This window comes from Geotrypetes seraphini, chromosome 8 (assembly GCF_902459505.1).
Source record: "Geotrypetes seraphini chromosome 8, aGeoSer1.1, whole genome shotgun sequence".
NCBI lineage: Eukaryota > Metazoa > Chordata > Amphibia > Gymnophiona > Dermophiidae > Geotrypetes > Geotrypetes seraphini.
Window position 1 is genome coordinate 10,847,723 of NC_047091.1, and position 69,027 is coordinate 10,916,749.

The 69,027-nt window shown below is 44.1% G+C and overlaps 1 protein-coding gene and 1 long non-coding RNA gene across 3 annotated transcripts; one reads left to right on the plus strand and one right to left on the minus strand.

Annotated features, from left to right (window-relative positions):
* Positions 1–18,670: 18,670 nt before the first annotated feature.
* Positions 18,671–60,580, minus strand: MATN1 (matrilin 1). 2 transcript variants are annotated; one of them, XM_033953733.1, is made up of 8 exons: positions 60,426–60,580; positions 48,681–49,027; positions 40,327–40,549; positions 33,002–33,124; positions 30,800–31,204; positions 25,655–25,807; positions 22,852–22,932; positions 18,671–20,648 (listed from the first exon to the last, which is right to left on the minus strand). In XM_033953733.1, exons 1-8 carry the CDS (start codon positions 60,505–60,507, stop codon positions 20,599–20,601), a joined length of 1,464 nt encoding a protein of 487 aa, XP_033809624.1. In that variant the 5' UTR covers positions 60,508–60,580; the 3' UTR covers positions 18,671–20,598. The 2 variants fall into 2 exon arrangements, with proteins under 2 accessions (XP_033809624.1, XP_033809623.1); XM_033953732.1 differs by having other exon boundaries at positions 33,002–33,130.
* On the plus strand, positions 30,151–33,277 carry LOC117364498. Its single transcript, XR_004540259.1, has 3 exons — positions 30,151–30,210; positions 30,970–31,269; positions 33,030–33,277. It is a non-coding gene; the product is annotated as an uncharacterized LOC117364498 (long non-coding RNA).
* Positions 60,581–69,027: the final 8,447 nt, after the last annotated feature.

The following is a 69,027-nucleotide window of genomic DNA, read 5'->3' on the forward strand; positions in this document are numbered from 1 at the left end:
CTAAAATTTTATAGCTAGGGTGGCTGGATGCTGGCGTCAGCTGATCTACGGTGGGGGGAGGGGGGGGGCAGGGCTGGCTCATCAAATGATGAGCAGGCATATTAAATAGGACTCTATGAGCAGGTGGCAAATGGGTCAGGTGACCCAAAAAGGCGGCGTGGGGAGTCCGTGCCAGTTTTGCGGGCTCCAGCTGACAGGGCAGGGCACTGAGGAATTAATGTTTATTTTGACTGCATGTTATGTCATATGGTTGGACGAGGGATTTGTTTGTAATAAATAACGTTTATGCGGTTTTATTTTTATTAATAAATAAGCTGTGGCCTAGTTTTCTTCCAATAACTGGTCTGTTCTTTATTTGGCAGGAGGGAATGTTAACTAAGAAAGTGGGGAGAGATGAGCGAAGGGAGGGGGAGGGGGAGGTAACCCATACGGCCATTCCAGATCCAAGAGTTACTAGAAACCCAACTGAAATTGCAGTGATGAACGCGATTTTCCCAGGGCGATTGAGAGCGAGGGTGAGACACTGAGAGAGATTTTGCCTCCACTGTGTCAATTTTTTGATATTCTGAGGAACATTTAAGGATAGGAGCTGAAAATAAGGGACCAGCCTTACAGCCCTACAGAAACTAATAGGTTTGCATTTCTTTTGGTTTATTTATTTAGGGTAATTTTTTTGTTTTTATTACACCGCTTATAACCTAAGCAGTTTACATTCAGGTAATCAAGTATGTCTCCCTACCTGTCCTGGCAGGCTCACTGTGTCCAACATTGGTCTCCCAAGCCTAAAGAAGGATATAAAACTGCTGGAGAGGGTGCAGAGACGAGCAACGAAGATAACAAGAGGCACGGAGAACTTGGAATATGAGGAACGACTCAAGAAACTGGGACTGTTCTCCCTTGAGAAGAGGAGGCTGCGAGGGGACATGATCGAGACGTTCAAAATGCTGAAAGGCATCGATAAAATAGAGCAGGAAAATAAATTATTTACATTGTCCAACGCGACAAGGACAAGAGGACATGGTTTGAAGCTAAGGGGGGGACAAGTCCAGGACAAATGTCAGGAAGTTCTGCTTCACGCAGCGAGTGGTAGACGCCTGGAATGCTCTCCCAAAGGAGGTTATTAAGGAATCCACTGTGCTAGGATTCAAAGGCAAATTAGATGCACATCTCCTTACGAGAGGCATAGAGGGTTATGGGTGACTATAACTACATCAGGTGTACACCTGACTGGGCCTCCGCGTGTGCGGATCGCCGGACTCCATGGACCATGGGTCTGATCCGGAGATGGCAGTTCTTATGTTCTCACAATCTATCTGACCTACCTGGGACAATGGAGCATTAAGGGGACTTGCTCAGGATCACAAGGAGCGTTGCTGGGCTCGAACCTGCAGCCTCAGGGTGCCGAGGTTGCATCCCTTACCAGCTTAAACTGGTGAATGGGACCAAATACAATCCGGCTGCTATTTGTATGTTCCAAATGATAATTGTTGAGTTTGATTCACAAACATGGTTGCAGAGATACCCACTTTCTGCCCCCTGGCACACCACCTCTAAAAAAAAAAAAAAAAATTACAAAATTTTTTAGCGCCCGGATCAGCGCCCGCTAATTCAGCGGTCACATCAGGATGCATCCTGTGTACCCCATTTCGAGCTGTATTAATACACAGCTTAGTAGAAGGATCTCAGGATTTGTCCCTGACACAATGGAGAACTAAATGATATGCCCAAGGTCAGAAAGAGGAGAAGGATTTGAACTCTTAGCTCACTGGTCTATCCACTAGACTGCTCCTCTTCTCCTAAGTTGTTCCCTCCATTCTGGGACAAAGTAAAAAAAAAAAAAGAGCAAGATATTTTTAACAGTAAAATGAGGCACTCTCTTTGAAGGGGAGAACAGCTGGTCACACCCCTAACATGTAGGGAATTCTTCAATCCCAGCAGAAATCAAAGCTGCAAAGCTATTCCAGAAATGTAGTGAGAGATGAGAGGCTCCACCTGTGGCCTGGAGTGATAACAGAGTCTCAGTTGAATGGTTAGACATAAATTAAATGAATGACATGTCTCTCTCTCCCTCTCTCTCTCTCTCTTTCTCCCTCCCTCTCTCCCTCTTTCTTCCCTCTCTCTCCCTCTCCCTCCCTCTCTCTCTCTCCCTCCTTCTCCCCCTCTCTCTATCTTCCCTCTCTCTCTTTCCCTCTCTCTCTCTCCCTCCCTCCCTCCCTCTCTCTCTACTTCTCCCTCCCTCCCTCTCTCTTTTTCCATCTCTCTTCCCCCCTCTCTCTCTTCCCCCTCTCTCTTTCTCCCTCCTCTCTCTTCCCCTCTCTCTCTCCCTCCCTCCCTCTCTCTCTCCCTCCCTCTTCTCAAAGAGATACCTTTTCATTACTTGAGCCCAGAATACTGAAATGTGGGAAATTCCTAAGCCCCCACAGCAAAATTGCAAAATTTATTGAGTCAAAGTGAGATTTCTAGAACGGGGTGAGCCTTTCTGTCTTTAGAGATGTCAAGTTACCCAATCACAGGCTGGAGATTTTGCAACATCAACAAGCAGTGTGGGATTTGTAGCCCCTGATTCTGCTCATTGAAATCAGTGCTGCAAGTCCTGTAATGCAGGGGTGGTCAGAAATCCAGGACTGTCCCAAAATCTCCTGCCTGGAAATGGTCAACTTAGCATTTTCTCTGAGTCTTACTGCGGTCAGGAAGAGTGAAAATTTTGCCCGAGCCTTCTATTGCCAGAACCTATCCATGCTTCTCAATGCCCCGGGAACGAAGTTTTGCCCTTTCTTTTTTAAATCAAAGGTGTTATGTTTATGTTTATTGATCACTTGATATCCCGCTAATGCAATAATAGTGTTACCAAACATCCGTATGACCTTGGACATGTCTGGGGATCCGGACGGCTTTTCAAAACCGAGAACTTTGTCTGGGTTTTGAAAAGCTTCCCCACAACAAAATCACGTCTGGAAGGGCCATCCGTACATGTGTGGATGCCATGCGGTGATGTCATTGCATCACATCCATGCATGCACGGATGCCGTCTGAGGGCGGGGCTGTGAGGCAGAACAGGGCATGACAGAGGCGGAACTGGGCAGTCCTGGGGGTGTGGCCATGGGTCTGAATTTTCCCAAAGGAAAATCTGATAACTCTATGCAACAGGTCAGGGGTAGGCAATTCCGGTCCTCGAGAGCCGGAGTCAGGTCAGGTTTTCAGGATATCCACCATGAATATGTATGAGATGGATTTGCATGCACTGCCTCCTTGAAATGCAGATTTATCTCATGCATATTTATTGTGGATATCCTGAAAAACTGACCCGGCTCCGGCTCTCGAGGACCGGAATTGCCTACCCCTGAAATAGGCTATAGCGGCTTACAATTCATTTGGAGTTTTCATTTATTAAAGTTTCTGATCCAATCCTAAAACCTCGCTCTTATTAGGCAGCACTCTTAAAAATCATGCAATGTTAAATTAGAATAATCAAGCAAGAGCAAAAGTGGAAATGTCCAATCAGAATGGTGCACAAAAAGTGTCTTTCAACTCATCTGATAAATCCAAATGTCTTTATTCATCCAAAATAACTCATTCATCCAAAGTAACTCAATGACTCGACATGATCATGTTTTGGCCACCCGGCCTGCATCAGGAGTCTTAGGAGTCTTTGGGTATCAATTGGATAATTATGCTCTAAAACACAACGATCAAACCATTGCTCCGAATCTTGTGGCGCTACAAACCAACACGACCTTGCAGTGAAAAAAAGAAGAAAAAAAAATTTAAAATAATCATCCAGAGAAAATAAAACATAAAACCATAATGCTCAAAACAAAATAGCCAAAGCTTGGTTGACTTCATTATAGAGCTGGTTCACAAGCTTCACGTCTTACAGAGATACCGAAGTTACCCAGTTTGAGGCTGGAGATGAGCAATCCTGGATTTCTGACCACCCCCATCTTAGTGCATTATGGGATCTGAAGTATTGCTTTTAATGGAGCAGGGTCAGACACTGAAAATCCCACCCTGCTTGCAGATGTAAGACATAGGAGTGTGTGCTGCAGTGGTTAAAGCTACAGCCTCAGCGCCTTGAGGTTGTGGGTTCAAACCTATGCTGCTCCTTGTCGCCCTGGGCAAGTCACTTAATTGCCCCAGGCACATTAGATAGATTGTGAGCCCACCAGAACAGACAGGGGAAAATGCTTAAGTATCTGAATAAATTTATGTAAACTGTCCTGAGTTCACCTGGGACAACAGTATAGAAAATTGAAGAAATAAATAGTGTGAAGAGTTTCAGCCTCTGATAACCAGAGCTGGTATTGTGACCTCATAATGCCTCATTCCATCAATACCTAAGAGCCAACCTCATCAGTGATGTCACAATGGTTTCATTGTCCTATACTTGGCTCACTTCTGCTACCTTTTGATTTCTAGAGTGGCACAGGGGTTAAAGCTAAAGCCTCAGCACCCTGAGGTTATGGGTTCAAACCCACACTGCTCCTTGTGACCCTGGGCAAGTCACTTAATCCCCCCCTCCCCCATTGCCCCAGGCACATTAGATAGATTGTGAGCCCACCAGAACAGACAGGGGAAAATGCTTAAGTATCTGAATAAATTCATGTAAACTGTTCTGATATCCCCTGGGAGAACAGTATAGAAAATTGAATCAATAATGGCTGTAGCTTATTATTCTTGATATACCACTATTCATGCAATAGATATAACATAGTGGTTTAGAATTTAAATTCACATAGTAAGATTTGAAAGGAATGTCAATTTTGACAGGACAGGGAAAGCAGACTGCTAAAAAAAAAAAGGGTTCAAAACCAGGACTGGCCAAAAAGTATCCAACTTTCCACCCTGGAACAGGTTACGTTGGTATCTCTGATCTTAGCCCACCTCACTCCATGTCTTTTAGAGAACAGTTCCCAGTCCTGGTTTTCTAACTGCTAGCCCTTCGTGGGACAAGAGCCAGAAAGCCAGAAATGGACTTTGATGAGTTCATGAACCTAAATTGGCATTGCAGAGTCAGGAATTAAGTGACCCTTTAAAATTCCATAACAGCTGTGGAAGATTTGGGATTAATTTCCAAGCCAGTCTGGAGCGAGAACGCTGCAGAGGCTTGGGATGGAAGGGGGGGGGGGGGGGAGGGGGAGAGAGAATCAGTCATAGCTCAATGATGACATCTATAGGCCAGGCTCATGATACTTGCTAAGTTCCAGACGCAGACTTAAAGGAATGAAGTAATGCTGCCCTAGATGTGCTAAGCTAAAAGTTTGGGGAAATGCTGACATTTGTAAATAAGAGCTCATGGATGTTGTGACCTAATAGACAGTAGCTTTGACTGAACTAGAAGCCAAAGGAGCATGAGGAAACTGTAGGGTCCAAAATCGATAAATGTATTTTTGGCAGTTACGGCATCTTTTTAAGAATGGATCAGCTTTCGCTCGAAACAAATGTCATTCACCAGTAAGAGCGTACACTTTTCTGAAAGTGTATGCACTGCGGGCTAAATTCTATATAGGGCGCCCTTAAGACGAATGCTGAAAAAAAGCCCTATTCTATAAGCCGTGCTTAAAGTTAGGCATGGTTTACAGGACAGTGCTTAAGCCCAGGAACCGTGACTAAATTTAGGTGTGGCTATTTGCAGCAATGAAAATGCGGTGCAAATGCCTGTGCATCCTATATAATACAAGGTTAAGTGGCGCATGGCGCTTTTAAAAAAAAGCGTGATCCCTGCCGCTGTGGTGTGTGATCCCCTGGCCGTGTTCCATTTTAGAACCCGGCTGCAGGGATCACTCTGGCCACTCCCCCTCCTCCCGCCCTCACTCAGCAGCCCGAAGCGCAGGCAAGCTCTCTCCCTGCCCGCATCCGCGAACACGATGGAGCTTCAACTCGCCAACCGTCGCCGCCGCTGCGCCTCCTCTTCCAAAGCAGCCTGCGATCGTGGCCGGCTTTAGCGAACCGCGCAGGAGGCTCTCCAAACTCAGTAGCAGTTCCCTCTAATGCACGGGATCGCGTCAGAGGGAACATGCTACCGAGTTGGAGAGCGGCCTACGAGGTTCGCTAAAGCCTACCACGATCGCAGGCTGCTTTGAAGAGGAGCAGGCCAGAAGACGCCGGGATGGAGGGAGGGTAAGAATGGGGCCAATACAGGGGGGGGGCCAGGGGGAAAGGGGGCTGCTTTGGGGGGAGGCGTGTGCTTGGGACAGACAGCTGTGCTCGGGGGGAGGGGGAAGACAGAAGGGGCCATGGAGAGACAGGGAGAGGGAAAGGGGGCTGCTTTTTTTTGGGGGGGGGGGAAGTGTGCTGGAGACCCACAGCTTTGCTGTGGGGGGAAGACAGAAGGGGCCATGGAGAGATAGGGAGAGGGAAAGGGGGCTGCTTTGGGGTGGGAAGTGTACTTGGGACAGACAGCTTTGCTCTGGGGGGGAAGACAGAAGGGGCCATGGAGAGACAGGGAGAGGGAAAGGGGGCTGCTTTGGGGGGAGGGGTGTGCTTCTGGCAAACAGCTTTGCTCTGGGGGGAAGACAGAAGGGGCCATTAAGAGACAGGGAGAGGGAAAGGGGGCTGCTTTGGGGGAAGGTGTTATTTTATAATTATCCAAGCAACCTGGAGTAATGCCCTCGATCTGTCCATGTCCCCACAAAACCCACTTGTGTCTTTGCCTACTTTTTTGACTCATGCATAGGCAATCATCCCATGCCCAAATGTACACATGTAACTTATAATTGATTCTAATTCGTGCTAGTAATTGTTGTTAAAATGCCAATTATCAGAACTAATGAACTTATTACTCAATTAAATTGCATGCACAATAGTTAGCTCTTTTTATAGAATTAGGGGGCATTCTATAAGTGGTGCCTAATGTTAAAGGGAAGACCTGAGCAAAGCGCCAATTCTATTAAGGTCACTTAGGCCCTGATTCTATAAAAGATGGCTAAAGTCGGACGTCTTGATTGGTGCACCTAGCCAATCTAGGCGCCTAACTTACCCCCTCCCCTTTTATGAAGCCGCGTTAGGGTATTTTTTTTTTAATCGCAGGCCGCAGAGGTAAAAGCTCCAACGCTCATAGAATTCTTATGAGTGTCGGAGCTTTAACCACCACAGCCTGCGATAAAATACCCTATCGTGGCTTCATAAAAGGGGGGGAGGGGGTTAATTTTCTTAATTGGCTTAATCGATGCTAATTGAAAATGCCATTAAAAATTTTAAATGATTAATTAGTTGATAGATGCCTAATTCGGTAGGCACCTACTACTTCGAGGTAGGAATCTACACTGAGGTGCCTACTGGCAAGTAGGCATGGCTAGGGATGGATTTGGGGCAGATTTTAGTCAAGGCTTGATGTCGGCACCGTTAGGGCCACTCATTTAGGCCAAGAAAATCCTGGAGTACAGTGTTCCCCCCCAGTGGTTTGCGGTTGGCGGTCCCAGTCATTTGCGGTATTTTCTGACCGCGAACCGCCGACAAGGAGAGGGCAGTGGGAGAGGCAGGAGAGAGCAGCCGGAGTGCCACGAGTGCAGGAAATCACTTGCGGTACGCTCCGACCGCCTCTTCCTGCGCTAAGTCGCCCGACTTAGTGTAGGAAGAGGCGGTCGGAGCGTACCGCGAGTGATTTCCTGCACTCGTGGCGCTCTGGCTGCTCTCCTGCTGCCCTCTCCCACTGCCCTCTTCAGGCTTCCCCATGAAAAACCGTATTTGTGGTTTTTCAAGATTCGCGGGGGTTCTTGGATTGGAACCCCCGCAAATCTCAGGGGAGTACTGTACTCCTAAGGTTGTAATGCCTATGACCGCTTGGGCGCCACTAGGCATGATTCTATAAACGGGGGCCTAGTGGATGATTGACAACCGCACTTAACAGCGCCGAGGAGTTAGACGCTGTTTATTGAATCAGGGCCTTAGTTTCAAGGACTTAAATCGGCTGAAACCTGATATAAATGCTAGTGCAACCCAAAGCTAGGGTTTTTACTTTCACCCCGACATTATTTTTCACCAATCCTGAGGCTCCACGTACCCCCTTCTGTATCGATTTAATGGAACCCCAGGTAAGCGCCCGCTCTTCCCCAGCTATGGATGTTTTTTCAATCGCGCAAAGTTTACTCCTTGGACCAGTCTTATACCATCTTTTAATCCTTTTTTAAATGTTTCTGGCTTTGAGGGCCCGACAGCTGTTACTATGCACTTTGTGGATACCGTTGTGACATATTTCTTTATTGTACAGGTTCTCGTCGACTTACGACCTAATCAAGTTACGACTGTTCAACTTTACGACGCGTCTACTACAGTTTCTCCCTGCCAGCTGTTAGCAGCCCCAGTCTCCCGCGCTCCCAAGTCTCGCAACGCAGCACTAATAATATGAAGAGGAGGAGGCGCCACAACGAATGTTCGCCACAAAGGGATTTTGCTGTGCTTGACTTAAAAAGTAAGAAAATGTGGATAAAATATTACTTTAAGATGATTACAATATTATTAAGCTAAACTAAACTAAACCTTAGGTTTGTATACCGCGCCATCTCTGCAAGCGCAGAGCTCGGCACGGTTTACAGAGTTAAGAGGAAAGGAACTACAATGAAGGGATATAGGAGAGGGACTAAGAAGATAGAGAGGGACAGGGTACTAGAGAACAGGAGGTGGTTAGATTTTAGAAAAGAGCCAAGTTTTCAAGTGTTTGCGGAAGGATTGGAAGGAGCTTGAATTTCTGAGCGGGGAAGAGAGGTTGTTCCAGAGTTCTGTGGTTCTAAAGGGGAGGGATGTTCCAAGTTTTCCTGCGTGGGATATACCTTTTATAGAGGGGAATGATAGTTTCAGTTTTTGGGAGGGTCTGGTGGAGTGTGGGTTTGAGGAATTCCAAAAGAGTGGGATAACGGGAGGAAGGACGCCATGTAGGATCTTGAAGGCTAAGCAGGCACATTTATAGAGGACTATGGAGTATACTGGGAGCCAGTGAAGCTTGGAGAGGAGTGGGGAGACGTGATCGAACTTGCCATTTGCGAAAATAAGCTTAGCCGCGGCGTTCTGAATTAGCTGAAGTCCATGGAGGTTTTTCTTAGTTAGGCTTATATAGATGGAATTGCAGTAGTCCAGTCTAGAGAGGATGGTGGATTGAACGAGGACGGCGAAGTGAGAATGATGAAAGCAGGATCTCACTTTCCTCAACATATGAAGGCTAAAGAAGTATTTTTTTACCAAGGAGTTGAGGTGATCATTGAAGGAGAGAGAAGAGTCTATGACGATGCCTAGGACTTTGCTTGAAAACTCAAGCTGAAGAGTGGGGCAGGAAGGTAGTGGGATAGAGGTGGGTAAATGATGTAATATTGGGCCAAGCCAAAGTAGTTTTGTTTTGGACTCATTATTACCCAGTCTAATACAGTATTCTTACCTTAGTCTAACCTAGGCCGACTTACGTCCCGATCAACTAGTAAGTCAACGAGTACCTGTATTACTGATATGTGTCTGCCTCACAAGTTGTTTCAATTGATTTTATGGCTTTACTTCTAGTATGTTTTTAGATGGAGCAGTTTTATTCTTCTTTTTATTTATTTAATTTCTTTTTTTCATTATATTTACTATATCAAATGGATTCTTTTCATATCAGATTCAGCCTCCTGTTGCTCCTGACTTTTATTTTTTACTTTTACTATACCACTTTAATTTTAATATTGCACTTCTCCCTCCGTATTTGCGGTTTCAACATTCGCGGTTTCAATTATTCATGGATTTTAGCTTGCTGGCTCCTCCCCCCCCAAATTACATCAGCTTGCATAGAGAAATCGCTGATTCCAGGTACTTTGCTCACTGTGTTTTGCCTCTCAGGAACAGACCAGGTCTCCCGCCATATTATTCGCGGTTTCACTAGATTCACGACGGTTTTTAATAGAAAACAGCGAATAACGTATGAAAAAGTTATTTGCGGTTTTTCTGCATTTGCGGTTCTGTTAATTCCCTGTCACAGCGAATACAGGTCCATTCCCATACTTGACCACCTTAGGTTTTAGGATTTGATCCACATTTTTGCATTAGGACTTTCAGGGTTATGTATTCAATTGATCATTTTTCTATAGATTCTGCTTTATTCTGCTTATTCTGACCCTTTTAGGCATGCTGTATGTTATAAGGCAGGGCTGCCCAAGTCCGGTCCTCGAGATCTACTGGCAGGCCAGGTTTTCAGGATATCTACAATGAATATGCATGAGAGAGAGATTTGCCTTCACTGCCTTCTTGGTATGCAAATCTCTCTCATGCATATTCATTGTGGATATCCTGAAAACCTGGCCTGCCAGTAGATCTCGAGGACCGGACTTGGGCAGCCCTGTATTAAGGCATCTATCAGGCGTCTTTTCAAATTCGCCTTTATTCACTTATACCCCTTCATATGCCACTCTCACATTATTTTACGCTAGTTCAAAATTTTTAGAATGCGGCACTCACAGTTATGATTCGGTCACTTTGAGACCCTCTTCCACATTTGCACATTCACACTTATTTTATAGCTCATTTGCTACTTCTTAAAAAAAAACAACACATTTTTTTTGGCACCAGTCACTTTTGGTTCATTAACCCACATACCACAGTACACTTCATTGGGTCCTTAGTCCCCCTTTCTTTTGGGTCCTTGACATTGCGTCATCTTGGACATCGTCGTCTCCACAGTGTTTTTATCTTGATTGACCTTCGGGTCTGTGGAGTGTGTGGCGCAGTGGTTGGATCTACAGCCTCAGCACTCTGGGGTTGTGGGTTCAAACCCCGCACTGCTCCTTGTGATCCTGGGCAAGTCACTTAATCCTCCATGGCCCCAGGTACGTTAGATAGATTGTGAGCCCACCGGGACAGAGAGGGAAAATGCTTGAGTACCTGATTGTAAAACCGCTTAGATAACCTTGATAGGCGGTATATAAAATCCTAATAAAACTTGATAAAAACTAAAAAACTTGATATTCAGGGTCAATTTTTGTTTCTAGTGCCACCAAAATCGGCATAAATGACTATTCTATATCACTCCCAATGGTGTGTGGTCAGGGCCTTCAGGGGATTCGCCCCACCCCCTAAAGGCCCTGAGGACACTTCTCTGAATTTGATTGGTTGAGCAGGCAACAGGCAGATGCTGCTCTACCAATCAAATTCAGATCAGTGCTGTCAGGGCCTTCAGGGGGCTTGGAGAATCCCCAGCCCAAGAACCCTGCTTTTTTTTTTTTTGGGGGGGGGTTACTTTTTGTTTGATGCAGTTTGACTGGTTGAGCAGGCTGCCTACTCAGCAAATCAAACAGCGAGCAATAAGTAAATAAAAAATAAATTTTAAAAAAAGCTGGGGGTTCACTAAACCCCTTGAAAGCCCTCACCACATGCCACTGTCACTGCAGCTAAATGTTTGGAAAGCCCCTGACCTGCCCTCGCCCTTCCCCTGCCCAGGCCTCCTTGTTGAGTTGCACAAAAGTCAATTTAGGTGTGCGGAGCTACAGAATAACACAAAGGCAGATCAGTCCTAATTAGGGCCAATTAACATCAATAATTATGGATCGTTAATGGCTCATTAACTAGTTTGCACCAAAGCATATTTTCAGGGGCACCACCAGCTTTAAGAAGTTGTCCCTTGCGTGGACCATACCGAGATATACGGGGACCCCTGTCCTACAACCAACAACCAAACCGAACAGCTCAAGGAACAATTTTGGTGTTCCAACTCACGTGAGCCCTTTACGGCGACACCATCTGTGCATCCCTCAGTAAAGCCCTGCCCTGTGCCCCCGGTCACAACGGAGCTTTTGTCTATTTCTGCAAGGAAGACAGGAGGACACATCACGGATTCTGTTTTGGTGCAAAGGTTCGGACAAATTCACCTCACTGACTCTTGTACTGTCGTCTGGCATTACTGCAGTCGGCATCAAACGGAGCAGCACACAGTGCTTGGGATAGAGCAGCTCCATTTCTGTTCAAACAGGGACATCTGCTGGCCAAACCTGTCAACAGCACTTTTATACCGAGCAAAGGGGGCATTTTCTTTCCAAGATATTCCTGGTTCTTTCCTGTGGCTCGCTGGTGGAGCAGCTGCCTCTGCATCCAGAGGTTGTGAGACCAAATCCCAGCACTGTCCACAAAAAGGCAGTATACAAGTCCCCATTCCCTTTCATCAAGTCCAAGTGCCTAGCAGAAACCCAAAGAGTAGCAACATTCCAGAACTGAGATTGTGATGTCGTAATGCCTTATTCCACCAATGCCTAAGAGCCAACCTCATCAGTGATGTCACAATGGCTTGATTGTCTTATAGCTGGCTCACTTTTACTACATTTTGATTTCTAGAGTGGAACAGTGGTTAAAGCTGCAGCCTCAGCATCCTGAGGTTGTGGGATCAAACCCACACCGCTCCCTGTGACCTTGGGCAAGTCACTTAATCCCCCCATTGCTCCGGGTACATTAATTAGATAGACTGTGAGCCCACCGGGACAGACAGGGAAAAAATGCTTAAGTACCTGAATAAATTCATGTAAACCATTCTGAGCCCCCTTGGGAGAATGGTATAGAAAATTGAATAAATAAATAAAGACTTTATAGATCAAAAACACGGTGGAGAAAAAAGCCTGAAACTAATGCAACATGCAATGGTGGAGATTTTTTTTGTGCCAATGAAATCATTTATATCAACTCCAATATTTGAGTCCTGAATATAGAACTCTATATTAAACCCTCATCTGGGTTTTTTGGGGAAGCCTCAGCCCCCACCACTCCACCGCTAGTTAGTTTTGACAGCGGGAAGAATTACGTGGTTCTCATCACTGGCTTTCTCTTCCAAATACTACGGACTCCTTTTATCAAAGTGCGGTAGGGCGGTTAACGCGTGGAATACCGCGCGTTCAACCGCCTGCCGCGCTAGTCGCTAATGCTTCCATTGACGAGGCATTAGTTTTTAGGCTTGCCGCGGGGGTTAGCGCGTGATGAAATGTCCGACTTGCTATCCCCCGTAGCGCGCCTTGATAAAAGGAGCCCTATGTAGAATCGGATGACAGTGACACCCTCGGGGGACCCTCGATAAAGACGGGAGTGCAAAACATGTCGGGTTGTCTCTCCCGAGTCATGTTAGCAAAAAGATAAGTGGCTTAAATAATACAAAATAGCTACAATAGAGCTTTATTAGAATTTAAGAACAATATATATTTTTTTTTAAATACTTTATTCATTTCATATCTTAAATCAAGTACAATAAATACAACTATCAATTTCACTTTCAAATACACTTGACATCTTATAAATAACCCTTATAAAATATAATAATATCCCCCTTCCTTATATAATTATGAAAAATATATTCTTCTATTATAATCCAAAAATATCATCCCCATCCCCCCTGTTATTTTCTTAAACTGTTTAGTTCAGGGAAGAATAATTTTTAATCTTTACAAAAATCCATCAATGGCCTCCACACATCCTTAAATTTGTTATAATTCCCTTTTTGGACAGCTAACGCCCTTTCCGTTTTATATATGTGACATGTTTATCCCTGAATGGAAAAATCTTAATAATCAATATAGCTTAGAATTCCTATGCTTTTAGGCAGACTTTCTGGGACACCAGGCCGCGCAGTGGTACAAATTAATATCTGGATTATTGAAAAAAAAAAAAAAACAAGAAATGGTCTTACAGACATTTGGAGTATTGAGATTAAGCACGAAATTACGGCATCTCAATGGCCACGTATTTGGTCTTGGAGGATGAGATGTACAATGTCTGCAACTATGAGACAAACTTGGGTTTTTTTGTTGCATAGAGCTTTCCGGACCCAGTTCGTTTAAAAAAATTAGATGACGCTAAGTCTGATAGATGCTGACATTGTAATCTTGAAGCGGGAACTTTAAATCACTTGTTGTTTTATTGTCCTTATATATTAGAATTTTGGAAATCAATATGGAATCAAATTAACTCCATGTTAGAAAATCATGTGGCATTATCTTGTGAGACAGTTCTATTTGGAGTAAAAATGAGAGCAAAGGAACAAATATCATCTAATAATAACAAATTATTGTTAATTTTAACTGGGATTGCCATTCAACAGATAACTTTTAATTGGAAAAACTGGAAGGATCTTAATTATTGTTTCTGGTGGAATTCTGTTTGTCATATATATATAGAATTTAAGAACAATATTAAAGAATATTTAAATATAAAATAGATTAGATTGGAAGCCGGTGATGAGAACCACGTAATTCTTCCCGCTGTCAAAACTAACTAGCGGTGGAGTGGTGGGGCTGAGGCTTCCCCCAAAAAAACCAGACAAGGGTTTAATATAGAGTTCTATATCCGGGACTCAAATATTGGAGTTGATATAAATTATTCCGAATTAAACCGTGAAAAATCTACCACACTTACACAAATGAAATCGTCTACGACAGCTTTGATTACTGTGTGTATGATGCTGAATATTGACCCTGAATTAAAAAGAAACCCTGTGGAGATGTTACCCTGGATTCTAATAGGTTCTCGAACTTGGGCGTGGAGGCCAGATATGTGCATAAACTAATTAGTCAATTAAGTGCTTACAACTAATTGTTGGCCTTAAGTAGCACTTAATTGATATTACGGTAATTTTGATTTATGTGCATCTGTCTGTGTTCTATAATACGGCTCAATGCACAAGGCCCTGATTCTCTAAATGACGCCTTAGACATGGGCGCCAAAGGACACGGAGCATAGTGCCTGACAATAGTCAGTTAGGTGTCATTTATAGAATTGCGCCTAGAAACGCCTAAAGGGGACTTAGACACCCCCTATTTATGTCACTTTAGCTGCCTACCTGCAAAACACATCCAAGATCCGCCCACGATCCTAGCCACGCCTACTTTCTGGCAGGCGCCTTGGGCTAGGCGTCTACCTGAAAGCAGTAGGAGTTAGGCGTTTACCACCCAATTAATTTTAATTTAAGCTAATTATAAAGTGCTAATTGCTTGTTTCTGCGCCGATTACGCTTTTTTTTTTTTACATATTAACAATCTTTATTTTCATGGAAAACTAAAAATTAGACAAAATACAAAAACATTCTTGCATTGCCATTCCCTCCCCCCCCCCCCAAGTAAAAACAAACAGAAAAACTCACTCTGAGAACAGCAAAGGACAGACAAAGCACGGGTGTGGACGCTATTTGCAGCGCAAGAAAAGTCCAGTGGCTGGTCAGGGTCAGTAGTTGTTCAGACCATATGGCCTGGGCAGATTGACCCGGTTACTAGTCAGTGGTGGGGACAAGCGAGCTCAAAATAAAGGGGGAGGGGTGGCTGCAGTTTACTTGCTGGCCCTACGAGTGGACATTTTTAAAAGGAATGATTTCAATTTTTGTGCAGCCAGATTATGGAACAGAACACGCTTTAAACCCGTGGGTTAAAACCATGGGCTCACACTGTGCTTTTTGCAGAATATATAAAAAGGGAGTTTGTATGCATATGTACAGTATAGTCGTTTTACAGTTTTATTTTGATGGTTGTTTTATGTGGGGTTGTAATCTCGATACTGGGATTTCAGGGCGGCAGGGAGCGAGAGAGTCGGCAAGGACCGGCAGTCGCTTCATATCGGATCGGCAGATCCAATTGGTGTTTCTTCTTCTGCTTAGTGAATCGATGGCCTCCTACTTATGCACGCCATTGCCCCTCATTTGCATGGGTGGATCGGATTGGGTAGGAGACTGATCGGGCAGAAGGTTAGTGAATCGGGTCAGGGAACGATCGCAAATTGGTCGGGACACGATCGGAAGGTTTAGTGAATCAGGGCTAAAGTGTCTAAAAGGGGGTGTGACCTTGGGAGAGGCATGGGTAGCTCAGGGGCATTCCAGATATTTAAGCCTAGTGCTATAAGAATACTGGACTTGTGGGCCCAACTTGAGCACCAGGATTTACAATAGATTCCAGCAGGTGTAAATCCTGATTCCCACTATGCTGAGTGCCCTTTATTAATAGCGCTAGGCAGTGGTGTAGTGAGTGTGAGCCCCTCCCCTGCCCTCTTCTCTATCTCCTCACCTCCACACGCTCCTTCCCCACCCCTTCCAGAATCAGAAAATAATATTAAATATTGGACTAGGCCAGTGTCTGGGCAGACTTGCACGTTCTGTGTCTGTATATGGCCGTTTGGTGGGGGATGGGCTGGGGAGGGCTTCAGTGGCTGGGAGGGTGTAGATGGGCTGGAGTAAGTCTTAACAGAGATTTCGGCAGTTGGAACCCAAGCACAGTACTGGGTAAAGCTTTGGATTCTCGCCCAGAAATAGCTAAGAAGAAAAAATTAAAAAAAAAAAAATTTAAATTGAATCAGGTTGGGCAGACTGGATGGACCATTCGGGTCTTTATCTGCCGTCATCTACTATGTTACTATGTTACTTCCTGTCACGTGCTTCCCTTCCCCTGTATCTCTGGCGCGAATCCAGGAAGTGACGTCATAGGAAGCGCCTATGCTGGCACTACAGTAGGCTGGAGGTTGCTTCTGCACCAGGAACATTACAGAGGTACGAGAGAAGGGAAGCAGTGTGCATGCGCAGCAGTGAGGGGGGGGGGGGCTGGAAAGGAGCGAAGGAGGGCAGAGAGGAGAGGGGTGCCTGGGCCCTTACCAAGATAGCGTCCAAGGCGGGCCTCCCCACCCCCACCCCCTTACTATGCCACTGGCGCTAGGTACAGATTTTTTTCCCCTCACCTATTTTTCTGCGCCGTTTGTAGTATTCCTGCCGTTGTGGCAGTCTGGGCCAAAAAGAATTGCGAAAGCTTCTCAGGAATGCTGTGCTTGTTCATGTGGAGAGTTCATTTCTTTTCTGAGTGTTTGCAGTTTAATTAAACTAAGCTGAACAACGTGCATTTGTGGTCATTTAATCTGACTTTCACCCTCCTGCTCCCATGGGCGAATTTCTGCAAAATGGATACAAAACCCACCTAAAACTCTAATTGAGGTCTGCAGTCTAATTATTTGAAAGTTCACCCAGCCTTAGATGCAGGGTTTGCAGCCTCGTGCTCTAATCCTGACGCTGCCGGCCCCGTCCCATTAGAAAGCAAATTAAAAGAACCCGATAAGAGATGTAATTATTGCTTTCATACGTGTAAAAGAAATTGTATTTTATTAAAGCATTATCCTCATTGGATTCCTCGTTACAGAGTATATCAATCCGACAGGATTAAAACAACTGGTTCTTTTCGGATACAGCTTCCATTTATAAGACGAGCTGCCTATTAATTAACGACAAGGCAAAACACAATAGCTCAGAGAAAAACTTCACGGGGGGGGGGGGGGGGGGAAGAGAGATTCACTAGTTATCCAACATTGCAAAATTATAATTTTAAGAACAAAACCCGTATCGCCCTGTGCCTGCAACAGCTTGATTGTAGGTGTTCAGCAGTGAATTAATTCCAAACACGTGGTTTATTTACATATAGAAATGTGAAATAAAAGTGCTAGGATTGTATTGTATTCAACGTTCAGGGTGCTAGCTGTATATATTAGATAATATAAAAAAATAAAATCAAAAACTATGGAAATAAGATGATACCATTTTTTATTGGACTAACCCAGTGTATCGCAAACTGTGCTCCACGGCACACCAGTGTGCCTCCTGAAATTCCAGGTGTGCCACGACACACTGGCGAGGAGGAGAGTCATCCACGTCAGCTGACAGCCTACAGGACGTGCCTCTCGTGGCGAGAGGCACGTCCTGTAGGAAAGTCAGCCGGCGCGGATGACTCTCCTCCTGGCCGGCGTCTCTCCCCCCCCCCCCCCCCCCCCTCTCCCTGCACATCCCGGATCCCTCCGCCGAAGCGAGTCGCAGCCAGGTGGGCCTCCGCGCATGCGCGGACATCATCGTGTCAACGCCCACACATTTCCAGACACCTTCTGGATTTAGGCACTGGATTTAAGGACACTGCCGGCCAGAAAGTCTGCGAGACACTGGACTAACTCAATGCGTTTTATGATGAGCTTTCGAAGGTCACCCTTCTTCTTCAGATCAGCAAATGTTAATAAATGTCAGTATTTATAAGGAAAACATGAAAGCATTTGGGGGATTGGGAGAGGGGTGGGTGGGTGGGCAGGAGACAGAGAGGTGGCAGAGCAGTTTTAAATGTCTTTATAGTGGGAAAGAAAGCATAGATCTTTGTTAAATGCTGTCATATAGGTTGTCCAGCTTTGATCATCCTTAATGGTCTGACAAGATGGTGTGTGCTTTGCGGGCAGGTCAGTGCAGGGGCACTGCATGGGCCAAGTTCACAAGTGCCCACATAGATTGAATAATATGCCAGGGCTGCTCAATTCTGGTCCTTAAGGTCCACAGGGAGGCTGGGTTTTCAGGATCTCCACAATGAATATGCATGAGAGAGGTCTGCATGCACTGCCTCCATGGTATGCAAATTTTTCTCATGCACATTCATTGGGGATATTCTGAAAACCTGGCCTGCCTGTGGACATCAAGGACCGGAATTGAGCAGCTTTGTAATGCGCTCATGTACTTATACAGATGAGTGATCTAGGTATGGACGTTTACACCTGATCAGAAAGCAGTACCGATATGAACCAGAGGGAGGCGCCTCTTTCAACCCAGGCAACTGTTTACTCTGCCTCAGGGGAAATCCAGGATTGAAGCACAGCAGAACAAAATAAGAAATATTTACACAGTCTCCAGAAGTGCTTTATTGTTTCCTCTATTCAAAATAAAAATAACTCTTTCTAATGACATTTTTTTTATTTTTTTTGAAAGATAGAAACGGTGTTGAAAAGACAGACATACAAGTACTCTCATTGTACATATTTGTGATATATTTTAAAACAACTTATGACTATCTTTCAAAGTGTGAGGAGGAAGAGAAGGGTCTGGCGCACTGCCTTGAGGAACTCATGCAATGGTAAAGCAAAATGGGCTGGGCCTTTGTGGGAGAGGGGAGACTCCAGAGAAGCAGGTTGGAATGTCCTACGGTTAACAAAATGGTTACCTACATAAAATGTTAAAACAAATCAGGACAAGTAGAAACAGACAGCATTAATTCTAAGAACAATCAATACTCAGAAAAATGCATCAATAAATAATTGTGTTTTTAACAGTTTTCTAAATGAATTCCTGTCACTGCATTTCCAAATTTGGCCAACAGGGGCATTCCATACCCCTGCACATGAAAAGGTCATTGCATGTTAATGGCTAAGATGCCCGTTAAGTATAAAATGAGCTTTTTAGCATTTAGCACATGCTAATTCTTTTAATTCAGGCTAACCTTTAACAAAAGGCCGCCCTAATTAAAAATGTGCTGTTCCATTTTTTTGCTTCCTTGTTTTTATCCAATACCAGCAGGAAGTGATTCCACTTCCTGTTTGACTGCTGATATTACATTGCTAATCCAGAGGGAGGTGATTGTTAGGCTTTAACTTCTCTGGAGAAAATGATTTTCTATTATTGCCGTCTTTCACTGCTATTGCTTTTTAAAAATCTATAGAGAGGTTTTACTTCTCTGGTTTTATGGCCTCTGATGCAGCCTTGGGGGCGAAACATGGCCACGTCAGGCATATGGTTTGTTCTGATTAAAGTTCTTCATATTTTCACACTTGTTTGGTCTGCTCTTTCTCCAGTTATCAAATCTATTTCATGCATTTTCAATGCAGATAGTTTATGGATTTGAAGATTTCTGATGTTTACCGACCATTTTTAAGAGTGTTGTTTTTTTAACAACTGAATTATGTATGTTTGTTTAACATTTTATGCTTGTTACTATGGAATCTGCATCTGAGCCATCTTCCTATAATCCGTATAATTGTATAGTTATAAAGAGGAAAGCCTCACTATTACAAAAATCGACCTGAACAGTACAGCAGTGCTGGATATATCATCAGTATATTATTCAATTCAATACAGAAAGTACTTCATGGGAGTTCAGATTTCCACCGTTATCACACAGATGCAGGTGGGGGGATTCTTCATAATTCCCAGTACTTCTATTTAATTTATTCTTGTTTTATTTTTGTTTTATTACTATTTCGTTACTGTTTCATTAATAAATAGTTAGTAACAAAATGGAACAGGGCATGATGGAGGCGGAACGGAGTGTGCCCGCAGACGTGGCCTTGGGTCCGGATTTTCCTTCGGGAAAATCTGGTAACCCTAGCCATATGCTAATGGTAAAATTTGTGTATGACCTTTAATACAAAAAATAGGAAAACCCACCATTTTTACCTCAGCGTCTTAGAACCTGGGAAAGACCCGCCTAAGTGTATGCTAAGGCCACATTGTAATGCTGTCTGGTAAAAGGGCCCCTAAATGAATAAAAGATTCACAGATCTGGCATTAATGTTGACAGAGAAAAAGGAACATATATTTATATTATGTTTAATAAATTTTTTAAAAAAACTTTTAGGTTTTTAAATGTTTTTTTGCATGTGTGTATCCTATAGACAGGATGCAAGATTGTTATGGCATACAGTGGTTCACAGAGTTTTGCATTAATACCATGTCTGCACTAACATTATCTTACCATTGTACAAGAAGATAACTTGACGAGACACTTGTTACATACAAATCCGGGGTACTTTGGCTTACTTCCTCCGTTCTGTGCAGGGCAGAGTTGGTTACTGGTATCTTACTATATATTCGGAAGAAGACTGGAGGCCAAAAAGGTGCTTCTTCCAAAATTAAATGATTTTGTTCTCCAGGGCCGCAATTCTTTGTGTCGCAGCTTCCAGTGTGCCAGAGTTAAGGAGCACGAACCCTCCATCGGATGCAAACTTACGAGCCGATATTCAAAGCACTTATCCAGTTAGCAGGCACCGCTAACTAGATAAGTGTCGGTGAGTGGGATAGTCAACAGTGCTAACCAGATTGTGCCAGGTTTATAGAATACCACTCGTGGGGAGGGGGAGAGGGTTGCAACAATTTTTTAACTGCTATAAGAACATAAGACTTGCCAAACTGGGACAGACTGAAGGTCCATCAAGTCCAGTATCCTGTTTCCAACAGTGGCCAACCCAGGTCCCAAGTACCAGGAGAAGCCCAAAGAGTAGCAACAGTCCAGAGCTGAGACTGTGATGTCATAATGCCTCATTCCACCAATGCCTCAGATCCAACCTCATCAGTGATGTCACAGTGGTTTGATTATCTTATAGTTGACTCACATAAAAACATAAGAGTTGCCGTACTGGGACAGAACGAAGGTCCATCAAGCCCAGTATCCTGTCTCCAGCAGCGGCCAACCCAGGTCCCAAGCACCTGGCAGATATATAGGACTCAATGTCAAACTTTTAAAAATTAGACTTTGCTTGTATACACATACAATGAGACAATTTCCATCAGTAATTTAGCTAGGCAAATAAACTATTTGAATATTGTCCGCCGTCCATACGGTTAGAAGTGGTTATATGAGCTTTGGGGCTCAAAATTCCAACCAAGAATACAGATCCCTAAAATGTAATGTAATCTTATTGGTAACCTATTTGTAATATTATCTAGAAATGTCCAGTCATTTTTACTATCCAATTTGCAAGTTCTCCTGGAAATTATCCAGCTATCTTACCTCTTTTATAACCAAAAACCAATTGTAACGTTACTGGAAATGTCCAGTCAGCTCTTTTGTAATCCGCCTTGAACTGCAAAGTATAGGCGGAATAGAAGTCACTAATGTAATGTAATGTAATGTTTTGGTGTTACCATTAGGATGCCTGTGACTTCTGGGCACTTACGTTTTGGTGCTGGAAGTTTGTGTGCCCAAAAGGCAGAATCTAAAAGTCTTCTCTCTAGTTCTTGCACAAACCGACCTGTGGCTGCTCACTGGGGTCCTTGGAGCAGATGTTAGCTGCCTCAGGGAGTGCCTGTGAGGAAGGACAATCCTCCCTCAGAGTCACTGTCTGGAGTAGGGTTACCAGATGGTATTTCCCCAGACACGTCCTCCTTTTAAGGACATGTCGGGGGTCCGGACGGCTTTTCAAAACCTGGCACTTTATCCAGGTTTTGAAAAGCTTCTATCAAATCATCGGACGGACAGCAGGGGGGGGGCGGGGCTAGGCAGGATCTGGAGCGGGGATGGGGCATGACAGGGTGGGGATGGATGGAACTGGGTGGGACTGGAAGGCAGGTCTAAGGGTCCGGATTTTCCAAACGGAAAATCTGGTAACCCTAGCCTAGAACATTCCACTTCTCCCTTCTGTTCCAACTTAGTACCCCAAACCACAGCAGTGAGCAGCCTCTGTTAATGAATACCGGAGGTTGGTACAGGAGAGAAGCAGAGAAAGGACTATTAGGTTCTGCTATCTGGGTTCCCAAAAGTCCAGTAGCTAAAAGTCTGGCTGGCCAAAAGTTTGGAGACCCAAATGGCATTGCCCAAAAGTCCTACATCAAGAAGAAGTGCCATATTCACTTGTGGTTATTTCAGTTTAGGTGCGGCTACCAGACGTCCAGGAAAACTCAGACATGTCTTCTTTTTAGAGGACTGACCGAGTGCCCAAACGGACTTTCCAAAACCCGACAGTTTTGTCCGGGTTTTGGAAAGCTCTGGTTGCGTCTGCAGGGTCTCTGAGCATGCACAGATGACGTCACAGGCATCTCTGCATGCTCGGAGACCCTTGAACATGGCCCGGAGATCAGGAATATTAAAAAGCAGCTTGCTGAGGGGGGGGGGAGGGCAGAGCTGAGGGCAGAATGGGGCTGGGCTAGAGGTGGGGCTGGATGCAAAACTGGGCAGAGCTGGGGGGGGAGGGGGACAGAATGGGGCGTTGCCATGCATCCAGGATTTTTGGATGCAAAATACGATAACCCTAAGTTTGTGCGATCCTCAGGGCTTATTGTTTAGCATCGACTGCAGCTGCTCTCAGCCACCCCTCCCCCAAAACCGCATCGTCTTTCTAATGTTGAAGCCAACCCCGACTACCACTTTATATACGAAAAAAGGATATGCGTCCGTGTCAACGTCTGGATGAGCTTCTCCACTTTCTCCTGAAACTTCAGAATGGATTCGCACGCACATGGATTTTCCTCTGAAGGCAAGAGAGCAGACTCCCGTTTACCAGCGTAAATTTCTGCCAGCGTCACTGACATAATGGTCTATGTAATCTAAACAAGGCAAACTGGGTGACTGGCGCAATGATCAACACAAAAGGGAAACCGTGCGAAGGGAAATTACTGTACTAGTATGGGAGACAAAACCAACCATATGCCCTTCCAGGCCAGTGTTCAAAAGGACTTAGGTGGCTGGCATCGGATGCTAATGACAGAAGCGCTTTGTTTTATCAATTTCCCTGCAGCAGATTGGCTACCATTTGGCATTATAAATCATCATAACAGTCAACTTTAGCCATTTTAGTTTTGGTCAGGATATGGAAACAGGCCAAAGTCCTAAGGATAGTGACACTCGGTGGCATAGCGAGGGGTGAGAGGCGTCCGGGGTGGCGGCACCCCTCCCCCAACCATCTTCTCTGCCCCGTACCCTCCCCGCCCACTTGCTGTGCGCGCGCCTCCCGTTCCCTTCACGCGTACCTCTTCAACTTTCCCGGCGTGAGCAGCGTCGGCAATTTGCTGCCCCCGTCGGCTCTCTCCCTCTCTCTCTGACGTCAAGTCCTAAGTGCGGGACCCGAAAGTGACATCAGAGGACGGCTGATATTGGCGCGAACATCAGGTTGGAGACTCTGCTCACGCTGGCAGAGAGCTAGAGGTACGGTGGGGGTGGGGAAGTGAAGGCGCGTGTGTGGTGAGGAAAGGAGCAGGTGGGGCAGAGAGAAGGGTTGGTGCTACCGGTGCTTCTTTTAGTATGAATGCTGGTGGTTTCCTGACGAAGCTCTTAGAGAACTATATAAGAGCGAAACGGAGATCTTCCGTCGTAGTTTGTGAAGCTATGCTATGAAGCTAAGTACCCTATTTTCATAAAGTTAATACTCTTTATAAAGTTTAGTCTTGAAAGGGATACATTGGTTATTACTTAAAGGAAGACCGAAGACCAGCGCTGAAAACTGGTTTATAAGAAATAAGAAATAACAAGTTAAATTGACTGATAAGAATTTAATATATTTAAAATCTAAACATAAAAAAACTTGAGGAAAGAACTCAGAAAAAAGAGAACAAATAAGATCAATGATAGCTCACGATCGGGTTATTAGTCCAAAATATACATCGGACTTTTAGCCTGTGAGCCCTTGAGATCGGTTGTAGTTCTCTATGGATATATGAACTTGTACTTCAGCCATAAGTTCAAGTAAGTCTTGTGTGTGTCACAGAATTTTTTGGGTGCATAGATTCTCATCCTATCAAGCATTAATTTTTCAAAACTCTTTTTTTTTTTTAAATTTTATTATTTATTTATTTTTATGCACCAATCCACTCAATTGAAAACGGTGACTAATAAGTTATTTCTCCAAAAACAGTGTTTAGTCTCAAAAAGACGCCACTTTATCGGAAGGCGTCGCTTAGTCAGAAAAAAGTGCCGACGCGGCCAGCGCTTCGCGGAGTTATGTTCTTATCTGCTGCATCAGGGCCAAAATTTAGGCATTACAGACTTTTCACAGCTATATTGTGTCAACGATTTAGACACCAATGAAAGCGTGGTATAAGCGCCCACCCCTAGATCGGCGCAGATGCCCTTATGCTAAAACTACACGCGTAACTTAAAGGAATGCCTCTGATCCACCCATGACCCACCCGTTTCCATGCCCCTTGACTTATGGGTAAACTCTGCGCATGGATCCTGCACCTCAATTTACATATACAACCTGTAATTACCTCTAACTAGTGCCAATAATTTCTTATTGAAACGCCAATGATTGGTATTAATTAGTTGGCCATTCAATTACATTGCCTGCACAAGTTGGTTGCACGCCCACATTTGTGCATGCAATTGGCAGCGCTTTTTATAGAATTCGGAGATATACGCCTAATGCTATTGAATATATGGAAATCTTATCTGTATCAATTTATGTGGATAGCGCTCCACTGAATATTTGCATCACAATGGGGTCCTTTTACTAATCTGTGCCAAAAGTTAGCCTTATCATCCCATAACACGTGGGGGGGTTTTCCTGCGTGCTACGGCCATTTTTACTGCTGCAGCAGTAAAACAGCTGCCGTTATTATACTGTTGCCCAATTTTCCATCTTTCCTAATCTCTGTAAACATTTCTTGTCTGTCTGCCCAATGTTTATAAATCTTCTGCAATTGCAGCGTGGAGAGAAAAGAGCGAGCCGATATAAGCCCCGGCAAGGTAACCCAAATTGTTTTGCCATTTAAAAGGTTGGTGGGAAGAGTAGAGAAATGCTGTTATTTTTTAAAGAGAGAGAGAAAAAAAGACAGTAAAATGCACAGATTCATGTTATATCCTTCACGATCCAAACACAGAGGCATAAAAATGTGAGGGGATCAATATTCCGTAGGATAAACCCATTAAGAGAGGCTTCGACCTGATTATTTCTCATTGACTAGCTGACGCTAGGAGGGGGCTAGGACTGGAAGGAGACGATGGGGGCTGCGGTGACTTGAACAGGGCTGATGTGGAAGGAGGACGATGTGGGCGAGATATGACAGGAGGGGAGGCCTTGTGGGGCAGTGATTAGAAAAGTGGGGGGGACCTCCCAGGAAATTTTTAGTACCGAAACCTAACAGAGGACAGTTCCAACTGAGCTGCAAGCAGATAGGTCAATGAGAAAAAGGCAGAGTCATTAAAAAAAAAAAAAAACAACACCAAAGATTCCCCCCAGCCCACAAGAAACTTACTGACGCAGATTTTCATCTGTAGCTTTTTTCCAATCTGGTTTATTGCCTTGAAGTTGGCTGAGTAGAAATAGTGCTGTGGAACCGGTTCAGAAGCAATTTCTTTGAGCTCGTCCTCAACAGCATTACCAACTCCAACCGCATACATCTTAAAGCCTGTAAAGGTGCAAGAAAATGTACTTTTGCTTTACTCAGCGCCCTGGAAAAGTAGGAATTAAAAAAAAAAACAACCAAAACCTTCAGAGTCGTGGATCTCAGGGTCCTATAGATCCATCCTCCTTGTCATGTATTTTCTCTTTTTATCCAATAAACATTATGTTGGGGAAGTGGGGCCCTGATTCTTTAAACGGCACCTAACTGTTAGGGACCGTTAAGCACAATTATCAAGCATCATCTAGAAAGATATTTAATACCATACTCCCCATGAAAATCCTTAAGATCGGAAGACAAAGCCCTATTAACAGTTCCTTCTTTAAAAGTTATATACTCTAGGAGAGACATGATTTTTTCTGTTTCGGCCCCCCAAATCTGGAACTTACTCCCACTTAATCTAAGAGAAGAAAAACTATTGAACAAATTTTAAAGTCTCCTAAAGCGCTGGCTTTTTAAAGACGCTTTTTAATAGATCAGTCTCACTATATTTTAGGGTAGGATGAGGAGGTTACTGAAATATGTGGGTAGGTGTCTCCCATCCCGTGTGTACTAAACCTATACCTGATTTTATTTTTTGTTTTATTTTTTTTAATATTGTAATTTAAGGTGCCCTTTTCCCTAATGTTTCAATGTCAATTAGCAGCATATGTGATATATGTGGATTTTATTATTTTATCTGATTTTTACCTGATGTAAATCGCATTGAAATGAGATTTTGCGATCTAATCAAAGAATGTATTAAACTTGAAACTTGATTTATAGAATCATACCTAGCGGAGACTTCTCAGATTCAGAATCTCGGAGAGAGCGAGACCAGAAGGCTTTGAGCATGCGCAAATGCTCAAAGCCCAGACCAGCCCGGCACAGGGAAGAGGGAGGATCTCCCTCGCACCACCCAGCCCAGCTCAGCCCAGCCCAGGCGAGGGAGGATCTTCGGGCACTGGCACTGGCACGTCCTGTGCATTGGTGCTGGTGCCGGTGCCCAGTCGGGTAAGCGATGTCTTTGCGGTGCTGGGGGGGGATGTAGGATCGCGGGGGAGGGGGGGGGTGACGTGAGCTAGGGGAGGATGCCAGTTCGCAGGCCAGAAGAGGGAGTAAGCGGGGTTGGCGGGAGGAGGTTTTAGCAGCATGTGCGGTATACGCGTGTGCGTGCTATATAAAATTTTTTTTACAGAAATGCTTTGTTCCCGCGCGCTATACGTGTATGCGTGTTATATGCGTGAAAATACGGTATGTGGCACTTACATTTGGACATGGATCAAAGATGCACGTAAGAAACAAGTTGGTTAACAAGCTGCTTTCAATTAATCAACATTAGCATTCAGTTATTGAAGTTAGTTGGCACTAATTTGGATTTGCATGCATCAGCTTGCTATTGGACCATTCGGGTCTTTATCTGCCGTCATCTACTATGTTACTATGTATGTTACTATTCTATAACATTGTACTAAAAATCCAATAAAAGAACTCGCAGATAATAATCCAAATTATAAATCCCTAATGAGATAATTAAGATACGTTGGCTTTAGATCAATGTATAATATTTATATAAATACTATATGTATAATACTATATGTATATTGATCTAAAGCCAACGTATCTCAATTATTTCATTAGGGATTTATAATTTGGATTCTGTAACATTGGGCACCTAAATCTCATAGCACGCAAGTCAAAAGGGGGTGTGGCCTTGGGAGGGGCATAGGTGGGTCGGGGCATTCTAAACATTTGCCCACAGTGTTATAGAATAGAGCCCATTTGTGCAACCAGATGTCACAGGTTTCAGCTGGCGTAAATGCTGGTGCCTAATTTAGGCTTGCGAATCGGCACGACATGGTATTATATAAAGGGTGCTCAGTCGGGAGTGTCCTTTATTAAAATGTGCTCGGTGACGATTTTTTTTTCTGGTGCCGATTTTTGAGCTGACCACGGGGGTGCCAGATGAAATCTTTATTCAAACGCTTCGGGCAAGATTTGACACGGCTGCGTTTCGGCCCCTTGGCCTGCTTCTGGAGTCGTAGCTGTAAAGAATGTCAAATTTTCTGGTAGTTACACAGCTTGCAAATAAATCCTGCAAGTGGAAGGACACAAAAACGATTTGAAATCTCGGTGTAATTACCAGAAAATTTGACTTATTCGTTACAACTAAGCATCCTGAAAAGGGCCGAAGAGCCAAAACATGGCCGTGTCTGAAGTGTTTGAATAAAGATTTCTCCAGCGCTCTGTGGTCAACTTTATTGTATTTGGTGTTTGTTATACTCCATGGAATTTGTTCTTCTATTTTGGTTGCCCAATTTTGAGCACCATTTCCAGAATCTGGCCCTATGGGTGCTAATCTGATGAGTAGACGATGAAAGAAGAAAGAACAAGACTGATTTGCATAAGAAGCAACAGCTTACAAAGTGGTCAACCTTCTATAGGTGACACATAGGCGCCAGTGCTTTTGTTAAGTCACATAGGCACAGTTATGTTGAACTCTATCCGCCACCCTAGCCCACAGCCTCTCAAAAGCCCTCACTCTTTGCACTTGGCTATACTCTTTTATCTGAAAGACCCCCATCCTAGCATGTCTTGCCTGTGTCATACTTCAAGAAGTAAAGACTGTCCACTATTTGTGTTATATTTGTTCTTGAAACATTTAGGCAACTAACTGGCATGGATATTGTAATAAACCATCTAGATCAGTGGTCTCAAACACGCAGCCCGCGGGCCGCATGTGGCTCTCCAGGTGCTATTTTGCGGCCCGCGGTCTGGACGCGATCAAAACAGCATTTCTCTTCCCCCTTCCCTTCCTTTTGGAGCAGCAGCGTGTCTGGCCGGCTCAGTCGATCGTTCCGTTCAAAGCCTCGGGTTGGCGGCTCCTCGCGCTATCCACTCCTGCATCGGAAGCCTCTCTGACATTTCAACATCAGAGAGGCTTCAGACGCAGGCGCGGATCTCGCGAGGAGCCGCCATCCGCGGCTTTGAACAGAACGATCAACTGAGCCGGCCAGACACGCTGCTGCTCCACAAGGAAGGGGAGGGGAACGAGAAATGCTTCTGCTGCATAGGAAAGGGGGACCCTAGGGAAATGCTGCTACTGCTGCTGCTGCTGCTGTACAGGGAAAGGGAGAGGGAGGAAAAGGGAAAGAGAAATGCTTCTGCTGCACAGGAAAAGGAGAAGGGAAATGCTGCTTCTGTTGCTGCTGCACCCAATTGGGGAAAGAGAGGGAAGGAAGGAGAAGGAAGACAAGGGAGAGGAGAAGAACAAGAGAAGCCAAGTTCATGGGAGGGAGGGAAGGAAAGGAGATATCAGACCATGGAAAAAGAGGGAGAGATGCCAGGGCATGGGGGAAGGGAAGGAGACAGATGCCAGACCAGAGGAAAAGAAGGAAGGAGGGAAAGAAAGGAAGGAAAGAGATGCCAGACCATGGAAATAGGACGGAAGAAGAGAGAGATAGGAAGGGAAGGTAAGACATGGAAACGTAGATTTTGAAAAGAAAGCAGAAAAATTGAACATTAAGTTAATGCCAAAGATGGATGCAAGAAGTCAAAACAAGACCTGACTATACTGAAACCTAGTGCTGAGAGAGTGAAGATGCTTTATAAGGTATGCTCAGAGATGTGAAACTCTGAAGAGGGGGTGAAAACCCTCTCTTAGGGTAAGAGTTTACCGTCCAGTCATTGCATAGGTAGTTCAACGTCACTCTCTAAGAACTAGTAAGTAAAAATATGAAAAAATTTTCATTTCAATACTATATCAATGTGATGTAAATTCAAAAATTCTGATATGTGATAAATCTCACTGGATCATAAGTATACTTGTCTTTTAGAAATAAACTTATGTCTCTGGGGGTCTCGACGTGGCCCCGTTTCGTGGTCTGCTTCAGGAGACCCAACAATCTTTAAAGCACACTGTAGGCTGTAATGAGCTGTAATAAGCTATGAAGCATTTCAATGAGAAAATCGTTTGCAGGATCAATGAGATGATCTGAAATGCAAAAGTTTCTATCAGTGCATAGCACAGACAGTACTATAAAACAGCTGTGCTATGAACAAGTCAAAGCTTACTGACTAAAATGGCAAAAGGAAGACAAAAAACTGTAAATTCAAGGACATACCGATTGCAGGAGGTATTCAAAGGTTCCAGGCAACAAAGGACGCTGCCGATCCCGCCAAAATTTAACCCAATGCGGGAGGGGGAGGGGAACCTCCGTGCAACGACGCGACGACGTCATCATGTCGGCACACGAAGGAAAATACTGATGAATAATGTAGAATAATGTTATAAATATTTTCCCTGTGTAGTGTGAACAAAGATGGATGCAAGGCAGAAAGTGAAGACGGAGAGAAAAACAGTCAAAGGACAAGAAGGCCCTGGAAACATAGTTGAAAGCACAGAAAAATAAAGTCACCAGACAACAAAGGTAGGGAAAATGATTTTATTTTCAATATAGTGATTGAAATGTGCCAGTTTTGAGAAAGAAAAGATACTAAACTTTAAATGTGAGGGCTGCAGAAAAAATAGAGTACTTGGAGGGCCGCAGAAAAAATAGTTAATGTCTTATTAAAAGAAATGACAATTTTGCATAAGGTAAAACTCTTTATAGTTTATATATCTTTCCTTTTAACTGTTAAAGGAAAGTTTTATAAACTATAAAGAGTTTTACCTCATGCAAAATTGTCATTTCTTTAATAAGGCATTAACTATTTTTTCTGCGGCCTTCCAAGTACCTACAAATCCAAAATGTGGCCCCGCAAAGGGTTTGAGTTTGAGACCACCGATCTAGATCATTATAGTATTATTTCTAATTATTTGGTTATCTCGTAAAGTTCTATGCAGTTTACAAAAAATTTAAAAAAAATTACAATTAAGAAATGAAATTACTGTTCAATAAAACTAGAATAAGCCTGAAATCTAATGGGTTCTATGGCATTTGTAAACGGAAGCAGACTAGATGGGCCTTATAATCCATAAAAATACTATGAATTAAATAGGGAGCCATGGAGCCCTACCTAGATCTTTGGCTTTCTTGGCAGCATCCTTGATGTAATCTTGTGAACGTCCGTCTGTGAAGACAATGCCCACCTTTTGAACACCAGGTCTCGCGCCATTGGAGACAGCAAAACTATTGTCCACAAGATAGGAGAGAGCCTGGCCGGTCATTGTGCCTTTTTCCATGTAGGACATCTTTTTGACTGCATCCTTGATCTGCTTCTTGGTTTTGTACTGGCCCAAAGGGAACTCCTGCCTGACAGAACTTGAATACTGAACCAATCCAACCTGAGCTTTCGTCTCTCCCACATCCAAGGAGTCCACAATCTGACTGATAAACTTCTTCACCAGTTCAAAGTTTTCAGGCCTCACACTCTTAGACCCATCAATGAGGAAAACGAGGTCCGTAGCAGCTGATCCGCAGGCTGAAAAAAAGAAAGATCCAGAACACTTAAAGACAGAAAAGAAACATTTTGAAGTATCAAAATAGGTAAGGTTATTTTAAAAAAAGTGTTTGTAAAATGCTGGTGAGAGGATAGAATTATTCAAAAAGGGGACTATTTGGAAGGGGGGGATCAGAGAAGGAGGAATGGTTACAATCAAAAAGAATAGGCAGGTTGAGGATTAGCAAATGGGAAAAAAAAGATTATAATGTATATTATTTAAAATTATAATGAGAGATGTTCTTAACCCTTTCAGGACCATAAGGATCGTAGGCCAATTTTTGTGGTTTTGACGACATTTTTATGGTAAAAAGGGCTTGCAGATGCCAAAAAATTGATTTTTTTTTGTGAAATATCATTATTTTTATTTAAAAAAATCACACTTCTGGCTTATGGACAGTGTGGCAAGTGAATCTTCTCGTCAATCTAGCAACGACGCTAATGAATGAATGTCGGAACCAGTTTGTTTACATAAAGGCAGTATCATATGGAATCCGTACATATCAAATTTAGAACTGTAGACTATCCCAATCAAAATTTATAGGATTTTAAAGTTATGGGACAAATATGTCCCTTGGTCCTGAAAGGGTTAAGAGCCGTGATAATGAAAATCTAGATACACTATATCAACCCTGCCCCACAAGAGCATAAAAATATGGATGGAGAAACATTAAGGTACTCTTGGAACATTTCAGGATGTTTCCAAGTATTATTCTAAGCTAGGCTGTATATTGTACACCAATTTAATCTACTACCATACTTAAAGGTGGTTCCATGTTATTCCACTTGAATGAAGAAATAAAGGTCAATGAATAAAACACAATACCTAGAATGTAATGGGCCTCGTTAGCATTTAGCGCTCGCTAAATCGGCAAGTGCGCCTTAGTAAAAGACCCCCTAGGTGAACATGAACATTGACACTTAGACAGGGTCTATTTATAAGAGCAGGAGAAAAGGAAGATCTCCTCAAACGTTGCCATTGGTGACCAATACAGTTTCGCCTTTTCTCTTGGACAATGAACTGTGAAACCTGATTGGTCACTATGAGGGCAAGTTCTCTCACAGGCAAGACAAACACCCCCAACAAAAACTGCAGAAATAATGCAAAGCAGAAAACAAAACCAGAACTGCGGTAATAATGTACAAGGTGCAGGAATTTAATTTTTAAAAAAAATCATAAAAACATGTATAACATACATAAAATAAATCCAAAAACAGGTCCTAGTATTCATGTGGACTGGACCCAACATGGTTTCGAAAAAACTCTTCTTCCTCAGGGGTCCCAGATGATGGTACCTAGAATATAAAAAAAACAGATTAGAAAAGCCTAAAATCGAACGGAACAGGCGTTGAATTCTCCTGTTTCACAGTGCAGCACCTACACGGGAGAATTTAACGCCTGTTCCGTTCGATTTTGGTTTTTTCCAATCTGGTATTTTGATATTCTATGTACCATCATCCAGGACCCCTGAGGATGAAGTGTTTTTTCGAAACACGGACCATGTCGGGTCTGGTCCATATGGATACTAGGACCAGTTTTGGGATTTTTTTATTATATTTATTTTATGTATGTTATACACGTTTTTGTGTATATTATACTGCAGTTTTGGTTTTGTTTTCAAGTTCTCTCACACACATCCCACTTGCCCTCATTCACTCTGCCCTTCTCTCTCTCATATACACACATCCCACTTGCCCCTAGCTACAACACACACTTGTAAATAGATTTCCAGGTCAGTTTTAACAAAGCACCATGATGTTTGCAAGTACAGTTTTTACCATTACATGTCTTTCTGTCTTCATTTAGTGTGAAACCTTCTCTACAGGCACAGGAGTAGGAGCCTGGGGAGCTGACACAGATCTGTTCACAGTTGTGGTCCCTCGTAGCGCATAGGTCTGACGCTGTTACTTGAAGAAAAAGGAAAAATCACGGTTTATCAGAATATTTCTCCTTCTCCCTTGTTTTATATCCATTACATGGCTTGTAAAGCATATTGCCAATTTATCCGATATGCTTCTATTGTGTTTACAATCTCCCTTTTATAGCAAATGAGTTCTCACTGGAACATTCTGGAAGTATCTTTATAAACCTTGGTTTTTTTTTTTTACTGAAAAATTACCTCACCCGTAAAAGGATATGAAACGCAATTCCCATCTCGTGTGCCACTTTTGAGTAGGCATTTTCAAGAGAGGAGCATGGGAGGAGTCTGGTGGAGTCACGATTTACATAACCTCATTTTATAAAATATGCTTGCATGGGTGGCACTGCTAGTGGTCACAGTGCCCATGTTGAAGGTACAGCTATGATGGGCAGGAGTGAGCGGGCTTTGTTCCTGCTCTTTCCAACACTAGACTACCAGGAGAGGAGCAAATAGGCCCAGGGGTTTCCATAGGGGAGAAGGAGGGAGGGAGGGGAGGTTGGTTGTTGATGTTGTAAGAGGGAAGGAGAGGGAGCTCTGGGAGAAGGGGGAATTGGTGATATTCCAGAAAGGAGGGAAGGAGAGGTGATTGGAAGGGGAAATTTGTCAAATTCCATAGAAGGGAGGGCCATTGACATTCCAGGGTATGGGAAGGAGGGAGAGAAAAGGGGTCGGGAAATGGTCAGATTCCCTTATGTAGGCCCCAGATGAATGTTGGCTGGAACACAAATAAGACCGGCTGTCAGCTTAAGATGTACAGAGATCCTTCTTTGAATTAACAAAAAGATGCCACTTAGCATATCACCAACGGATCTTGCAATCTGACTAAGTCGCTTACCAGAACTCAGTCTGTAGCACAGCTGAGAACTCTGAAAATAAACATGCAAATATGATTTTCTCTTTATTTCGGGCTAAACTCAGGCAGTCATGCGGGACCTGCAGACTGCAGTATCATGCTACTTAGGTTCACGTCCTTCTGTAAGCAAATAGGGCTTTCGGTCAGATATTGGAACCAGTTGTGTTCCCACGTACGCAATTATATGTGAGCTATTTTCTGAGCAATTCTGGGAAGACGGCTGATAAAGAAGTAAAGATTTCAAAAGAAAAGACTGGTGGGATGAATTTAATGGCCGAAGGAGATGACTTCAGTTTACAACAGTTTAGGTTTTTTTTATCATCCTGGCTGGAAATGTCAAGGTCCTGAATACAGGCAGTCCACGGGTTAAGAACGAGTTACATGTTTAAAGCTGTTCTTAAGTCGGATTTGTATGTAACTCAGAACCTGTAGATTTTAAGATTCCTGCTGCTTCCCTCTGGAAATACTGCTCAGTGAAATCAAATGAAGCCGTGACCATGTTCTTAAGTAGCAACATTCCAGAGCTGAGATTGTGATGTCATAAAGCCTCATTCCACCAATGAATAAGAGCCAGCATCATCAGTGATGTCGCAATGGCTGGATTATTCCAATACAGGCAGTCCCTAGGTTAAGAACAAGTTACATTTTTAAAGTTGTTCTTAAGTCGGATATGTATGTAACTCAGAACTTGTAGATTTTAAGATTCTTGCTGCTTACCTCTGCTCCCAGCTGACAAAAGGACCAACTGTCCCAGTGTTCCCTCTAAGGTACATCATGCACAACCACACTTCTTAATGTGGCCAGTCATCATCCCTGAATCTGCTACAGGAGACGTGTAGGAGTCTATGCCACTGGAAATGCTGCTCAGTGAAATCGAATGATTTCTTAAGTATGAGTCATACCTTAAGTCACTCAACCCCCCCCCCCCGCCCCCAAAATCAGAGGCATCAAACACAAAAAAATATACAATGGCCTACTGGCCACGCAGGCAGCAAAACTAGACCACCAACTCTCAAATCTACTGATCACGACACCAGACTACAAAACTTTCAGAAGAGAAATAAAAACCCCTGCTATTCAAGAAATCCATCAAGACCGCATTTCAAGCATTTCAGTCTCCCCCAGATCCCACAACCTTCTACCATACTAATGCTCAGGTTTAAAAATGCTTTGGCACCCTCTGGAAACTTCGTACTATCAAACACTATTTTGACTTCCTCTCTTTTCGATTGCTGGTTCAATCTCTGATCTTAAGCACCTTAGATTATTGCAATATCATATACTTGGGATCCTTTATGAAAACCATCAAACGACTGAGAATCATACAGAATACTGCCGTCCGTCTCATCTATGGTCTCAAAAAAATCCGATCAAGTAAGCCCGTATTACAGAAAACTACACTGGTTAAACTAAACTAAACCTTAAGTTTGTATACCGCATCCTCTCCACAATCGTAGAGCTCGGCATGGTTTACAGGAACTGGTATAAAGAAGGAACTCCAATGAAGGGTTGCAGGAACTTAGTATAAAGAATGTTTGCAGCAGTGGTCTCAAACTCATGGCCCGGGGGGGGGCACATGCGGCCCGCCAGGTACTATTTTGAGGCCCTCGGTATGTTTATCATAATCACAAAAGTAAACTAAAACAGTTTCTTGATCAAATGTCTCTTTAGCTATAAATGACAATATTACTATTAAGACTTAGCCAAAAGGAAAGATTTATAAACTATAAAGAGTTTTTTACCTCATGCAAAATTGTCATTTCTTTAATAAGACATTAACTATTTTTTCTGAGGCCCTCCATGTACCTACAAATCCAAAATGTGGCCCTGCAAAGGGTTTGAGTTGGAGACCACTGGTTTAGAGGGACTTAGTATACCATAGAGGGAGGAAGTATTAAATTTTTGAGAATAGCCAAGTTTTCAGATGTTTTCGGAATAGTTGGAGGGAGCCCAGATTCCGAAGTGGAATAGTAAGGTTATCCCTTGCCGATGGAGGCAAGGGTCATCTTCAAGTTTGCCGGCCTCTGCTTCAAAACCATAACAGGTTCATCCCCAGTCTACCTGTCGCACCATTTTGAATTTCCAGGCACCACTTGTACACGTAATGCCTATCTGTTTGCCTTCCCCTCCCTGAAGGGCTGTATTTACAAGAGATTCCTTGATAGATCACTGTCGTTCTAAGCAGGCAAATGGAATAAATGTCTAACCACCCTCATTTCCAATTCTCCCTCCTATCTATCCTTCAGGAAATCAATTAAAACCTATCTCTTTGATAAATTTCTCTGACTCTCTCCTACCTCGTTGTATCTCTGAATTCCTTCCGGACATACCTAACTACTCTCGGCTTACTAATGTAATTTGAAAGTTTTTTTTCTGTAACATCGCTGTCTGTGTACAGTCTCTTCCTATGTAAACCGCTCTGAACTGCTTGTGGTATTGCGGTATACAAAAATAAAGGTGTTATTATTATTATCTTGTAATAACCCTGATACAATGTCCAGATCTCCCCTGACGTAACCCGCTCTACTTGTAACTCTCCTGGAAATGTCCAGATAACCTCTTGTGTAATCCGCCTTGAACCGCAAGGTAATGGCGGAATAAAAGTCACCAATGTAATGTATTGTCCGTAACTCGGAGAGTAAAGTGCAGTAAGATTCTGCACTTATGGCGCTTTACCAGCCAAAATGAAATTCAAAGCACAAAAGCTGGTTACTGTCAAGACCTTGTCTAGCATTTCTCCTGCAGGATCAGACTGTTACACTCTAGTGCAGATGGATCTAACACTACCTCTTGAGGTGGCTGTGCACACACTAGTTGTAACCACGTTTAACAGCATGCAGTGGCGTAGCGAGGGTGCGAGGTGCCTAGTGGCGGTGGTGCACCTTCCCCCGCCCTCTTCTCCGCACCCTGCCATGCGCACGCCCCCTTCTCTTCCCCCGCGCCCCTTTAACTTCCCCAGCACGAGCAGCGTCATCGACTTGCTGCCTGTGCCGGCTCTGCTTTCCGACGTCACGTCCTAGGCGCGGGACCCAGAAGCGACGCCACAGGGAGAGCCGACGCTGGTGCGAGCAGCAGGATGGAATCGCTGCTCGCACCGGTGAGGAGCTAGAGGCACAGTTGGGGGAGAAATAAAGGCACGTGCGTGGAGGGGGGAGAGGAGTGAGAAGGGGAGGGGGGCGGAGAGAAGGGTACCCCTCAGACCATATTGCTGTGTCTCATAACAGCCGAGGGCTACTGACAGATGCAATATTAGGGTTTCTTTTTTTTTTTTTTTAATAAATCTTTATTAATTTTCAAATGTTAACAGTGCCATACAATGAATTTAAACATAAACACTACACAGAACGCACTTTAAATACACAAATAATTCAAAAATGTTATGGTTTCAATCATTGGTCCGCCTCCATCCTTTTCATGTGAATGCAATAATTCATTAATTGATGTCTTTTAAAAAAAAAAAAATTTTTTCAATAGATTTTGTAATTTTGTATAAATAAAGTTATTGTGATTGTCAAAGTTAATAATAAAGTTGTATGAGGTCATATACAAAGTTCTGTACGAAATGGCAATTCTGTGCAAAAATAACAGTTTTATCATAAATAGATAAAGATTTCAAAGTTGATCATTGAAGATATTTTGATTTGACTGCTCTTTGCATTTGGACAGCATGTCAGCGTGTGCTAATTGCCTTGTGCTAACTACAATGTATGCTCCACGTATAATCTCCACCCATCTCACGTAGAAATGTAGCATGCTGGGCTGATCCAGTGCACGGTAGCCATTAGCATGAGCCTGTGTTAAATGTTAGCATGCATTGAAACCCATACTGACCCCCAGATTCTCTAAAGGTCCAAAGGTGGGCACTCAAACTAGTTAATAAGCCATTAAGAATCAATTATTGGTGATAATTGGCACTATTCTATTAGAGAATGACATGGTGACTAATTCATCACCATTCCCGTCCCCGCGGATAACCGCGGGAAATAATGCCATGTCATTTTCTAGTGTCTATTTCAACCTCGGTCTTTCTACACCAGCATTCTTCAAAGCAAAGCTTGTGGGTCAGTGGTTGTGGCCATTCATGCTCTGATTCTTATGTGAGCCAATGATAATGAAGCCATTGTGACATCACTGATGTGATTGGCTCTTAGGCACTGGTGGAATGAGGCATTATGACATCACGATATCTGCTCTGGAAACCAGAGACTGTCATTCTGTAGTGTCTGTTTCAGCCTCAGTCCTTCTTCAAAGCAAAGCTTGCGGGTCAGTGGTTGTGGCCATTCACACTCTGATTCTTCCCTCTCTCCTTAAAGAATGACATGAAGATGGTTTCCCGCGGTTATTCGCGGGGGCGGGAACGGTGATGAATTTTGTCACCGTGTCATTCTCTATATTCTATAACATGGTGATCCAGATTCTACAAATGGCGCATTTTTTTATTTAGTTCCAATATTATGGAACAATTTACCGGTAGATTTAAAAAAGGAAAAATTATTCCAACATTTTAAAAGACATTTATAGGCACATTTTTTTTTTCTTATAGCCTTTTTAAATTGCATAATTGAATCTGGGACTGCAGTCTGCTTTAATTTGCATCATTTTGTATGAATTTGTATATATACTTTCTTTCTTTTTTTAGAATTAATTAATTTTAGTTGTAATATGATATTATGTGTTTGAAATGTGAATGTTCTTTTTCTTTTTTCCTTTCCTATTTTCAGAAATTTGATTGAGTTGGACGGTTCATAGACAACGGCGCGAAAGACAAAGGCACGCCCAGACAATTGAGCTCAGCGCGGAGGCGTACGCCGCTCAAAATTACTGTTTTTAGGGGCTCTGACGGGGGGTTTTGTTGGGGAACCCCCCCCACACACTTTACTTAATAAACATCACGCCGGTGTTATGGGGGGTTTGGGGGGTTGTAACCCTCCACATTTTACTGTAAACTTAACTTTTTCCCTAAAAACAGGGAAAAAGTGAAGTTTTCAGTAAAATGTGGGGGTTACAGCCCCCCAAACCCCCACAACGCCCCCACAACGCGGCGCAATGTCTATTAAATAAAGTGGGTGGTTCCCCCCACGCCCCCCCCGTCGGAGCCCTAAAATCAGTAATTTTGAGCGGCGCGCACCTCCGCGCTGCACTCAATTGTCTGGGCGCGCCTTTGTCCCGGCGCACTTTTGACCTGACACCGAGTTGGACTCTAAACCATTTTGATCCTTTCTGGCTGTATAAGCGGTATATAAAGATTTTATAAATATAAACATAAAATTAAGTGCTTAGAACAGCATGCCTAACAATTGTTTAAAAGACTTAATTGGCGCAGAGAATTGGGAATTAACAACTCGTAGCTGACATTAATTGCACATGATTGGATGGTAGACACCTAACTTGGTAGGTACTGTGCACTTTGAGGTAGGTGTCTAGTCCAAATCTGAACAAGCAGGTTAAGGCGGTTTATAAAATTGGTATTATGTGTACATTTGGCCCTTTACATGAAGGTTGGAGACCACTGCCCTATTCTATAACATAGGTACCTAAATTTTATAGTATGTGACTCAAAAGGGGGTGATTCCAAGAGAGTATCAGGGGAGGTCCCAGAAATTAGGCACCATGTTATAGAGCAGGGCTGACCAAGTCTGGTCCTTGAGATCTACTGGCAGGCCAGGTTTTCAGGATATCCACAATGAACATGCATGAGAGAGATTTGCATACCAAGAAGGCAGTGCAGGCAAATCTCTCTCATTCATATTCATTGTGGATATCCTGAAAACCTGGCCTGCCAGTAGATCTCAAGGACCGGCCTTGAGCAGCCCAGTTATAGAGGATTGGCTGTTGACCAGCTAGGTTGCGCAACATAATTGCTCACTACCAATATTTATTGGCTCACTGGCTAAGGTGCGCAGCAAGATAGACCTGCCTAAAAAAAGGGTCTGCTTTGGCTGCTAGGCCTTAGCCCGCAAGCCGATGAATACTGGCTAGCTAGCTAAGCCCACAACAGCTGACTTTAACCTGGAAATTCAATTCCAGTGACCAGGTACGGCCCCAGAATTGAATATTTGGAATTGTTGCTGACCACAGAAGGTAGTCGGGCTGCCTCCCATGGTCTGAACACCAAGCCCATTGTGTTTTGCTAGTGGAGTGTTGCATATATCTTGAGGCATACGCTTTGTACTTCTTGTGAAATAGTCTGTTTTCATTGTCAAGTGCCCCTCGTTGACCCGTGTTTTCATGTGTAGGGTTCACGATATTTGACCATAGTCAAAGCAAGAAGGATGGACAGGTTGACATCACACTTCATGACTCAGTTGCACCATTATTGTAATACTTACTGCATAAAGCTTCTTGGAATTTCCTGGTTAGTTTCTCAATGACCCCATAGCTCTCCACATAGTCCACATGGTCATCAAGAGGCTCACTGGCTATTTCACGGAGCGTTCTCATTTCCACTCTGCCCACACCAATAGCAAAGATTTCAATTCCGCTCTCTCTAGCTCTTGTTGCTATATCTTTCACACCATCTTGAGGTCGTCCATCTGTCACCACAATGGCCACCTTGGAAAGAAAGTACAGCAGAAGGCGTCAACTTATTTGAAAATGAGATCTTCAATCAAGTTCACGCAGAATGTTCATAGATCTCATCTTGCCAGAAGTTCTCAAAAATTAAAACTTACATTTCCCTCAGAACCTTTAAGAGATTTAATTATTCTTATGCTTTTAAATTAACCGAATTCTGGAATGCTTTATCGCTTACATTAAGAAGCTTAGGTTCTTTTGCTTTATTCCGGAAAGTTCTGGAAACTTTTGTTTGCTAAACATTTTGGAAATTAACTATTTCAGTCTACGCTTCCTTGTCAAATTTATGTACATGTTTTACATTACTGTTAACCAAGTCAAGCTCCCCTTGGTTGATGACTCGGTCTATAAAAATTTTAGTCTAGTTGAGAATTTCACAAAAGGAAGCGCCCAATTGCAAATGATGTACAAAAAAAAATGGGCTAGGTCAAAGGTTCTGAACTGAAGTGCTCAAGGACCCAGGCAATGCTATTATTCAGGGTATCCAAACCATAAAAATTAGACCACATGGGCCAGATTCTCAATGCGGCACTTTAAGTTAGATGGTGGTAGCCGCCCTACCACTGCCAAACTTAATTGGTTTAATTGGGTTTAAGTGTCAAAATAATTGGTCACGCCATTAAAACTCAATTAAAAACTCGTTAAAAAACATTCCCGCTACATGGCCTACTTGACCAGCAACTTGGTCCATGTGCCTACCAGTGCTAGCGATGCCAAAAGCCGGCTGTGGGCATGATTAGGGGTGATGCTGACCTTCTGACCAGGCGATGCTGATTCACGAAGAACCCTATGCACCAGTAATGTAAGCCTGTGAAACACTGGCCTATATTTCTGGTGCCTATGGTTCTTGCTAGGCGCCGACATGCCCGATTCTATACACGGTGCCTGCCGGTGACTGGCAGACAGCAGGTGCCCATTTGCTAGGCACCGCGTATAGAATCAGCCCCTATGTGTGTACCCCAGTCACAGAGGAAGCGGATACTCCATTTAATTTAGGGGTCCTAGAGAAAGGAAAGGTTCATGTACTAGGAAGCCCATGTACCTGTAAATCCCTTAATAGTTTGAGTAAACCTCTGTTTGTGATAGATGCATCTGTAGGTCTTTTTTTTTTCAGTTCTTTGCAATAGATCTGCAGGAGGGAGCCAAAGAAACAAAATCCCTCTATGTGAGCTTCTGAAACATCTAGACCAGGGATCTCAAAGTCCCTCCTTGAGGGCCGCAATCCAATCGGGTTTTCAGGATTTCCCCAATGAATATGCATTGAAAGCAGTGCCTGCACATAGATCTCATGCATATTCATTGGGGAAAACTCGACTGGATTGCGGCCCTCAAGGAAGGACTTTGAGATCCCTGATCTAGAAGGTTGCAGTTCTGCACCTTTCCCCTAAGCATGGCCTGCTCCTATGGCCCATAGGACTAATATATAGTACCACTGGTGATGCTCTTTTCCTTCTAAGTACTTATCTTATAACAGAGTTATTATCATCTACAAAGGGGTTTTGTCAACTCTGTAGAGTGAGTGATTCTTCCCAGGGTATATTACAGCAAATGATTGACCAGGGACCAGGGATTATAAATTAAACCTCATAAATATCTCAAACACAATCCCACACAGAACAAACGAACCTGCTCAGCAACGCTACAAGACTTAAACATACATACACCCAACCATCCACAGCAGGAGACATTCAATCAAACAGAAAACAAACAAAAAAAGAAGTGGAGAAAAAGCCTCAGTTCAGCTTCATTTGGCAAAAAACTCCACTTCACATATACTCCTACACAAACAAACCGGTAGGGTGAAGAAAGCACTGTAATAGCTTGCAAAGTCAATGTTCAAAAGCACCAGGGTTACATAACCCCACACGTGAAAAAAATGTGGCAACAGGGCCCAAAGGCACAGTGATCCGAAATCATACCATTAGGCCAAAAAAACCACTTAGCTGCTAAAGTCCATCAGATATGTCTCAATCCAGAGTAGTAACACAGCAGCTAGAGTACCCAACGGGGAATCTCCCGTTTCGCCAGTTCTTGCTGCGTCAGGGGTATCCACCCGGCTTCATCTGCCAGTCCACGGATCCTTCGGTGCTCCTCTAGTACACCCACCACGTCATGAATCACAAAAAAAGCTGCACAAGATCTTACAGAAAGTGAAAGTTGGTTCCAGCTAGCTCGTATTGTATCGAAGAAGAAAAAAACGTTTAATTGATTTCGGGATTTTGGAACTGGCTAAGATCCCACCAGGGATTCAAGACAAAGTTAGACAAGTTCCTGCTGAACCAGAACGTACGCAGGTAGGGCTAGTCTCAGTTAGGGCAAACGTAAGGAAGTTCTTCTTCATCCAGAGAGTGGTAGAAATCTGGAACGCTCTTCCGGAGGCTGTTATAGGGGAAAACACCCTCCAGGGACTCAAGACAAAGTTAGACAAGTTCCTGCTGAACCAGAACATACGCAGGTAAGGCTAGACTTAGTTAGGGCAAACGTAAGGAAGTTCTTCTTCACCCAGAGAGTGGTAGAAATCTGGAACGCTCTTCCTGAGGCTGTTATAGGGGAAAACACCCTCCAGGGACTCAAGACAAAGTTAGACAAGTTCCTGCTGAACCGGAATGTACGCATGAGGGCTAGTCTCAGGGTGCTGGTCTTTGACCAGAGGGCCGCCGCGTGAGCGGACTGCTGGACACGATGGACCACTGGTCTGACCCAGCAGTGGCAATTCTTATGTTCTGATGTCACTTAGAACAAATAGCTTCATGTCTCAACTAAAATCTATTTAATGCAGCCACAGGCAAAGAGAGAGGGATCCCCAGCACAATCTCAATAAAAAAGATTTTAATATCACGAGGAGTGAGCACAGAAAGTTTCTATTTGAACAGTGCTTTCTCAAAATGAACTAATGGGCAATAAAATTCGAGTTACTAATATAAGTAAAAAAAAGAGAGCCCAGCGTCGAGATTTACTTTGTTCATGAGAATGCACCGTCATTACTTCCCTAATGACACCTTCGAGTCATTAAGGAAGTGTATTTCTGTAGCGTTTCATTTCCTTCCTTCCTAGTGGCATGCTGACGTGCCGCCATGTTTACAGGCCTCGTTTTCCTGCAAGCCCAAAGTAATGGGCCTCAAGCAATTCATCGCTGTTCTCCTACCTCGCTCCCTGAGTGATGAACCTGCAGTCTAAACCCGGTACTGTGAGCATAGGACCTCGCCAGTATGGACTTTCAATCCGTAAGCAAATCTCATTTAAGGTAGTAACTCAGAACAAGGAAATAAAATAACTTACAGCTCTCTTGCTTGTAAAAAAAAAAACTTAAGAGAACGTGTAGCCTCTGCTTTCAGAATCCAGCCTCGGTCAGAATACCTTGAGTTCAGGGAACTGGGAGAGTAATTTCAGCACGAGTGAAGAGGTAATACTGTGGATTCGAGTAGGAACAGTCGTTAGGTACAACAGGGATGGGAAGGGCCAGTGGCGGAGTAAGAGAGGGCAGGGGGTACGCATTTTAATAACGTCCTCCCTTAGACGTTTATGGAAAATAATGTGTAATGCTAGTTGATATACAGTAAGACCCGGATTCTCCATAGGGCAGCAATAGCGGCGGCTGCCTATAAAGCGGTCGCCGATCGCATGTCAATCACACGGTGGCGCTCTGTAGAGAACCGTGCTTCCATGGAAGATAGAACAAAAAATGAACCCTGTTGAAGTTACTAATTCTTAACATCAGTTGATTGAGTGTTTAGTTGGTCTTTGTCTCTTTTCCCCAGTCATTTTCCTTTCTTGGGGTTCGGGAGGTTTTTCTAGTTCCATGGAAGATAGGGCAGGTTTTTCCGGACCTACATTTCCGGTGCCTATCTTTGTCATGAATCGCACCTACGTAGGATCTTCAGGCCGCCTACCACCTCTCCCGGCATTAACTATGCCCATAGTGGCGTTAGGTAGCCTAAAGCGCCTACATAGGTACGATTCTGGTGGGTATTATATAAGCACTGGAAGTTGCTTTATGGGTATGTTTTTTTTGTCGTTTTAAACGGTGTGTATTAATTAACTCAGGCACCGTTTCTAGAATTTCCCCCATATGTGTAAAATCCGAGTAGCATTTCTAAGATAAGCACCATAGCGTAAACTTACATTATGGTTGTCACATTTATTTTCATGCGGGGTAGGGATTCCCAAGTTGGCCTACAAACCAAATCTGGTCCACCATATCTTCCTTTACCAGAATCAGATTCTGTCTATAAAGAGTTCCCCCCACCTTCCAACAAGTGGTATTTTTACTCTGAGGAGAGCTGATAGGAACATTCGTATGAACTAGAACTAAATTCACAGCCCCCCCCTCCCATCCCCTTGACATTTTGCTCCAGGCTCTAAGTCCCGCAGCCCACTTCCCAACTGGACAACAGTAGCACCAGGTATCTGAAGTAGAGGTCTGCACGGGAACGGGGATCGCGGGAATCCCACGGGTCCTGCGGGGGTCCCGCGGGAATCCCTCCCTAACCCACGGAACTCCCACGGGGACCCCCCTCTGGCCCACGGGACTCCCATGGGGACCCCCCTCTGGCCCACGGGATTCCCACGGGGATGGAAGGCTTTGGAAGCAGGGTTCGTCCATATAATATAATGGACAGGTCAGCCTTAGTAAAAGAGGGGGTTTATAAGTTAATTACCTGAACAGAAAACAAAAAAAGGGTTCCACCAAAGAGATTCCACAAGGAAAACAGCAGCGCAAACACAAAAGAAACTGTGCAATTGATGATCCTGTCAGAAGTAATTGCTGCTTTTTATGGGGATGGGCGGGGATGGAGGTAATTCCTTGCGGGGATGGGTCGGGACGGAAAGGATCCTGACGGGGACGGGTGGGGACAGAGAGGATCATGGCGGGGACGGGTGGGGATGGAGAGGATCCTGGCGGGGTGGGTGGGATTTCTGTCCCCGTGCAACTCTCTAATCTGAAGAACACTGCAAATGAGTATCTTAAAAGTTAACAGAACGTTCAGATGTCACCTTGCAACTCTACTGCAATTCCCAGTCTTTACAGAAATTATTAGTGGGCGGCCAGATGCTGCCCAATAATAACTCAAAATGAGCCAAACATTCTTGTAATAAAGCTGCTGTTCAGAAACCAAGGGCTCCAGGGAACGGGGGCAGCTGGTGATCCATTTAATGAATCAACTTCATGCTTTTTGTTCTCATATCACTACCACAAGAAGTAGGAAATGTATGTCCAGAGTACTCATAGCTGCATCTAATGGAAGCCAATAACCCTGTTCTTCAAAATTTACTGGTGGGAAAAAAAAAAAAAAAAATCAGGTCAGCTGGATCTTTTACTCTTAGGGCTCCCTTTATCAAGGCGCGCTACGGGGATTAGCGCGTCGGACATTTCATCATGCGCTAACCCCCGCGGCAGCCTTAAAAAATCCTACTAGCGCGGTATTCCCCGCGTTAAACCGCTACCGCACCTTTGTAAAAGGACCCCTTGGTTAAGTCATTTTCTGTTTCTACGAACTAAGCAGTGCTCTGGAATCTCTAACATCAAACATGTGTTGATTAGATTCAATGAATAAATAAGCATAGTTGACGTTGCCCCCTACAGAAACATAGAAAAATGAAGGCAGATGAAGACCAAATGGTCCCACCAGTCTGCCTAACCATGCCATCTACTAGGCATTCCTCTCCCTTAGAGACCCAACGTACTTGTCCCATGTTTTCTCAAGTTCAGAAATACTTTTCTTCTCCACCACCTCCACTGGGAAGCAGTTCCAAGCGTTCACCACCATGTCAACAAAAAAGTCTTTTCTGAAGTTACTTAGGAATCTATCCCCTTTCACCTTCATCTCAAGCCCCCTTATTTCCAGAGTTTTCTTTCAATTGAAGTGACTTATTTCATGTGAATTTATGCCATGTACTTATTTAAATGTCTCTATCATATCTCCCCCTCCCAACTTACCTCCACAGGATACATATTGAGATCTTTAAGTCTGTCCCTGTACAACTTATGATAAAGAACACCAATCATTTTAGTAGCCTTCCTCTGGACCAACTCCATCATGTTTATATCTTTTTGAAAGCATGGTCTCCAGAACTGTACAAACATTCTAAATGAGGTCTCACAAGAATCTTATACAAGGGCATCAATACCTCCTTTTTTCTACTAGTCATTCTTCTCCCTATGCACCCTAGCATCCTTCTAGCTCTTGCTGTCACCTTTTCAACCTATGTGGCCACTTTAAGGTCATCACATCTATCACACCCAAGTCCCGCTCCTCTAAGGTGCACAAAAGTTCTTCACCCCCTACAGTGTACCGTTCTATCAGGTTTATGCAGCTCAAATGCATGGCCTTGCATTTCATAACATTAAATTTTAGCTGCCAAATTTCAGACCATTCTTTAAGCTTCGCTAGGTCCTTCCTCATTTTATTCACACCATCATGGGTGTCTACACAGTCCACGTTTCGGTGAAAATCAGCCTTCCTCAGGGGTCCTAATTAATTTGACACCAATGTGTGGTACCTAATCTCACTCAAAAACTTTTGACAAAGGATCCTGTCTTGAGCAGATGTGTAGGGTCCAATTCTCACTTTTGTGAGCATGTTCCATCAGTGACACAGTTTGTACCTAATTCACCCAGAGGTTGCTTTTATCTAGATTTTAAACTGATTGTTTTGAATAAATTATTTTTCCTGGACATCCGGAGGCTTGGGTTCCTCTTTGTGTTTTCACATCCCAACATATCACAATGCATTCAAGTGGTCTTTTAGAAATTATGGGAGGAATTCAGCAAATAGCAACCAGAATTAGGAAGATCCATGCAAACCAGAATTCAGCAGTTTGACCTTTACAGATACTACCTTACTGAACAAGTTCCTGAAGGAAAAGTCCATAGTCTGTTATTGAAAAAGACATGGGGGAAGCCTCTGCTTGCCCTGAATCGGTAGAATGGAATGTTGCTACTTTTTGGAGTTCTAGAATCTTTTGTTACTCTTTGAGATTCTGGAATTTTGCTACTCTTTGGGTTTTGGCCAGGTACTAGTGACCTTGGATTGGCCACCATGAGAACGGGCTACTGGGCTTGATGGACCATTGGTCTGACCCAGTAAGGCTGTTCTTATGTTCATATATCATGCCTAATGCTGGGCATGGCACTTATGCCTGGTATAAATGTTAGTGCCCAGCTATTGGTAGTTACACATGCAAATGATATAGCGCACAACTAAAGACAGCTGGATACATAAATGGCCCTATTGTTTAACATCGTACCTAAATCCTGAGAACAGCCCTGAGCCCCTCTATGCCCTTTCCATGGCCATGCCCCTTTTTCTGTCACCCGCTATGAAATGTAGGCACGGTGTTACAGAACTGGGCATGGAGCAGATCCTTTCATAACTCCCAATATTGCCAATTAACTACCCTCACCCCCTTTTACGAATCTTCATTAGGCTTTTCTATCGCCGGCCGCAGCAGTAAAAACTCCGACGCTCAAAGGATTCCTATGAGGTGTTAAAAAAGCCTAATGCAGCTTCATAAAAGGGGAAGCATCTGTCAACACCAGTTTTTGATTATTAATACTTAATTGACTAATTAGGTTGCATGTGGATCTGTGACCTGCACCCAAAGTTCAGTGCCCACCCTTTGGGTAGCCTCGTAGAATCCGCTAGTATATATAAACCAAAGAGGGAGGAATTCACACCAGAAGCATACCACCAAAAAGAGGTTATAACGGAGACAACAAGATATATAATAGATGGCCATGTTTTGGGGAAATTCTTCATCAGGGGGTGTAACTATGATAAAACTCTTTACACTTCCTGTTGTCAGCATTGGAGTGTGTGGCGCAGTGGTTGGATCTACAACCTCAGCACCCTGGGGTTGTGGGTTCAAACCCCGCGCTGTTCCTTGTGACCCTGGGCAAGTCACTTAATCCTCCATAGCCCCAGGTACGTTAGATAGATTGTGAGCCCACCAGGACAGAGAGGGAAAAATGCTTGAGTACCTGATTGTAAAAACCGCTTAGATAACCTTGATAGGCGGTATATAAAATCCTAATCAACTTGAAACTTGAAACTTCTTTTTGGTATTGCCATTTAGAGAGTCTACATTTCCTTTAATTTTTCCTCGTTACCTTACTGATGTCAGGAGATCTCACTCTGGCTCCTCCCGACTCACTGAATGCCCTGTTCATGGCAAACTGGATGGCCAGACCCGTCATGGTGCCCGTTGAGAGAGGCTCGATTTTTTTCACAGCTTGAAGAAGACTGGCTTTGCTTTTATGGCTGTTCAGTGCAACTTCGCTCTTGATGGAGCTGGCATAATTTAGCACAGCCACCCGGGTGGCATTGGGGCTAACAGTCAAGGATTCGATGACTTGTGATAGGAAGGTTTTAACCTGCTCAAACTCAGTGGGACGGACGCTGCGAGAACTGTCAATGATGAACACCAGGTCAGTGGACTTCGTCCTGCACAGACCACCTAGAAAGGCCAAGGGGAAACGAGACACGTCAAAAGGAAAATCAAAGAGCATTCGCGGCAGCATAAAGATTTTCATTTGTCAATAAAAAGCTTTTCTAGAGGCCCAGAAAGGGAAATGTCAACCACATATATCATGTCATTGCATGTCATTAACATAAAAAGAATGAGCAGAGAAAACATGAGAATTTGTGTTTTTCATTTACCTATAGTTTGTACTGCTTCTGAAACAATTGCCAATATAGAATTCACGCTTGCCATGCATGATCCCGGTACCTAAGTTTAGATGATCTATAAAGAATTGCTCCCTACACCTCAAGTTGTGCATGCAAATCAGTGCGCACAACTTAACTGATTGAGCTGATTACGACTGATAATTGATAATAGAATCTGGCCCTGAGTGTTCAAAGGCCAGCAGCGCTCCTGGCATTACAAAACACAAGTGGCAAACCCCCCCGTGTAGGTTACAGGGAGCATTGGACATGGATTCGGTTCTTGGATCTGGCTTCTGTTCCCTGAACCTGCCGAGGTTCAGGGAACAGAGACGAAAGCATTCACAGCCTTTGGGGATAAGGTTAACTGGCTATTTTTTCAGCACAGACTGATTCCACAGAAGAGCGACCAAGATGATACAGGGGATGGAACGCCTCTCGTATGAGGAAAGATGAAAACAGTTAGGGCTCTTCAGCTTGGAAAAGAGACGGCTGAGGGGAGATAGGATTGAAGTCTACAAAATCCTGAGTGGAGTAGAACGGGTACAAGTGGATCGATTTTTCACTCCGTCAATAATTACAAAGACTAGGGGACACTCGATGAAGTTACAGGGAAATACTTTTAAAACCAATAGGAGGAAAAATGTTTTCACTCAGGAATAGTTAAGCTCTGGAACGCATTGCCAGAGGATGTGGTAAGAGCAGATAGCATAGCTGGTTTTAAGAAAGGTTTGGACAAGTTCCTGGAAGAAAAGTCTATAATCTGTTATTGAGAAAGACACGGGGGAAACCACTGCTTGCCCTTGATCGGTAGCATGGAATGTTGCTACACCTTGGGTTTTAGCTAGGTATTAGTGACCTGGATTGGCCACCATGAGAATGGGCTACTGGGCTTGATGGACCATTGGTCTGATCCAGTAAGGCTATTCTTTTGCTCCATTCCTGGTTTTCCCCCATGGCATGCAGGGACTAGTAATTCATATTTTCCTAATATATTTGCAACGAAAATGGAGGTGACAAGTACCCTGAACTGAGTTAACCTGCCCTGAAAATTCAGAAGAGGGTAACTTTCCTACTTGGGGGAAGGGGGGAAGGGAACTCCACCCAGAGCACAGTGGCAACACCTAATGGCCAGACGTAGGAGCCACGATTCCACGTTATCCATTCTCTGCTTTGCATCCTCTGACCAGAGATGTCGCCGCAATGACTGGACTGACCTCGGAGAACCAATTATCATAGGAAAGAAGGACCCTGTCTGAATTGACTCCCTAAACCCACAGATTTTTCATGCCTTCATCAAACTGAGAGACAGCCCTCCTGGAAACCTAGAAATTGACGGCAGATAAGGGCCACGGCCCATCCAGTCTGCCCACCCTAATGACCCTCCCCGGCCTTTACCCTGCGAATAGATCCCACGTGTCGATCCCATTTGGCCTTAAAATCAGGCACGCTGCTGTGACGAACAAACCCCCTAATGTTGCCCTTAAAAGTGGGGGGTCAAGTATTTTGAGGTTAAATTCGATTTGTGTACCTCGTTGGACAGATGTACTGGGAAAAAACAGTATATGAAAGATTGTAAATAAACCACAGAGCTCGCTAAAGTGCTTTCAGTCCATTAATACCTTTGGCAACGGCAAGCAAATTCACTTGGGAGGTGAAAGAGAGAAAGAACAGCGTAGCCACATAGAATAGTTCATGCTTTGCTGTCTTTCTCATTCGTACACACTTCTGACTTGGTTTTTTTTTCCCGACATACACATTTAGCTTTGTTCTATGATCCCAAAATGTAACCAGAGCAATCCGCATGAAAGACAGGCAGCCTGCTTGGGCTCACTGGCTCTTTGTACGATTTTCATCGGAGTGTTTATGCAGGGCGATGGAAGCGTATAAAGGAACCAAATGTTTGAACCCTATTACAAAGGTGCTTTTACCAGGGGGAGGCCTAGAACAGAAATTAATGGTCCAGTTACGTTAGAATATTGGTACCTATTCATCGAACACAGGGCTCCTTTACTAATGTAATTTATTTCTTATATACCGCTACATCCGTTAGGTTCTAAGCGGTTTACAGAAAATATACATTAAGATTAGAAATAAGAAAGGTACTTGAAAAATTCCCTTACTGTCCCGAAGGCTCACAATCTAACTAAAGTACCTGGAGGGTAATAGAGAAGTGAAAAGTAGAGTTAGAGGAAAAATAAAAATAAAATAAACATTTTAACAAGACAGCATTGATCTAAATACTTTGGAAGGTAGAAGAGAGGAGAGAAAGGAATAGAAGCAGAAGGGGGAGCCGTTGAACAGTAGAATTCTGCAGCATCCACTATCTCCTCCTCTCCCTATTGGCTAAGGCTCTTAACATTTGCATATCTTCTTCCCATTGGCTAAGGCTCTTTGCCTGCATTGTGATGTCATAGAGCTTTATGGTTATAGAAACCTAGAAACATGATGGCAGATGAAGGCCAAATGGTCCATGTAATGTAATGTAATGTAATGTAATTTATTTCTTATATACCGCTACATCCGTTAGGTTCTAAGCGGTTTACAGAAAATATACATTAAGATTAGAAATAAGAAAGGTACTTGAAAAATTCCCTTACTGTCCCGAAGGCTCACAATCTAACTAAAGTACCTGGAGGGTAATAGAGAAGTGAAAAGTAGAGTTAGAGGAAACATAAAAATAAAATAAACATTTTAACAAGACAGCATTGATCTAAATACTTTGGAAGGTAGAAGAGAGGAGAGAAAGGAATAGAAGCAGAAGGGGGAGCCGTTGAACAGTAGAATTCTGCAGCATCCACTATCTCCTCCTCTCCCTATTGGCTAAGGCTCTTAACATTTGCATATCTTCTTCCCATTGGCTAAGGCTCTTTGCCTGCATTGTGATGTCATAGAGCTTTATGGTTATAGAAACCTAGAAACATGATGGCAGATGAAGGCCAAATGGTCCATGTAATGTAATGTAATGTAATGTAATTTATTTCTTATATACCGCTACATCCGTTAGGTTCTAAGCGGTTTACAGAAAATATACATTAAGATTAGAAATAAGAAAGGTACTTGAAAAATTCCCTTACTGTCCCGAAGGCTCACAATCTAACTAAAGTACCTGGAGGGTAATAGAGAAGTGAAAAGTAGAGTTAGAGGGAAAATAAAAATAAAATAAACATTTTAACAAGACAGCATTGATCTAAATACTTTGGAAGGTAGAAGAGAGGAGAGAAAGGAATAGAAGCAGAAGGGGGAGCCGTTGAACAGTAGAATTCTGGAGAAATTTAAATGATCGAAATAGAACAAAACAAAGACAAAAGGCAAAACAATAGATAAGATTAGAGATAAATCATAAGCTGGAAAGAAAAATAAAATAAAACTTTGTCTTCAATCCACGGCCTCAGCGTCAGTGATGAAGTGGAGCAAGTAAGTTTAGGGGGAGCGATTGACGTTTCCAGAAATGGCCTCTTCAGGGAAGAGACCCGGCCGACAGTCCCAGGATGCCCATGTCTCCTCCCCTGCGATGTTCTCCCATCCATGCATTCCCTCCCAGACACTAAGGTGCGCTAAGCGGTTTTAGCGAAACGCTAACGCCTCCACAGAGCTTGCGTTAGTGTTTTTCGTTTAGCGCGTGGCGAGTGCCCGCTAATCTTTTTAACCCGTGCTAAAAACGCTAGCACGCCTTAGTGAGAGGAGCCCACGCGTCGAATGCGAGAAGATTCAGAAAAATCCAGAGCGATGTAATGTAACTTTAGGGGAATATTTTCTGGAGTGCCTGATTGTAAAACCACTTAGATAACACCTTGATAGGCGGTATATAAAAACCTAATAATAAACTTGATTTAAAAAAAAAAAAAAAAAATTAATTAATTAATTTACTAACACACACCCCGCCCCCCCCCCCCTTTTTACAAACCGCAAAAGCGGTTTTTAGTGCAGGCCGGCGCGCTGAATGCTCTGAGCTGCTCCAGATGCTCATAGAGTTTGGGAGCAGAGCATTCAGCGCACCGGCCTGCATTAAAAAAGCGCTTTTGCGGTTTTATAAAAGGGAGGGTTCATTTGTTTTCTATCCCGTTTTCCTCAAAGAGCTCAAAATGGGTTAAACATACATAATATATAGTTAACAGGTTTGCACTAGATTGGCCATAATTACAGAACAAGTTTACGATACAAGTTTTCACCCTAACACTTGACACATACTAGAGGTCAAATACTAATAGTTTCAAGTTTATTAGTTGACTTGATTAACCGCTTAATCCAAGTTTCTAAGCGGTGTACACTTAAAATTTACATATATTAGGGAACAAAACAATACATACAATTAATAAGTAAGATTAGTATATTAAAAATTAACATTACAAAAACAATAGGTAAGGAGGGATGAAATACAATTCATAAAGAAGAGGAGAAACATCAAGGGAAAATACAAAAGGGTAATAAGACATATGAGGAAAATAAAATAAGCCAGAGCAGTAAGATAAAAGATTAATTTGCAAATGCATCTTTAAAAAGAAAAGTTTTTAACTCATTTTTAAATTTTGCAAACTCCTTCTCTTCCCGTAAAAACATAGGGAGGGCGTTCCAGGTCTGCGGTGCTGTACAGGAGAAGATGAATTGTCTCCTCGTATTGATAATTTTCAGTGAGGGAATCGATAAAAGATTCTGTTCGTTAGATCGTAAGATTCTCTTTACAGAATAAGGGATAGGTAATCTAAATAAAAAAGCTGGAGTCTTATTATATAAGGTTTTAAAAATAATTGTACCTAATTTATGAGTGATTCTATATATGACTGGAAGCCAATGAGCCTTTTTAAGGAGAGGTGTTACATGATCAAACTTTTTGGATTTTGTTATTAATTTGATTGATGCATTTTGAATAATTTGTAATCGTTTTATTTCTTTTAAAGCAATTCCTTTAAATAGGGAATTGCAGTAGTCTATTTTAGACATCACCAGAGAATGGATCAGTATATTAAGTGCTTTAGGACAGAGAAACTTAGAAATGGAACAAATTTTACACAGTCTATAGAAGGTGGTTTTCACAATGCTACTAATATGATCATGATAACTAAGTTTATTATCAAAAATTACTCCTAGAATTTTTATATTTTTCACTAATTTCACTAATACACTTCCCCCCTCCGTATTCGCAGGAGTTAGGGGCAGAGCCGGCCCTCGAATATTAAAAAAAAACACGAATAATATTCGGGCCAGTTCTGCCACTAACCCCCGCTTCCCCCGGCTATTTTAAGCCCTGAAAGCACCCCCTTAATCCTTACCTGGTGGTCTAGCGGGTTTTCGGGGCAGGAGCAATCTTCCCACGCTCCTGCCCCGTGCAGATCGCTCACAGGAAATGGCTGCCTTGAGCTCTTGTAGTCTCTCGAGCCATTTCCTGTGAGCGATCTGCACGGGGCCAGAGCGTGGGAAGATCGCTCCTGCCCCGAAAACCCGCTAGACCTCCAGGTAAGGCTTAAAGGGGGGGGGGGGGTGCTTACAGGGCTTAAAATAGCCTGAAAAATGAAAATGCATTTTTTTTTTTTTGGTTTAAAACCGCGAATAAGCAAATCCATAATGTGACCCAAACTGGGATTCGGTACCAATAGGCATTTCTTTGTAATTCATCGGTCAAGGGCAGGGGAGTTAGGTGAAGAGGTATGTATTTATTACTTTCCAAAAGTTGAGGAGTCTTTTCGAGGGATCTGATCCACGGGGGGGCAGTCGATTCCAGTGGCTCGGTATGAAGTGGGAGTCGTAAAGTTGTTTGGCGGTTTGCAGGTGAAGGGCACGACCGGGGGGCGTTTTGAGGCATAGTTCATCTTGGGAGCGGAGAGGCCTGATCGGCACGTACGGAGGAAGCTTAGCCGTCATGTAGGCCAGTGCCATGTCGCACATGGATTTGAAGACACGTTTGGCTACAGAGAGCCAGTGGGCCGACGCTAGAGCCTGGGAGACAGTGTCTTCCATTCAGGCAGAATCTCGTTATGCTTCAGAATATGTACATTTTTATCAAAAATTGCTATTACTACTATAACTATTTCAGATTTCTAGGGTACTGCTAGATATATGCAGCGCTATATGCATACCTTGAGGGACAGTCCCTGCTCCAGGGAGCTTATAGTCTAGTCATAACAAGTAAAAGCAGGGGGCGTGCTGCACTGACTCAAGACGTCTATTCAAAGCGTATGGCAAAGCAAGTTTGCAAGAACGGAGGCTGTACTTGGTTACGGAAGTGGATTACAATTTGCCGTACCGTCCATCAGAACCGCCATCTGGATGGTTTACGATCCAATCAAATCAAAGTAGCTTGATGGGAGGAGTTCTCAAGGAGGGGCGGAAGGAGAGATGAGAGAAGAGAGAAGGGAACTAAATGAGGAATTTCTTCCCTCCCCCACCCCCGGCAGGGTTGTCCAAGCCCCATCAGCTGAAGAGAGCCACTGTTTGAGTCCTCCCCCCCCCCCATGCTGTCAACACAGTGGAAGATCATGCATTCAATATTTGGCAATTATTCTCTACTTTCGATGAGGAAAAATGCAACACACCTTCTGATTATTGTATCCTCATTTACCCATACTATCAGAACTTCTTTATCATAAGCAGTCTTCTAAATCTGGTATACTGTAATTGTCTGGTATATTATAATAATTATTTCTTTTCAATATATCATTTTCTCCATCTTCCATTATGTCTCTGTTCATGCATTATTCTCGGGACATGGCCTCAGCGGCTACTTCTGTACAGAATAAATCTGTTGAAAGTACAGAATTTCAATGTAGCTAGCCTCCTCATTGGCCTGATCCCCCCTGCCTCCTATTCAGATCTATTTCTTTATCATTTTATAAATACTTTAAATATTTTGAATCTAATATAATAAAACGCTAGGCCGCGCATGCGCACTCCTATCGCGTGGGTCCGTTTTCTGTGAGCTGTAGGACACCGCAGATAGGAGTGCGCATGCGCGCGAAGCTCGCTCTCTCTCCCTTCCCCTGAGGTGGATGTCGGCCGCGGCGGCTGTCGGCAGGCCGAGGCGGTTGCTGGCCGCCCGAAGCTCTCTCTCTCTCTTCCTCCCCCCCCCAGGCGGATGTCGGCCGCGGCGGCGGCTACAGGCCGCGGCAGCCAAACCCGGAAACCATTACATCTTGCGTAGGAGTTTATGGACAGCAAATCCAGAAAAGAAGTTTAAGCGTGAATGCTGCAAGCTCACTCAGCAGGCTGTCACTGGATGAGCACCATTATGCATCACTTCCGCCCCTTACAATCCTTTGCAGTATTAATTGGTGAACTTCTAGGGTCTGGTGGGTAATGCAGTGAAAACATACAATTGACTCAGTTCTTCTTTTCATTCTATAATCACTTTAAATGGGCCTCTTTCTGCAACATGTAGAATCTAATTAATACCAGAAAATGCTATGCAACCAGGAAAAGAAAAACATTTGGTTGGCATGCACATTTGACTTTTTATTATGTTCTTATGTTTATTATGTTCTTAAGTTTATTTTATAGAGATTTAATTTTCTTTATGCATGCTGAGGAACAAGAGTCCTCAGTGAAAGGCAATTAAGATATTTGCTGGTGACTTAAGATACAAGCCAGTTCAATATGGAAATTTATAGTGACAGGGGGAGGTAAAACAAAGGGAGAAGGGCTTCTGCTGGATAAGGTGAGCAGTGATGGGGTGGTGGAGGACACAGGGGAGGTAAAAGGAAGGGAGAATGGACAGGGGGAGCAGGCAAAGGGTGGTAGTGGACAGCCAAGGAAAAAAAAAAAAAAATGACAGACAGAAATACAGAAAGCGGCTAAGGAGAGAGAAAAAAAAATAAAGACAGACACACACACATATATTCTAGCACCCGTTAATGTAACGGGCTAGAAGACTAGTAACTTAATAAATAGTTTAATGGATAACTTAGCTTTTTAATATCTCAAGCACTTTAAGCTAAGTTATACATTAAACTATTCAAAATATTTAAAGGCTCTGTGCACCTGCATTGTGAGGTCATAGAGCTTTATGGTTATAGAAACATAGAAACATGATGGCAGATAAAGGCCAAATGGGCCCATCCAGTCTCCCATCTGCAGCATCCACTGTCTACTCCTCTCCCTATTGGCTAAGGCTCTTAACATTTGCATCTCCTCTTCCTATAGGCTAAGGTTCTGTGCACCTGCATTGTGAGGTCATAGAGCTGCCCATCCGCAGTAACCATTATCTCTTTCTCTCTCCGAGAGATCCCACGTGCCTATCCCAGGCCAGTTGCTGGCTATTTTGTGAGCGATCCAGAGGCACAGTCGGCATGAATGCAGTTAAGTGCCGATATTCAGCACTTAATTGCCTAAGTTAAATGGCCAAACTGGACCGCATAAAACCCAAATATTCAATGCTGGTGTCCTGACCTGACTCAGCATTGAACATTGGCTAAAAAATGCTTATTGCCGTTGGCTGAATATTTACCCCAAAATGTCATGTTTTGTTTTATTCGCTTTTGTTGATTAACAACAACATGGTATATGTCCTTGACATTTTGCATGTTGTTGTAAGTAGCAGTCTATCCCCAGCTTATTGCAACAATATTAATAATACCCTGGCATGCTCCTGCACAACAAACACATAACAGTTTTTTTACTTCATGCTCTGCTGCTCCTCTCCTACTCGGTGTGAGATCTCTGAGGGAAGAGACAACTAGCGCATTCATTACCAGGTTCACTTGCTTGAAAAGTTTTAAAAGTGACAGGTAACAAATTGTAGTCTCTCGACAGAAAATAAAAATGAAAAGCAGACACACGCGTAAAGAAAGTGGATGACAGGACTGGCACGTACCTCTGTTCCCTCTGCTCATTTGCATCTTTTAGATGTCAATATCTACCTTGCTTACAAAGAGAATAACTTGTCATTCCACGTCGCCATATGCTACACCTCTCCTTAGGGAAGGTTAAGGGGATAGACTCAGAGAACTACGGTACTTTTAGGAAATGTTAGTTGATGGCAAAAGGAAAGATAAAACCTTCCCAATTTAAGGACGATTTAAAATTCTTCGGGAAGGGGTAAAACGTGGACCTCATGCGGATCGTTACTCCACATCCTTAAAAATCTTCATTTATTGACAGCTGAGGTTGGGAAGGGGTAAAACGCGGGCCTCACGGACCTGACGGACCTCGCGGATCTAAACCCGTACGGCCTTAAAAATCTGAGGTCCGTGTCGGTCCGTGTCCGTGCCACTTGTAGTTTCTGTCGCTGACAGACCTTGATGAGATTTCAGCGCTGACGGATCCGTCTCATCATAGGGAGGGAAAAGTGTTAGGATCCGTCAGCGCTAAAATCTCTTCGAGGTCTGTCAGAGCCAGAGACTAGTGCTGGAGTTTGGAGACTTCTTTTCCATAACGCACGTCCAAAACCTATGTCCCCGCTCTCTTGGCTTCTGCTCTGCGCTCCAGCACTAGTCTTTGCCTCTGACAGACCTCGAAGAGATTTTTAGCGCTGACGGATCCTAACACTTTTCCCTCCCTGAGATGGATCCGTCAACACTCAAATCTCAATCAAGGTCTGTCAGCGACAGAAACTACAAGCGGCAGGGACACGGACCGACACGGACCTCAGATTTTTAAGGCCGTACGGGTTTAGATCCGCGAGGTTCGTCAGGTCCGTGAGGTCCGCGTTTTACCGCGAGGTTCGTCAGGTCCGTGTTTTGCCCCTTCCCGCTGAGGTTTCAGATTTCATGTCTGCAGGTCCGCGTTTTAGCCCCTCATTCCACTGCTGCAACCGTCGCTGTTTCTGACCCCCACGGATCTGTGCTGACAGTCTTATTAATAATAATTAATTTGAGGAAACACTTCAGGCTAAGGGAGGTCTGTGTATTACCCCAGAGCTGCGGCAGGAAAATGTATTTTTGCTTGATTCAACCTGCTCTTGAACCCAGAAAAGCAGGGCCATAACCTCTAGGCTACTTTCGTAGCTTGTGAAATGATAGTTTTGCCACTTTTAAAGTCAGCATAGGTCATGGCTCTGACAGACCTCCCTGACATGTTAGCTCTGAAGGACCCTAATGCTTCTCCCTCCCTAAGCTGAGACTAAAAGTGGCACGGATCTCAGAGCAAAAGTTTTGCCACTTTTAGTCTCAGCATAGGGAGGGAGAAGCATTAGGGTTCATCAGAGCTAAAGTGTCATGGAGGTCGGTCAGAGCCATGACCTTTGCTGAGACTAAAAGTGGAAAACTTCAGCATTTCACAAGCTACGAAAGTAGCCTAGAGGTTAAGGCTCTGCTGATCTGGGTTCAAGAGCAGGTTGACCCAAGCAAAAATACATTTTCCTACCGCAGCTCTGGGGTAAAACACAGATTTCCCTTAGCCTGAAGTGTTTCCTCAAATTAATTATTATCAATAAGACTGTAAGCACAGATCCATGGGGGTCAGAAAAGGCGACAGTTACAGCGGTGGAATGAGGGGCTACAAGGGGGACCTGCAGACATAAAATCTGAAACCTCAGCTGTCAATAGATTAAGATTTTTAAGGGCGTGCAGTTAAGATCCGTGAGGTCCGCATTTTACCCCTTCCCAAATTCTTCAGCTGTGCGTGCTGCAGCAGGTGAAAAAAAACCAGGGCAGGCACATGAGTGGACAGCTTTTAACTGGCAGATCTTGCAGCCTCTTCTGTTCTAGACCTGTGCTATGCAAGAAAAGAAGCATTCAACTAACCAGCACAGAGAAAGGACTGCTAGGTAAATGTTTAGCAGGGAGCGGTCCATCAGAAATCAGCAAAATCATCTCCTTTTAAATCATGAAAAAGTCTGTGAAAGGTAGAGAAGCCATCTCATTGTTGGTTTGTTTGCCGTATTTGCAAACTCCAGTAACAGTCCGGGTTGGAAGCTGGGTCTAAAGCAGTGGTCTCAAACACGCGGCCCAGGGGCCACATGCGGCCCGCCAGGTACTATTTTGAGGCCCTCAGTATGTCTTATCATAATCACAAAAGTAAAATAAAACAGTTTCTTGATCATATGTCTCTTTAGCTATAAATGACAATATTATTATTAAGACTTAGCCAAAAGGAAAGATTTATAAACTATAAAGCATTTTACCTCATGCAAAATTGTCATTTCTTTAATAAGACATTAACTATTTTTTCTGAGGCCCTCCAAGTACCATCAAATCCAACCCTGCGTAGGGTTTGAGTTTGAGACCACTGGTCTAGAGGCTTTCGGGAGCTATACTCACCTCTTTGATGAGGAGGGGCTCCACGAACACTCAGGTCCCGGGCAAGCAGAGAGAGAAGGATTGATAGGAAGACCTTCCTCATGGTTGCTGAGAAGCTAGAGACAGAGTGGAAGGTGGCAGGTCTGGCCCCAAAGTAAGACCTTGCCAGTCCTCAGAGAGGCAGAAATTCAACCTCTGAAGGTACTGTGTGTGTGTGGTGGTGGGGGGGGGGGGGGGGGAGGGACATTTATAAACACAAGCTGGAAATAGATAAAAGCTGATGAGGAATTAGACCCACCCTGGTCCCAGGAGGCTTCAAACTTTCTGCATGCATAGGAAGAAAACTAGCATTCATAGAGACTCAGGAACAGTCTGGAAATCAAAAAGATTCCTTCTCCTCCTCCCTCCCCTCAAAAATAACCAGCTGGATCAAATTTTGGATGGGAAGAAATAAAGGGGTGACAGCATGTGTGGGCTCAGTTGCTCCCAGGTTTGGAAAGAAAGCAATTAGTTCTAGAAAGGATTAATTATAAATGAGACTGGTTTCTACCACCAAAAGAATTGGAGCAATGCCAGGAATGGCTGTAGTTTACCTAAGCAGTTTTCTTCATTTTATAAGAACGTAAGAGTTGCTGGGACAGACTGAAGGTCCATCAAGTCCAGTATCCCATTTGCAACAGTGACTCAACCCAGGTCCCGAGTACCTGGCAGAAACCCAAAGAGTAGCGACATTCCAGAGTTGGGATTGTGATGTCATAATGCCTCATTCCACCAATGCCCAAGAGCCAACCTCATCAGTGATGTCACAAACGTTTGCTTATCCTATACTCGGTTCAATAAGAACATAAGAGCTGCCATACTGGGACAGACCGAAGGTCCATCAAGCCCGGTTATCCTGTTTCCAACAGTGGCCAACCCAGGTCCCGAGTACTTGGCAGAAATCCAAAGAGTAGCAACATTCCAGAGTTGGGATTGTGATGTCATAATGCCTCATTCCACCAATGCCCAAGAGCCAACCTCATCAGTGATGTCACAATGGATTGCTTATCCTATACTCGGTTCAATAAGAACATAAGAGCTGCCATACTGGGACAGACCGAAGGTCCATCGAGCCTAGTTATCCTGTTTCCAAAAGTGATCAACGCAGGTCACAAGTACCTGGCAGAAACCCAAAGAGTAGCGACATTCCAGAGTTGGGATTGTGATGTCATAATGCCTCATTCCACCAATGCCCAAGAGCCAACCTCATCAGTGATGTCACAATGGATTGCTTATCCTATACTCGGTTCAATAAGAACATAAGAGCTGCCATACTGGGACAGACCGAAGGTCCATCGAGCCCAGTTATCCTGTTTCCAAAAGTGATCAACGCAGGTCACAAGTACCTGGCAAGATCCCAAAGAGTAAACCAGATTTTATGCTGCTCATCCTAGGAATAAGCAGAGGATCTCCCCAAGTCCATCTTAATAACGGTTTATGGACTTTTCTTTTAGGAAATTATCCAAAGACTGCAACATTGAATGATAGGGAAAGATGGCAGTGTGACATACAACTGAAAAGAAATTTCGCAAAGTTATATCGTGATAAGGGTCAGCACACCTGGATAAGTCCAGGGAGCCAGGGAGATTTACTCAGCAGCTTGTCAGAGTGGATGTGCTGTGACCTGCGAAAGTAGGAGCACTTTTATGACCCACTTTACGGCCCTTTGGGGGCTTCTGTAATAAAACAAAATAGAAAGAATGCATGAACCGTGGGCACAATGTCAGCAGAGACACCGCAGTCAGCGGGGACCAGTGAACAGAACCAAAGTCATCCGCCGAGCTATGCTGAAAGGTAGAGGTCATGTCTGACTGCAGACATGGTCACCGAGGCGTAGGCGTCGGAACAGGGGAGGTTGCAGGGGCCATGGCCTCCTTGAACATTGGCGGTCAGAATCAGTTATGGCTCTGCTCCCCCCACCCACCTCCTCTCGGTCGCTGTAATTTTAAATCTTACGTTAGCCGCCGCGCAGCATCACTGAAGAATGATGACTTCCGGGGCAGGCCTATTCATTGATACTGCGCAGCGGCTGCCGGAAGATTTAAATTTACAGCGACCGGGGAAGGTAGGTGGGGGAGTCAGGAGCCGGAGAGAGAGAGAGATCGTGCCACGGGATCCTGCTGGGGCTAGGGCAGAGCCCTTGGGCTCCCTCGCAAACGAAAAAGCGTTCCGCTGCCTATGCGCAGAGGTACATTGCATAGCTTTTAGGTGGACCCATTTCGGTTAAGGAAAACCAGACCCAAATCCGTACACTTAACATGTGCGTACATTGGGCGTATTCTATAACAGTGCGCAAAAATCCTAGGAACGCCCACAATCCACCCATGCTCCTCCCCCTAGTCACACCCCCTTTTCAGATTCAGCACTTTAAAGAATACGCCTGAAAAGTTGTGCGCGTAAGTTTTAATTAATGCCAATTAGCCTCAATTACAAGATGTTAATTGCCAATTATCAGCGCCGATTAAGCATGTTAAAACAATTAAGTTGTGCGTGCCAATCAACTGTGCGCACCATACATCGAATTTTGAGGTGCAAGAGAGGGGGGGATGCATGTACATTTATTTGTATGGAAAGACTCTTTCCTTTTTTAAAAAAAAATAATTTTACAATGGGTCTAAGGGTCACATTTGCAAGTGAAAGCCTCAGTTAATGAAAAGAAAAATCTAGGCATCCACTACCTGAAAAGGAGCCCTTTATCGCACTGAAATACAGCATTGATACTTCACTTGCCCACATCACTTAGCAGATCATATTCACTCATATGGAGCCGGAGCTGGCCAAGCCATGGAGCATTTCAGAAAACCAAAAACATTTCCTGTCTAGCATCAAATCCCTCGCCAGCTAGAAGCTCACAATCCGTCTATACATTTTTATCAGGGCTGGGCAGGGCCAGTTGTAAAATGCGCTTTTCACCCAGTGATTTCTGTTTTTTTTAATTCCCAGATGGTATAACCTGCTATTTTAAGCAACAGACTGGCTTGCTATGTTGCCACAAGACTTCAGATGCCTTGTGTCGGGATTCGGAATGAGCTAGGGCTTGTGTCACTTACTTTAGAGCAAGACTTTCAACTGCACATTAAAAAAAAAAAAAAAAAGTACCATGAATGTGGTAGAAGAAAGAAGGCTGGAAGAAACTAAAATCTGGATTAGATCATGGAAGAAAACAGGAATAAAGTCTGTCTTCATGAGAGGGGCTCAATCTCAATTCAGTGGTGTAAGCCAATGATTCTTAACAAGTCATTGGGACGTACCCAGTCAGGTTTTCAGGATACCCACAATGAATATGCATGAGATAGATTCGCATATGCATTGGTGTGGTCTCAGTGGCCTAGTAAGTGAAGGTAGGGGGGGCGGACAGCCCCAGGCGCCATCTTCGCAGGGGGCGCCGGTGCCTGTCCTCCTCTCCAACCCCTTGCACACCTCTTTAAATGCTCACCGGCTCGAGCAACATCTTCCGCTTGTCTCTCGTGCCGGACTCTGCTACGTTCTGACATTACGTCCTGTTCTCACGAATCCCTACGGCGGGCTCAGTCTGTAGCAGTGTTCAAGGCCCAGTTAAAAGTGCTTTTGACCCCTAACCCCTCTCACTTTGGGTTCTGCAACCCCGGTCCTATATGTCGTGTCTGTCTGTCCAAGTTAGATTGTAAGCTCTTCCGAGCAGGGACCATCTATAAACGTCAAAATGTACAGCGCTTTATATGCCTTTCAGCGCTATAAAAGCGATACGTAGTAGTAGCAGTAGTGCTTAAGTGGCGGGGAAGAGTGGGGGGCACTCAAGTGATGGGAAAGAGTGGGAGCCGCATGGCACGGCGATGCTGGGCGCCAGCCACCCTCGCTACGCCACTGTGTTTCCTGAAAGCTGAGTTGAAAAACCTCTGATCTAACCTCTTCGACACAAATTCATTCCAGGGGTTCTTAAATCCAGTCCTTGAAATACATCTCATACATATTCCAGTGGCACAACCATGGGTGGGCCTAGGCGGGCAAGGGCCCACCCAAAATCATTGCTCCGACGGTGGGTCTTGCAAGGATCCACAAGCCCTGCCAACTGTAAACCTCCTTTTGACAGAAAGACCCCCTCACACCCTGTGCAGTCAGCTGCAGTGGTCCCAAGCCACTTTTGCCCCACTCCTCGCACATGCTCAAGTCAGTGAGGCCAGCAGCACAGGATGTAAGGTGTTTGGCATGTGGGACTTATGGATCCTGCTTGCTCAGGTATTTCTTTTGGTGCGGCGACCAATCTGGAATACTGCGTTCAGTATTGGTCGCAGCACCTCAAGAAGGACATGGCGGTACTTGAGAGAGTCCAAAGGAGAGCAACGAAACTGGTAAAAGGGCTGGAACACTGCCCATACGCCGAGAGGTTAGATATAGAGTATGACACGGTGGCGGTTTACCCGCGGCTACTGCGTTTAGCCGCGGGTAACCCGCCAAAAACGGGGAATGAAAATTAGCAGCCTCTGCGGGGACGGGGGACAAGGCCATCACCGCCCCGTGGAGCGGTGAATGGTCTTGTCACCGCAGTGAGGCATAAAGGATCGTGCGGTCCCCGCACTCCCATCCGCCCACCCGCACGCCGGCTCGATCGTTTAACCCTTTCAGGACCATAAGGATCGTAGGCCAATTTTTGTGGTTTTGACGACATTTTTATGGTAAAAAGGGCTTGCAGATGCCAAAAAATTGATTTTTTTTGTGAAATATTTTTTTTTTTTTTTTTTAAATCACACTTCTGGCTTATGGACAGTGTGGCAAGTGAATCTTCTCGTCAATCTGGCAACGACGCTAATGAATGAATGTCGGAACCAGTTTGTTTACATAAAGGCAGTATCATATGGAATCCGTACATATCAAATTTAGAACTGTAGACTATCCCAATCAAAATTTATAGGATTTTAAAGTTATGGGACAAATATGTCCCTTGGTCCTGAAAGGGTTAACCAGCTTCCTCTCTCCACCTCACCTTAATTTGCCGGCTTTCTTTTTCGGCGACCGGAACGCTTTCAAAAGAGCCGCGCACGCGCGGCTGCTCAGTATTCAATCTTCTGCTCTGACCCAACCGGAAACAGGAAGTTGCAGCAGAGCAGAAGATTGAACTTTGAGCTGCCGCGCGTGCGCGGCTCTTTGAAAGCGTGCCGGTCGCCGAAAAAGAAAACCGGCAAACTAAGGAGAGCCGGAGAGCAGTAGCGTACCAAGGGGGGGCGGGAGGAAAAAGGTAATGGCGCCAGGCCTTGGAGCACCGAGGCAGACCGCTTCTCCCCCCTCCCAGCCGAACCCCCGCTGACCCTCCTATCTCCCCCCCCCCAAGTGAACCTTTCCGACCCTCCCAGCGAAAGCAGCAAACCTCCCTCCAGTACCTTCGACTTTCTCCTCCCTCTGCCGCATCACTGATGGTGCCCCTCTCCCGCCCTTCCCCCCCCCCCCCGCCGCATGCCCCTTCCCCGTACCTTTTTAAGTTCGGCGCAAGCATAGATTGCATTTTTAACTGATTGTTCATTTGCATTATATTTGCTGTAAGCCTTGTTGATCACTGAAAGGAGAGATTAAAAGCCTGAAATGAAAGTAAAAAGTGAAATAGGAATTTCTTATGGGGTTTTGCTGGCAGTGTTTCAGAGACACTACTTTTGCTGTAAGCCACGTTTGACAAAAATATCTTTCCAATATATTTATTACTCAGCTACAATTAATGCATATTTTGCTTACCACAGAAGGATGAAGGACTGAGCCAGGATGCAAAACCATTAAACATTGCTTTGCAGACGGAGGCAAATGCTTTAGGCAGTCTGCAATTGCTAGATCATAACCAGGGCTCTTCATGCATAAAAGTTAAACTCATCTAGCAGAAACAGCTATCCGAAAATATATTGACCACAACATTTGCATAATCAGCTTCTGTTCTGACTCTCTTGTCATTTTTTTTTTCTTCAGTTCACTAATCAAAGAGTATTTTTGTTGAGATGCAGCTCCAGCAGAACTAATGCAGGGAAACATGCCCATAGTGCTTTGCTCTGTTACGTATAGAATTGTGTGGCCACCGGGCAGCATCAGAACTAGAAAATGACACGGTGAGAAAATTCATCACCGTTCCCGTCCCCGCGGATAACTGCGGGAAATTATCCCCTGTCATTTTCTAGTGTCTATTTCAACCTCAGTCCTTCTACACCAGCATTCTTCAAAGCAAAGCTTGTGGGTCAGTGGTTGTGGCCATTCATACTCTGATTCTTATGTGAGCCAAGGATAATGAAGCCATTGTGACATCACTGATGTGATTGGCTCTTAGGTACTGGTGGAATGAGCCATTATGACATCACAATATCTGCTCTGGATACCAGAGACTGTCATTCTGTAGTGTCTGTTTCAATCTCAGTCCTTCTACACCAGCATTCTTCAAAGCAAAGCTTTCAGGTCAGTGGTTGTGGCCATTCATACTCTGATTCTTATGTGAGCCGAGGATAATGAAGCCATTGTGACATCACTGATGTGATTGGCTCTTAGGCACTGGTGGAATGAGGCATTATGACATCACAATATCTGCTCTGGATACCAGAGACTGTCATTCTGTAGTGTCTGTTTCAACCTCAGTCCTTCTACACCAGCATTCTTCAAAGCAAAGCTTGCGGGTCAGTGGTTGTGGCCATTCATACTCTGATTCTTATGTGAGCCAAGGATAATGAAGCCATTGTGACATCACTGATGTGATTGGCTCTTAGGCACTGGTGGAATGAGGCATTATGACATCACAATGTCTGCTCTGGATACCAGAGACTGTCATTCTGTAGTGTCTGTTTCAACCTCAGTCCTTCTACACCAGCATTCTTCAAAGCAAAGCTTGCGGGTCAGTGGTTGTGGCCATTCATACTTTGATTCTTCCCTCTCTCCTTAAAGAATGACATGAAGATGGTTTCCCGCGGTTAACCATCTTCATGTCAGGGGAGGAAGGCTGATCTTGGGCCGATCAGCCTTCCTCTCCCTGACGGGAACGGTGATGAATTTTCTCACCGTGTCATTCTCTAATCAGAACCTCGGAGGAAGGGAAACCAGGACCTTATGGCGGCACTAACATGCTCTAGTTTATAAGGAGACCGTGCATCTCCATGTCTAGGAGCATAACCATTGTCGGTTTTACTCTACTGCATGCAGGGAAAAGGAGTTCCGATTTCTCCACTCAGCACCCTAAGAAAAGCAGATGCTATGGGGCTCATTTTCAAAAAAGATAGATGTTCGGAAGACAGCATAAGCCAGCACTTGGACATCTTACTTGTGAAAATGTGCAAGTGGGCATTCTCAAAACAGGCTTTTCAGACGACTTTCTGGTTGTTTTGTCTCCAGTGCATCTAAATTTTAAGGGGGGCGTTAGAAGCGTTCTTTGGGTTGACTTAGGGCGGGCACAGGACTTGGACATCACATACATCTGCACAGCAGAGCCAGAGGGGCACTTTAAGGGTTACTGCAGTGAATGTCACATTAAAAGTCCCAGGTACAAATGTCACTATAACTCAGGGGTGCCCAACTCGTCGATCGCGATCGACAGGTAGCTCGCTTAGGCGACCCCAGTCGATCGCAGAGCGGGTTCCCTTCTTCCCTTCTCTTTTTTCCCCTCCTGACTGGCCTGCTCCTGAATTCTGCTGCCTCCGCTGCTCAACATTAAAAAAAAAACCCGGCTTGGAGAATTTATGCTCCGGGGGCTAACGTGTGCTTGTACCGGCTTCCTTTCTCTTCCCTCTGAAACCGGAAGTTATGTCCGGGGGGGGGGGGGGGGAAGAGAGAAGGGAAGCCGGCACGCACATGTTAGAGCCCCATTCGCGGGCTGCAGGAGACAGGTCAGTGAAGCTTGCGATTTGTTTTTCTTGCTGCCAGGTCCTGCCTACTTTCTGTTTCCTCAAAGGCAGGACCCAGCAGCATTTCTCCCAATAGGTCGATCTTGGGCCAATCAGCCTTCCTCTCCCTGACGTCAATTCTGCCGTCGGAGAGGAAGTTCTGGTCAGCGGAACTTCCTCTCCGACGGCAAAATTGACGTCGGGGAGAAGCATGCTGGTGGGCCCGAAGGAAGGAGAGCTTGGCCGGCGGCGGGCGGCTTTGGGGGCCTGTTATCCGATGGCAGCGGTAGTGGCAGTGGCTTGGGGGAGGGCAGGCAGGGAGACAGAAGGAAAGAAGAGAAACAGAAAAAAAGAAAGGGGGCATGAAGAGAGAAAGAAAGAGAGGGCAGGGAGAAAAGAAGAAAACGTTGGGGGGGGGGAATGAGGTCAGGAGGAGAGGAAGCATACAGGCTAAAAGAAGGGAAGAAAGATTGGATGCACAGTCAGAAGAAGAAAGTGCAACCAGAGACTCATGAAATCACTAGAGAAGGTAGGAAAAATGATTTTATTTTAAATTTAGTGATCAAAATGTGTCTGAATTTATATCTGCTGTCTATATTTTACAATATGGTCCCCTTTTACTAAACCGCAATGGCGGTTTTCAGCGCAGGGAGCCTATGAGCGTCGAAAGCAGCGCTGGGTATTCAGCGCAGCTCCCTGCGCTAAAAACTGCTATCGTGGTTTAGTAAAAAGGGAGGGGTGGGTATTTGTCTATTTTTGTATGGTTGTTA

Coding starts and splice junctions, on each gene's coding strand:
- MATN1 (XM_033953732.1), bottom strand. CDS start 60,507: ATGAGGAAGGTCTTCCTATCAATCCTTCTCTCTCTGCTTGCCCGGGAC. Junction 25,808..30,799: donor CAAGAAAGCCAAAGATCTAG/GTAGGGCTCCAT, acceptor GCACCTTTACAG/GCTTTAAGATGTATGCGGTT. Junction 22,933..25,654: donor ACAGATGAAAATCTGCGTCA/GTAAGTTTCTTG, acceptor TCTTGCCTTCAG/AGGAAAATCCATGTGCGTGC.